This window comes from Lissotriton vulgaris, unplaced genomic scaffold (genome assembly GCF_964263255.1).
Source record: "Lissotriton vulgaris unplaced genomic scaffold, aLisVul1.2 SCAFFOLD_236, whole genome shotgun sequence".
Lineage (NCBI taxonomy): Eukaryota > Metazoa > Chordata > Amphibia > Caudata > Salamandridae > Lissotriton > Lissotriton vulgaris.
Genome location: NW_028246389.1, coordinates 1,333,290 through 1,405,378, shown reverse-complemented (window position 1 = coordinate 1,405,378; position 72,089 = coordinate 1,333,290).

The following is a 72,089-nucleotide window of genomic DNA, read 5'->3' as shown; positions in this document are numbered from 1 at the left end:
ATGAACTAGTGCATTTACATCCACACAGAGCCACACACACACACACACATACAAAGCCACCCACACAGAGTCATTCACATAGAGCCACACACAGAGCCACCCTCACACAGACAGAGCCACCCACACATAGAGCTACCTACAAAAAAGCTATCCACACTGAGCCACACACACAGAGCCACACACACATACACAGAGCCACACACACACACACACACAGAGCCACACACACACACACAGCCACACACACACACAGCCACACACACACACATAACCACACACACACACATAGAGCCACACACACACACACAGAGCCACACACACACACACACACACACACACAGACACACACACACAGCCACACACACACACACACACAGAGCCACACACAGAGCCACACACACACACACACACACTCACACACACACAGAGCCACACACACACACAGAGCTACACACGCACACAGAGCCCCCCCCACACACACACTGAGCCCCCCACACACAGAGCCCCCCCACACACAGAGCCCCCCACACACACAGAGCCCCCCCACACACAGAGCTCCCCACTCACGGCGAGAGCCGGCGGAGAAGGGTGGAGGGAAGGGAGAGAACCCAGGAGGAGAGCCGGCGCGAAGAGGGAGAGCAAGCAGAGGTGGAGGAAAGCAACACCAGCGAAGGGAAAGAGCACAGCGAGAAGGAGGGGAGGCAGTTCATGTCTAGGGAGGGCAGACAAGTGACGGAGGAGAGGGAACAGACAGGCGGGAGGAGGGTGTTTCGAGAGGCGACAGAGAGGGATGGGAAAGAACTGAGACGTGAGAGACGAGACGAAGACAAGCAGAGGCGACCAGACCAGTCGGAGAAAGAATAGAGAAAGATGTCTTATCTGTAAAATTTCCATTCATTTTAGAAGCGTCGTTAATTATTATGCAAAGTTGTAAATGATGTCTATTTTTATGATACTGAGTATATATGCTTTTTATGTTTATAGTGTTTCATAAACTGATGATAAACTAATATTTTGATAAACAGTAGATCAGCGGGAGCAAGCAAGAACCGAGAACTACTGGGGTGAGAGCCGGAAGTGGGTTCTAGGTCAAGGAATGGAGAGATAGCAGAGGTGTGGAGAACAAGAACAGATTGCGAGAGAGAGAGAGTACAGGAGAAGAAAAAGTAGGCGAAAGAGGGAGCAGGGAAACTGCAAAAGCGGGGGGTGGGGTCAGTGAGCAGAGGGGGAGAGGGACTGGTCAGACCGGAAAAGAGAGGGCAGACAGAGATAGAAGAGGGGGAGCAGAGGGCAGCAGCAAAGAGGGAAGGGGGAAGGGAAGGCTTGAGGGATGGGTACAGGGCAGACGGAGGGACATGAGAAAGCGAAGGGGAGATGGAAGGGGCGAGGGTACAGACAGAGCAGAATATATAGAGGGGGTGGAGGCGAGTTTAGGAGAAAGAACGGAGATAGGACTGAAGAGAGGGAAAGAACAGATTGGTGAGAGGGAGAAGAAACAGCAGCGACACCAGGAGAGAGGAATACATCCAGGGCAGCAGGGAGAGAATAAGAGTGCGGAGAAGCGAGATCAGAGGGAAGGAAGATGGGGAGAGGGCTGGGGACAAGTAGAGAACAGGGGAACTCCAGAAACCGGGGGTGAGGAGGGATGCATGCACTTTAAGGAGAGAGGGCAGAGGGAGTACGTGGAGGCGAAAGGAGAAATCTGAAAGGATGAAAGAGCGGGGGCTGTGATGCGATATGAGGGGCAGAGGCGAGGGTGGTGGGGGTGGATGCGATGGTGGGGGGGCAGAGAGGAGCGGATGAGGAGATAAAATGCCGGTCTGAGTTAATGAATGAGAGCTGGGGTGGAGGGGAACTGGAGGTACGCCTTGTAGGAAAAAGTCCAGGAGAAAAAACTCACTCATGGGCAAACAACAGGCAGGGGTAGAGAGCCGGAAGTGGGTTCTAGGTCAAGGAATGGAAAGATGGCAGAGGTATGGAGAACAAGAACAGATTGAGAGAGAGAGAGAGTGCAGGAGAAGACGAGCATGAGGGCGGCAGAGCTGTAACCCGAGGTGCTATACTCTGCAGGCACCGCCCTGACGGAAGCCAAGCAGCGCATTCCTGGTACGGGTGACTTCACTCCAGTTCGGCCTGTGAAGCGCTGCGGGATTACAGCGCCTGAGGCCACAGAGCGCAGAGTGTGGCCCGGGGCTGCATATAGAACACGATTGTGCGATGAAATATATGCATATAAAAGCAAACACCGTCTTCCTGCACAGCAGAGCACAGCCGTGCTGCACGGGCGCAACTGCAGGGCCAACTCACTCCTTCAGCCTCCCGAAGTTCACAAGCACCACGTAACCTCAGATCGAACCATCTCCGCCTCATGACATGCCCCTGTTTTCGTTTTGCACGAACGGGAGGAAGGGCCCTGGCAGTTGCCACTTCCAAACTCCTGAATCAGCTGCCCACAGAGTTAAGATTTCTGACGTCAGAACCCCTATTCCGGAAAAAACTAAAGACCTGTTTTTTTTCCCAGATCTAATCCCCAACCTCCTCTTCACACTCCCCCGACCCTCCTGAGATAATGTCTTCAGCGCCGGGGCACCTTCTGTCGGAGGTAGCTGCGCTCTCTACAAAATACTAAATAAATAAATAAATACAAATGAAGGACTGCTGTAATATTGTATCAGCAGCAAGACACAGCTCGGTCTGTGGCCTGCGTTATATTAGGGGGGCTGTTACCGTGGGCGCTATGTCCAAGACACCACGGTGTGAAAGGCCTGTGTGTGGCAAGCGCCAATAAGCGCACCAGCCTCGCAAGGCACTATAGGGTGACACGGGCTGATGAGCAGACATGTGGCGCTTTAATGTGGACATGCCAACCTGCCCCACACACAGCTTCAGCGAGGGTCTGAGAAAACACTATTGCAAGGCCTCAAGGGACACTGGAGGAGTCCACAGAGGTGGCAGTGGGGATATGAGGGCGGGGGCTACTCCAAAATCCAGGAAAGTGGCAGCTCGGGGTGTGAACCGTCCCCACCTCTGGCTCCCTGGTGAGCCCTGTAGTGAGGATTTACGTTTATCGTGTTTTTCCCTGTCTTAATGATATGCCGCACGCCTGCCACCGGAAGGGGGTGCTGGCACCAGAAGCAGGGGTCTTCATCCGGCCCTGAGGGCTCCACCTGAGGCTGGCAGACACCGGGGGCCTCACAGCTAGCACCCACTCTGTTGCAACACACATTCCAACTAAGCATGGGCGAATTTTGCGAATCTGGCATTCGCAAATTTGTGTATTTGCGAACTCGCAATCCGCAAAATCCGCGAATTTTCGCGAATTTGCGTATTTTTTTTTTCTGTGTTCGCAAGGGTTTCTGCCAGTTCGCGAGGGTTTTGTACCAGTTCGAAACTTCGAACTTACTTGTCGGATCGCAACGGTCACGACTATGTTATTTCTACGTCTGGTTCATCATCACAGGTTCACAGCACCCTCTGTTTCAACACTGCCACTCTGTTTCACCCATGCCACCCTCTGGTACATCAATGCCACCCTCTGGCTCATCACTGTAGATTATGGGGGGGGAAAGCAAGCACACCTGCCCTGCTTCAACTGACATGAATTAATTTGGGGTTGATTTATTGATGTGTCACTGTTTTAAAATTCCAGTCTGGCACCTGCTTCCTTATCTGTAATTTGCTTTCTGTTGCAGTGCAATTTTTTTTCCAGGACCTTTGTGGCCTACTTGTAGCTATTCTATGAGCCTGCTGTGAGGGTCAGAGCAGGGTCATACAATTGTTGCAACTAGCAACTGAACTCTGTAGGGGCCCCAGTCAGGAAGCACTACAGGGAATCGTTACTAATGATGAATTTGTACTTTTGCACCTGCTGAGTGCTTTCAGTTTTGCAAAACTCGTTTTTCTGCAATTTCGCGGGATTCGCGGGGCGCGAACTTGCGCGAGATCGAATTAGGAAGCAGCGAATTCATGCGAATATGCCATTTGTTTTTTTGCGGCGTGTTAGTTCGCAAGGTTTTGTGCGTTTTAGCGAGCCGCTTGTAGCGCAACGGCGCGAAGTTACCCTGACGGTCATTCACGGGCGCGGCCATCTTGTTTGCATGACGTATTTCCGTTTCAGGGCGCGATGTGTAATCTCGAAAGTGTGCGGCTCGCTAGTACAATATTGCGTGTGTTCGCGAGGAAAATCTCGCGCGAACTTACCCACGCGGTCGCGAACGGGCGCGGCCATCTTGTTTCTCATTCATTGCTATGGCTCTGGGCATGCTTTTTGTATCCATTCTGAATCTCTGCCATCCTTTGCTTGTTTGAATTTTTTTTTATCTATTTTACTTATTATCTATCCCTCTATTTTTCTAGCTCTATATTTTTGTGTTTTCTGCTACTTTTGGTTAATTTTAAACTACTTTTTTAAACTTTTTTCTTTTCTTCTTCCCTATTCTATTTCTTCTTTATTATTTAGCTTCCTTTCTGCCCAGACCATGGTAAAGGGAGCCGGGAAGCATCCCGAGAAGGGGAAGGGTCCCGCACCCTGTGCCCAGCTCCCGTGCGGACGTTTGAGGGGGGAGCAGGTCGCACTCCGGGAGATCTTCAGCCCGGAGGAGGTGGCCGCACTAATTTTTTATGTTCAGTGCCGCCTCCCTAGGACCATCATGGCAGGCTGCAAGATCGCTCGCGGGTACGGGATCCAGGAGCGCCGGAAGCGGTGGGAGAAGGTGTGCCGGGCCATGTACTAACACTCTCGTGTCCGGGCGCACCTACAACCAGGCCACCCACCGTTGGACGGATCTCCTGGACCGGGAACGCGATCTGCTCGACCTGCTCGGCCTTGAGATCCCCGGGCTTGGTGAGTAGTAGTAGCTATTTCTTTACTACTCTGTTTTCTCCTGCTCTGTGTGTTATTATATTGCAATTTTTTGTTTTTTACCAAGAGCATTAATGCTACTGATTACATTGTAGGTAAATTATATTTCAAAATGTTCTGTGCATTTCAGGTACACTGCTCTCCTTCTCAGTAGCGTTGCTACTATGCTTATTTGTTTTTGATTTTGTGTTCATTTCATTGGCCTGTGAAATTATGTATGAGTGTAGTTTAAAGAACTGCGTAATGCTAGACACTAAGGGTCAGATTTTTCATTACCGGCGCATCCCTGCAAAGTAGCAGGGATGCCCCAGTAATTGTGCGCCACGCCACCACCAACCATGGTGCGCCGTATTTACAATGCGGCGCACTATGGGCCCAAAACATCACCAAAGCGTTACGCATCTGTGCCGTAAAGGCGGCGCATTGCTGGAGTTGCGTCGCAACGATGGCGCAGCTCCAGCAAAGCTCTGGGGTACCCTATCTCCCCAATGCTGCGTCAAGCCGTACGTCTGCTTCAAGCAGGCGCAGGGTTTGAGTCACGCATCATTGTCCTCAAAGTGACTGATTGAAATCTTGTAGATTTCCCTCAGCCACTTTTAGGATGCGTTCCTGCGCAGGAACGCCCTCCCTTGCGCCGGAACGCCCCCTGATGGCGCAGGGCCTTACAACGTGATGCATCTCCCATATGCGTCACGTTGTTAATATACGCCGCACCATGGCGCCTCTTTTGTTCTGCCGCTGCGTCACAAAAGTCACTCAACAATGGAGCAAAAGAGCCACAAGGGGCTTCTAAATCAGCCCCTACAGACTCAAATCCAGTCCTTCCTTTGTACACATGGCAATAAGAAGAAATAGTGGTGGTGGATTGATAGTTTGAGTATTTTAATGACTGGTTAATGTAGTAGGAAACTTTTTAGTGTTGTCGCTGATCTGCAATCACAATGGACTTTGTCTGTCACTTCGCGTGCTGCGGACTGCTGCCTGCCAGTCCTAGGCGAACCTTTTTAGTAGTTTGTTTAGTGAGTTACATAAGAACTTTCCAAGTCGACGGTCCGCAAATCAAGCAATACTAATAACGTAGTAGACCACATGAGATCGGTCAATATATCCCGTGGAATAGTTGTCTATTTGCTATTTCGCCAAAATATTTTGTTATTGTTCTTTTGAAATGTTTGATTTGGTTGACAAATATCATCCATGTTTTCTGGTCTTTCTTTCTTTCATGTTGTACATCAGCTCCCCCCAGGGGCAAGAGGACACAGGAGGAGGAGGCTGCTGTTCAACAGGATGCAGGCCAGGATCGAACAGGCGAGGGCTCCTTTGCTGGCCCCGGTAAGTTTTAATTTTAATATAGAGTACCTATTTTTTCTTAGCGTTCCTCATTCGATTTTTTTCTAAATCGTCTTTGATCTTCTTGTAGACTGTATCTAAATTCTTATCATGCCTCGACTATGACTCCCTGTGGTATTACTAGATTATTCTTATTAGTCTGTCTGTGTAGCTAACTAAGATTGCACATTTGGCAATTCCATTGGACTCCCATTCTAGTCAGCAATAGCTCTATGCACTGAGTGCAGTCCTCTGGGATTGCCCATAATGTCTTTTCAAGTCTTCTAAAGGTTTATGCTTTGACAATTACCAACTATAAAAAGGTGAATGACCACCAAGAAAAATAAGATACTACTTTACTTTTGGTTTGGATCGGAGGACAATCCATTCAACTACTGTTGCAGGGACAAATCTGCACAAACAGAACTATGGACACTAAATAATGCATTGCTTAGCTTATCGATTATAATAGGCGCTGTTAGACTTTCCACATACCTCAGTGATAACAGACTTTGTTGTTGAACCGCCAATCTCCTTGCTGACTAGATAGTGTGGCAGAGTCATTTAGCTCCCAAAGTCACCGATGATTGATCCCAAATGATGATTATCCAACGCAGGACAAGAGTACGGAGTCAGAGTCAAGAAGTGTCAGAGGCACGGACTCATGCTTGCAAAAATTGCAAAACCTTTAGCTCACCCACTCTAGTCTGGAGGACCAAAAACCACAGAGTCCATTTAAGTTTAAAAGCTTTATTAAAAGTAAACACATGTATTAAAATCAAGTTTGTCATAAAACTAAACGTTTAACTGAAAATGGAAAAGTGCTTAGTGCTGACGATGAATTGAACACATTTCTTGTGGTCGAGCCGAGCTCTCACCTGGTTTGAACTTGATCTTGCTCGTGTTCTTAGAAGTCAAGCTTCTGTCTGTTAGGAGAAAAAGTGGTGCGTGTTAAAAATAAAAAGCAAGCATTCATCAGTTGTGCCAAAAAGTGCAGCAAGACAACAGCCTTCCCTGGAAAAAGGGGCATTTTTACTTTAGAGTAGACAGTCACAAATTATTACATTGTTTTCTGTTTTTTCACATTTCTTTATTCCTAGACCAAATATTATATAGTAGTGAGTGGTGTATTCTAACATTCTTAAATGTACTTTGTAGGTGGAACATCTGGTGGCGGGGCCAGCGCAGAGGTGGTGGTGCTGGATGAGGAGAACACTTCTGGGGAGGAGGCGGCGATGCAAGTGCCGGACGACACCAATGTGCCTGTGAGGGTTCACACGGTGGTGACGGGCAGAGGTAAGCTATATATTCCTTACTTATTGAGATTGAAGACTGCAGACTGTGCTTTCTGCACGGGTGTATTATAAATCAACCAGGTTGTAGCCTCCTCTAAATGTACTTCGACTTAGCTGTGAAGTTTTTGGCGAGAAGAATCCCAATCAGATCTGAGATGAACTTGATGGATGGGATGAACGAAAAGCGAAAGAAGGGTGTAAGTAAGTGTGGAAGGACGAGAAATTTCATGATGACTGGCAAAGAAGAATAATATGTGTTTGCTTGGTCCCCGAGGTGGCTGGGAAGGAAAGAATATGGTATGGTGCATGGCTGGGTGAATGATGAAGCAAGGATGGGTGGAAGGAGAACAGCCTGGGTGGGTGAAACAGAAACTGTATGTGTGCATATACTTTGAATGGATGGATGCCTGGATCATGGTACAATCTGACTCTTAGATAGCATATGTGTATCTAGAGAGAGTAGACGGTCACTGGATGAACTAAGTGTTACTTAAAAGAGCATGTAACACCGCACCCGCACGTCCGTTCCAGTGTAGGAAAGGCAAGGAAAAGAAGTTGTAATTTTGTCCAAATACTACCATGAATAGTAGCAGTAGTTTGTATTGCAACTGAAAGCACAGCCTATATCCGGTTATTACGGCGGACACTCCCTACCTCTCTTAATAAGTTTAGTTTAGTAGTAGTACGTCATACATGTGTGGGTGTATCACTGTTCACTCAATAAAAAGCAAAGCACCTAAAGTCATCCCATATGTAATCAAATACATCCCAGGTGAAGTGATAGATAATCAGATTATTTAGCTTCTTCATTTTCCTTTTCTAGTACTCATTTGCACTGTAGGGTGAAAGTTAAATTAATTAAGCAGTAGCCCTTTTAACAGAGTATTCTCAGTGCCACCCGTAATAGAAAAGTAAGAGCTTCACCACCTGCATGTCTGTCTCACTCATCATGGTGTGCGTCTGTTTTTCTCGGGTGCAAGTTCATTGCGCTGGCATTATGCCGGCTTGCATAAGATAACGTACCAATTTTCCTAAACAAGAGAGAAGAAGAAGAAGAAGACTGGTGTACTGTCATAGTCGACTGTAATGGAAGTCCATAGTGCTCGTAGAATTTGTTCCTTAAACTCCCACTAATGTTAGAGCAAGGATGAAGAAGTGGGAGGTTAGATAGATACTGGCCTCAATAGTTATGTACTGTGCTTTCAAGTTGCTAGTTGCACTGTGACACAACTTTCTGTGCAATCATTTTGTGTTAATCTTAAGGAGCATTGGTTACAGACTATGTCTTTCTTTCTTCATATAGTTGCTCCTTCCAAATCAAACAAACCAACAAGGCAGGAGCTGGCTCGAATGGCCCGGCAACGGAGGCTGGATGCCACTGTCGCCGAATATCGGCGGCTGGTGGCCCTGGAGGAGGAGGACACGCAGTCTACTGGTACATCCACTGGGACAGCTGCATCCTCCTCCGTGCCCCCACGGGCTGCCAGCCAGTCAAGTCAAGTCAAGTAAGAATTTATGTAGCGCACTACATACCCAGAGGGTCTCAAGGCGCTTGAGGAAGGGGGGGAGGTTTACTTATCGAATATCCAGGTTTTAAGCTGTTTTCTGAAGGCTAGGTGGATTTGAGTAAGGCGGAGGTGGATGGGAAGGGAATTCCAGGTTTTGGCCGCTAAGTAGGAGAAGGATCTTCCCCCCATGGTGGCTTTGTGGATGCGCGGAACAGCGGCGAGGGCTTGGTTGGACGAACGCAGCTGGCGGGTGGGGGTGTAAAAGGAAAGGCGCGTGTTGAGACAATCAGATCAAAGTTCGAATAGGGCTTTGTGTGCGTGGGTGAGGAGACGGAACGTTATCCTCTTGTTGACGGGGAGCCAGTGAAGGTCTTTCAGGTGAACGGAAATGTGGTCTGTGCGGGGGATGTCTAGTATGAGTCTGGCTGAAGCATTTTGGATGCATTGGAGTTTTCTCTGCAGTTTTGCGGTGGTACCGGCGTAAAGGGTGTTTCCGTAGTCCAGACGGCTTGTAACCAGTGCGTGGGTGACCGTTTATCTTGTTTCGGTGGGGATCCAGCGAAATGTTTTTTTGAGCATGCGTAGGATGTTGAAGCATGATGATGAGACGGCGTTGACTTGTCTGGTCATCGAGAGTGAGGAGTCCAGGATGATGCCCAGGTTCCGTGCGTGGTCCGTCGGTATGGGGGCTTTTCCTAGGGCCGTTGGCCACCAAGAGTCGTCCCAGGCGGAAGGGGATGCACGAAGATGAGGACTTCCGTTTTGTCCGAGTTCAGTTTCAGACGGCTGTGCTTCATCCACTCGGCTACTTCTTTCATCCCTTCATGTAGGTTGGTTTTGGCGGTGATTGGGTCTTTGGTGAGTGAGAGGATCAGCTGAGTGTCATCAGCGTAGGAGATGATGTTGAGGTTGTGTTGACATGCGATGGTTGCGAGGGGGCTCATGTAGACGTTGAAGAGGGTGGGGCTGAGTGATGATCCTTGCGGGACGCCGCAGATGACTTCGGTGGCCTCTGACTTAAAAGGGGGGAGGCTGACTCTCTGAGTTCTTCCAGCGAGGAACGAGATGATCCAGTCCAATGCTTTTCCTTGAATTCCGATGTTTCTGAGGCGTTGTATCAGGGTGCTATGGCAGACTGTGTCGAAGGCTGCAGAGAGGTCAAGGAGGATGAGGGCGACTGTGTCTCTGTTGTCCAGTAGTGTTCGAATGTCGTCTGTTGCTGCGATGAGGGCGGTCTCGGTGCTGTGTTTGGCTCGGAAGCCAGACTGTGAGGAGTCGAGTGATTTGTTGGTTTCGAGGAAGGCGGCGAGCTGATTGTTAATGGCTTTCTCAATGACTTTGGCAGGGAATGGGAGGAGCGAGATGGGGTGGTAGTTTTTGAGTTCGGTGGGGTCAGCTGTGGGTTTCTTCAGAAGGGCGCTGAGTTCGGCGTGTTTCCAGCTTTCTGGGAATGTGGCGGATTTGAGGGAGCAGTTGACGACGTCTCGGAGATGGGGTGCGATGATGGAGTCTGCTTTGTTGAAGATGTGATGGGGGCATGGGTCTGTAGGGGATCCTGAGTGGATGGAGTTCATCAGGCGAATAGTGTCTTCTTTGGTGATTGGGTTCCAGTCGAAAAGGTTATTCGGAAGAGGTACAGGTTCGGAGGTGAGTGGGGTGGACTGGTTTACGGGTTGGTTGTCAAAGCTGTTATGAATGTCGGCGATTTTGTCATGGAAAAATTAGGCGAGGGAGTCGCAGAGGACTTGAGAGGGGGTGATGTCGTTTGAGCTGGCGGTGGGGTTGGTGAATTCTTTGATGATGTTGAAAAGTTCCCTGCTGTTGTGGGCGTTGTTGTCTAGTCGGTCTTTGAGTGCTGATTTCTTGGCTGTCCGAATTAGTTGGTGGTGTTTGCGGGTGGCGTTTTTGAAGGCGGCTTGGGTGATAGTGTTTGGGTCTTTTTTCCAAGTTTTCTCAAGGGAACGATAGAGCTTCTTGGATTTCTTAAGGTCATCGTTGAACCAGGGGGCGTTCTTGCTTCCTTGCTTGATTTGATGTTTTTTCAAGGGTGCTAGTTTGTCGGCGGTTTGGGTTAACCATTGTGTGAGGTTGATGGCGGCTTGGTTAGGGTTCGTTGAATAGGCAGGGGGTTTTTGAAGAAGCGATGTGGAGATCTGGTCGATGGTGATTTTGTTCCAATTTCTTCGCAGAGTTGGTTGAGGGTGGTTGTGGATCGTGGTCTTATTGTAAATGAAGTGGATGCAGCTGTGGTCCGTCCAGTGGAGGGGTGTGGTGTGAGTGAAGGAGATATGCTTGCTGGAAGTGAAGATAGGGTTGAGTGTGTGTCCTGCATAGTGTGTGGGGGTGTTAACAAGTTGTTTGAGTCCGAGATTGGCGAGATTGACCAGAAGGGTGGTAGTGTTACTGTCGTTGCTCTTTTCCAGATGGAAATTGAGGTCTCCTAGTAGAATGTATTCTTCCGAGGGGAGGGCGTGTGGGGTGATGAAGTCAGTGATGTCTTCGTTGAATTTTGTACGGGGTCCTGGTGGCCTGTAGAGGAGGGTGCCTCTGAGTGTGGTCTTGGGGTCGGTGTGGATCTGGAAGTGAAGGTGTTCAGCGATAGCGAGGTTGTCTTCTGAGCTGGTTGAGACACGGATGGTGTTCTTGTGGACGATGGCGATGCCTCCTCCTGTTTGGATGGTGCGGTCCTTACGGATGATCTTGTAGCCGTCCGGGATGGCTATGGTGATGTCTGGAGCTGAAGAGGCATTCATCCAGGTTTCTGTTAGGAAGGCGATGTCCGGAGAGATGGTGTCGAGTAGATTCCAAAGGTCGATTGCGTGTTTGTGAACCGAGCGGGTGTTGAGAAGGATGCATTTAAGGTGGTTGGTGTTGGATCTCTATTTGGTGTTTGTGGGTTTGGTGTGGGTCTTGATGCAGGTGAATTTGCAGGAGTGGCAGGTGAAGGGTCCATGGGTGTGTCCTGGTGCTGCTTGGGCGCAGTTAGGGAGTCGGCCGGGGTTAAGTGCTAAGAGGGTGGAGGCGCAGTGGTCCAGCAGTACGGAGCCGGGCTACCAAAGCCAAACGCCACCGCCGAGCAGCAAAGACAGCAGCTGCCCCCCACAGGAGTTGCAAGGCACGCCAGCACCGCTTATGCCTCAAAGTGTCCTACCTGGAGCAGGAGGTCCTAACATATAAGACCTTGGTGGAGGGCCTCCGCTCCGACCATGCCACCCTTCGCAAGGAGTATGATGCCCTGCCCGCTAAAGTGAACAGCACCATGCCGTAGTGTCCCTTGCCCCTTTTTTAGAGACTTTTGGGGGGTGGGAATTGGGAGTTGGGTTGTTTTTGGGACTTTTGAAGGACAATCGTTGGGGTTAGGGAGGGTCTTGCAGGAGATTATTTTGTTAGGGCTACACAAATATACTTTTTGAAACTTTATCTGAGCATACCTGTTTTTTACTGCTTTTGGGTCTGGTGGGTGGGGGTTTAACAGTAAGTTTGTTTTCCTGAAACTTAAGTCTGTGTCATTTTCTTCCTTTAAGTGTAAATGGCTAAATGTTTTCAACACTAAGTGCCTCTCACAGAGTAAGTGAATTCAAGAGTCCTAGGACTTTAGTAGTACTACCGTCAATCTCTCATCTCTCCTAATACTCCATTATACTACCTCCCACCAAACGCTTATCTTACCTGTAATTTGTGTTTGAAAGTAGGGCTAGGCCCAGGGCTGGCTCCACAGGAAATGGCGATTAAGGTTGGCAATCCTGGGCGAATGAAATGTCCTCATTGCGGTGGTACTAGTGGCAGTTGCATGCCTATGGAAAAAAAGAAAATGAAACCTGCTTTGTCCTTACTGGAGCATTACAACGGTACGATAGAGAATATAGCAGGTGACAGTACACTAGAACAGTGCCACAATGTAGCCTAACAAATGGTAAAGTATTGAAAGTATAACTAGTACTTGCATTGAATTTCTTTGACATTGGCTACTACTACAAGAAATAGTACTGAAGCTGAGTAAGTCTAGAATATATCTTCAGATTCCTTCACCAGCCTGTTGCTATGACCTTATCCTCCCCAGCAAGTGTGTGGAATTATTGCTGTCATTTAGTCACACATCAATCAAAACCACACAGCCCGGGGTAAGAGGGTTAGGGTTTGGAAAATGGATGGGAATGGGGGTTTCTTTTTGGGTAAGTTTTGTTGAGAGAAGAAAAAAAAGCACAGCATGGACAAACAATAATTGAAGATAAAGAAATGTTTGGGTACAAAGCTAACCATAAATCTTTTAAGTGACATAAAGGAAGTGCATGCACTACTGCATGCATTGTTACTGAAAAGTAAGTAGTACTTTCGACAACCGTGAATGACAGAATGCGACAGTACAGGGCTGCAGCGTTTTCACTTGCCTATCTCTGCACTCAGAGAAACACTTCTTACATTAAATTAAGTTTAAAAAATAGCTGAAGTAAAACCTATAGAATGGCTGTAGGGATCAATTTAGAAGCAGAGAGAGATCCAAGAAATGCAGAGTCACACTCATAGAAGTTCACAGCAATAACATTACTTAACAAGCATTTACAATGCAATGGTTTTGCCTTTGTTAAAGTTAGAGCTATTGGCATTGCTCTTGACATTATTTTTATTTATGTTTTTTTTTAACATAAATAAATGGCATTGTCATTACCACTAGCTTTATCTCTCGCAAATGACACACACAAACACACACAGAGCCCCCCCACACAGAGCCCCCCCCCACACACAGCCACACAAGGCTTCCTACACACACAGCCACACAAAGCTTCCCACACACACAGCCACACAGAGCCCTTCACACACACCCACACAGCACAAGCAGGCAACAGGAGCACACGGAGGCACAAGCAGGCAACAAGGGCACACGGAGGCACAAGCAGGCAACAGGGGCACACAGAGGCACAAGCAGGCAACAGGGGCACACGGAGGCACAAGCAGGCAACAGGGGCACACGGAGGCACAAGCAGGCAACAGGGGCACGAAAACGGAGGCACAAGCAGGCAACAGGGGCACGAAAACGGAGGCACAAGCAGGCAACAGGGGCACACGGAGGCACAAGCAGGCAACAGGGGCACACAGAGGCACAAGCAGGCGACAGGGGCACACGGAGGCACAAGCAGGCGACAGGGGCACACGGAGGCACAAGCAGGCGACAGGGGCACACGGAGGCACAAGCAGGCGCCAGGGGCACACGGAGGCACAAGCAGGCGACAGGGGCACACGGAGGCACAAGCAGGCGACAGGGGCACACTGAGGCACAAGCAGGCGACAGGGGCACGAAAACTGAGGCACAAGCAGGTGACAGGGGCACGAAAACGGAGGCACAAGCAGGCAACAGGGGCACGAAAACGGAGGCACAAGCAGGCAACAGGGGCACACGGAGGCACAAGCAGGCAACAGGGGCACGGACATTCTAGACGTGTGCAAGCCTCCCTGCCCTAGTGTCCCCATATCATGAGACCTTCAACCAGTTCAGGTCCTTTAGCTGGTAGAACAATGCATTTTGGGACATGGAGTTTCTCGTTTAGAGTATGAGCCCACAAACCACAGCATCCAGTGTAACTGGTAGAATAAAAAAAAATTTAAGAAAAGAAAAATCACACAACTTGCTGAGGGTGCCATATTTGTCATAAGGATGCTTGACATCCTAAAGTGGCCGGCCTATCAAACTGAACAAGAGATTTGCACAGGCAGGTGCACGGGAGAGGTCAGCTTTAGTTTACTTGATGAATATGTGGAAGGTTCTCCATCACAGAAGGTGTTTTTCAAAATACATTTGTTTTGTTACTAAGAAGGAATGTGACCAGGCAAGGTTAAATTATGTCCCTAAACCAGTAGAACACCCAAATTCTTTAATGCGGAGCGCCCCACCCAGCGTGGCAGCCACGTGCCCATGGAAACGAGTCAGCAATTCACAAACTCAACCCTGCGCGTGCAGCGAGGACAGCCGTTCCGACGAGGGGGGCGGATGCTGCGGGACCAGTTCTAAGAACAGCAGCAGGGGTAGGAAACCCTCCACCTTGTGCAGCCCACGCCTACTTCAGCAGTCTGAGAAACGAGCATTACTTACGGCACGGGAAACACACACACGCGTGGGAAGGGGCCTCGCGCAGCCACAAAGCAGAATGGCAACACAGCAGTGCCCACCTCCCAGTTATAGCCATCTTTCATTTCAACAAATCTGTATGGGGGGGGGAGACGTTGGATGTGGGTCACATTGCTAAATGAAGAGTCTTTTTCTGGTCTTGCTTGCTTCCCTGCATCCCTATCACGCACCCCATAAAATGCGCCCTTGAGTAAGTGACACAGTAACAAGAGCACGCCGAGGTGGATTCGTTGACAATAAACATGTTAGAAACGTTGTTTCAGTGTCTAATACCTTCCGTAACCAGCTACAGTACAAAAGGAGATACAATTGTATACCGGAACTGTTTATTTATACCGTTTTCTTTAAATTGCAAACTGGACTCTGCACACGCGTAAATAGTGCATATACAAAGCACATACCTGCACACTGCATGTCCTTGGTATGATTTGCCGAAAATGAACCCTGGCACTGTCATCTAGCAAACCGGGATTTTTTCCAAGTCGCCAAATACATCATATGCTGTCAAGGTCTTTCGAATTCCGGAGCGTTTCTGTTCACAAGAATATGCAACTTTAACCTCCGTGAGAAGCGGAGACAGTTTTTTTTCTATCACCCGCGACCTTAACACGCTAAAGCGCTGGGGTTTCACAGCCTGCTGCTTGAAAAGGCACGCCGAGTCAAGCAAGGGCTTCCCCGTCTCTCAGCACGTGAGCTGATCCGCCGCGCTGCGTCTGACTCAGGAACTGCCCACAAAATCATTCTGATGAAACAGTTCACTGCAGAACCGAGTCAGGTGCGTTAGACGTACACACGCGGACCGTTTCTGAAGTCCAAGAACACAGGCTCAATTGCACGGCCCGCCCGCAGCTGCCCGGCCGAGGGGCGATGCTCGGGAAAGGCTCGCATGTAGTCCTGCCAAACCATACTGCGTAGGAGCGAGGCGACTGGTACAGACAGCACCGCCTCACATCCAATGAAGTGCACAAACCCGGGGCGCATTTGTTCTGTGCACACTCGGGTATTCCACGTGCTGCAGGCATCTTCATTTAATGCATCACGCACTCCGGAGGTGTCCGGGCGCAAGACACAGATCAGAGCGCTTCCCTTTCTCAGCAGGGGAAGACAAATTGTACGATGAATGCAATCGGGACACTTAGAAAGCGCTTTAGATCTCGCAACCGTTGTCGGCTTTAGAGCTGGTGGTGGCGCAACCCCAATTGCACCCCCCCCTCCCTCGGTACCGGTTTCCTGAAAGCAAGTACAAGGCTCTCCACTCCTCCTCCGGATGACGTGGCGGAGGCTCGGCCGGCTGGGCCAATCCCAGCGCGGCCCTGGCTGGAGGCACACGGCTGCCTTCTTCGGGACGGATCTCGCTGCGGGCAGCATCTCCGGTCTCCCTCACAACACGGGAGACCGGCAAGGCAGGAAATGGCTTCCCCAAGGAAGGGGGAAGCGAAACCACGTCCTCCCGGCCCCGCCCACAACCAGGCGGCAGGCCGGACATCTTCTTCCGGTGTTTCTAATGCAGGACCAGATTCGGGGGCGTTCCCGAGGACAGGCTTTCGGCTGACGTCGCCAAAAGCCAAAAATTCTCGGGAACGCCCCCGAATTTGGTCCGGCATTGACGGACAGGCCCGTCTTCCAATGGCTAGCCTCCATTTATGGAGCTAGCCAATAGAAGACGGGGCGGATTCCAAGCCCCATATACTATTCTCATTAGGTTTTTTCTAGCGAATGCTTACTTCGTAAGCATTGGCTAGTCAAAACCTAAAAAATCATTAGAAAAGAATGGATACTGTATCTGTATGTTGTTGTAGTTGTCCTGTTGAATTTGGTAAGTAAGTTGCACGCATCAAACTATTCCTCTTATTAGCAGCACTCCTCCATTCCAGCTGACGCTTCGTCCATCAATGTTGGTGACCAGAAGACACCCTGTCCACTGCCTGCCTGGCGGATGCTGAATTGCGGCTCGCTAATGTGAAGCCTGACTTCATCCTTTTTTTCCCATTGCACAGACTGAAACCCGGCCTGTAATTATTGATGGAAAAACAGGAAGTGATATTAGAACACCACTGACAATAAATATAAGGTATGTACGCTGTGTAGTGCAAAAAGTCACACTTTGAGTTTCCTAATAGACAGTACAATATTTTTGAAAGTGCGTACTCTGTCTGAGTCTCCTTTTGAAGGATAAATAAGTATGGGCAAATTAATTTAGCGGATCTTTCCCCTCAAGCTAGGTGTACTGTAAACTGTGTTTTAGAACAAAATTAGACCTTCCCAGCAGCGCTCCCACCCAGACCCTTACTAAAGCTAGTCGCAAAAAATGTAGAAGACCCCCAATCAGATCTCAAAAAACGAGGCCTAGTAGAAAATTGGTGACAAAACGTACTTTGAAAGTAAAAGTAGGCCCAAATACCCCCTTACCCACCGTGGATTGTATTCAAACCACTTGCAAGCAAGCAAAATTATCCATACCCAGCATCGCTCCAAGACTCTCAAACCCCCCCCCACAAACAGCCCCCCACCCAAACACATGCAATACAAATACTGCTAACCCTAACGAGCCCCAAGTGAAGAATAGTGGCAAACGCTTTCTTTAACTATGCCAAATCCCCCCTTTCCCACCATGGATTTTCTTCAAATCACTTGCAACCAAAATTACACATTCCCACGAGTGCTCTAAGACCCCAGAACTCAGTTGCAAAAATCTGAAACACATGCAATCCTGCTGCTAGGGCTAACCCTAACAAACCCTAAGTTACAAAAAGTGCCAAAAGGCTTTTCCACATGGATTTTGTCCAAACCACTTCTATCCGGTATTAGACCTTCCCAGCAATGCCCCAAGACCCGCCAACCTGAGGAAATATAAATTTTATGGTCAAGTAATGTTCCCTACCGTGTACCCCACCGTCTCCATGTACCAGCTTAAAGTGCATGTAAATTCCCTCCTGTACCAGCTATGAAGACACAAATACATTTGCGTCCAACGTTAACATGTCCTCTTTCAGACCCACCCTGAATGGGTTGAATATTCCGTTCCTAAGTATGCTATGCCAACGTCTTTTTGTAGTGTACTTTACACGTTTTTCAGCTCTGGCAAAGTAGGGCCTGAATTCTGCCATCGAGCCTCTTTTTCCTGCTTTCTGACTCCGAAAACTTCAGCCCAGGCTGTCTCTGTACCCGTGACCTCTGACTTACTTTCTGTGCGGCTCCCGGCGCTTAGCTCAGCCTGCTGCCTGCCAAGACTGTATTCAACCTTCGAATTATCTGTTTCGCTCCTCCAAAATGCATTCCTGCCTACTAGTTTAAGTAAACATCCCCCCAGCTGCAGAGCAAAGGGCCCGGCCTCACTGTCTCCGTGCAAGTAATTCATAGCCTCTGTTACCATGGTAGGCCCATGCCCCTCGCATTCTCATGTAGACACTTAGGCGCTTATACACGCACTCACAGTCAGTATAGAATAGCTTCTGCCCCAGAGACCTTTCCGTTTAGATAATATGGTTCCCAAACATCAGATATCAGATATGATAGAAGTACGAGTTGATCTGACATGCCAGACTTCTGTCTCTTTCCGCCAGTGTAAATGTCAAGTCCCCTGCACCCTCCAGTTTCACGTCAATCACACGTCATGCAGCTGCGCGCGCATCCAAGCCTCAGATTTCTGCTGACATTACAAGATTCTGCTTTGTGCCACCCACTTGTGACACCTACCTGTGACGTTTGTAGTACATACCTCTATGTTCACGCCTAGTTCACGCCTTCTAATTACGTATCACTACCACGTGGATGCTGTTATCTTGTTTCTCTCAGCTGTTACGCCTACTGTATTGGTTTCTATAATGCAACTTAAGTATATAAGCTATGTATTGTCAATAAAATATTGCTCTATCCCTTCCTGAACCCTTGTGGTTGCAGGAACATGATATCCAGTTCTAGAACGATTCCTTTTTAAGGAATAAAACCCCTAAGAACTCTAACACCACGGACTCTGCCTTTTTCTTTCCGATTGAGTTATTATTGATTAAGTACTTACCTGCATAGAAATTAGGACGGTAAATCAAATATTTACCACAAACCCACCTGCAAAAAAGCACAACACCCCCAAACAGCCAAAAAGGAAAATCTCATACTTACAATATTTATCGGCCTTCGGTCCAAACGCGCTGTGCAGCTAAGTCATAACTCCCGTTTTCCACCACGGATTTCCTGAAAAGCAAATGCAATCAAAATTAGACTGTCCCAGCAGTGCTCCCAGACCCCAAAACCCACCCACAAACACCCGGAACCCCCCAAAGAGCACCTCAAAGGCAAGCAAGTCAGAAAAAACGCAAAAAAAATGTCACCTCCGATTTGGTCCAAACCACTTTTATCCGGTATTAGAGCTTCCCAGCAATGGCCCCAGAGCCGTCAACTCACCCGCAAAGAAGTAGAACACCCCCACAAGTGCAGAGTCTTTCTTCATTGGGCGTAATCCAGCCCTCTGCTTTGAGGGAAATAGGAGTCTGGAGGAGGAGGATAGAGGAGCATGTTCTTGTGAACTTGTGAACCTGAGGAATGCAGACTGCGGCACCTTCAAATCAATAAGCAAACAAGTGAAGACAGTTCTGCTGATGGGCTTGTTTTTGTGATTAGGTGAAAAAAGTTTTAATTATATTAACTGTGCAAAACAAAGAAAGACAGACACACAGGAATAAAAGTGAATAAGGACGAAAAATAAATTTATTGATTCATTGCCTCATTTTCATGGCTCGGTGTCAGGGAATAAGAATAAGAGTTTGTCCTCATACTCTGCGAATTCAGGCAGGAGTAGGTCAGTGTCACCTAACAGAGAAGAAATTCACTCATCTACATTGCTGTCCTCCTCGTCTTCATCCGGCGTGTGTTCTCGTACTTTGTAATCTGGTGGTATGAGGTGCTGATTCATCTTGATCATTGTTAACCTCTCCACATTTTTGGGCGAGAGGTGGCTCTGTTTGGAATTTACAATGCCACCAGCAGCACTGAAAACACGTTCAGAAGACACGCTTGCGAGTGGGCAAGACAAGTAGTTTATAGCCAGGCTGGAGAGCTGTGCCCACAATTCTTTTTTCCCATGCTAATACGCCAATGGGTCAGCATTAACATAGACTAAACATGGGCAAATTTTGCGAATCTGGCGCTCGCGAATTTAGCGAATTTGCGAACTCGCAATCCGCAAAATCCGCGAATTCCCGCGAATTTGCGGATTTTTTTTGTGTTCGCAAGTGTTTCTGCCAGTTCGCGAGGATTTGGTACTAGTTCACAATTGCGAACTTACTTGTCGGCTCGCAACGGTCGCGACTATGTTGTTTCTACGTCTGGTTCATCATCACAGCCTCCCAGCACCCTCTGTTTAACCACTGCCACCCTCTCTTTGACCCATGCCACCCTCTGTTACATCAATGCCACCCTCTGGTTCATCATCACTGTAGAAGATGGGGGGGAAAGCAGGCACACCTGCCCTGCTTCAACTGACATGAATTAATTTGGGGTTAGTTTATTAACAACACCTTCCCTGCCCCAACTGACAATAATGAATTAGGGGCTAATTAATGTGTCACTGAATTTGAAGTTCCAGCCTGGCACCTGCTTGTCTGCTCCCTTAGCTGTAAATCAGGACCTTTGTGGCATACAGTTAAGGTCAGAGCAGGGTCACACAATAGTTGCAAGCAGGCAACCGAATTCTGGAGGGCCCCCTCAGGAAGCACAACAGGGAATCGTTACAAATCATGAGATTGACCTTTTGCACCTGCTCATTTGTTTTGCTTTTGCAAAAATCGTTTTTCGGTAATTTTGCGAGGCTCGGAGTCATGCGAAACCGACCGCGGAAGCTGCCAATTCGTGCGAATGAGCTTTATATTTTTTTTGCGGCGTGTTATTTTGCGAGTTTTTTTGCAGTATTCGCGAGCCGCTTGCAGCACAACACGCGAATTTACCCCAAGGTCGAGTATGGGCACCGCCATTTTGTTTGCGTGACGTATTTCCGTTTCCGGCCGCTATGTATAATCTCGCGAAGTAAGCGCATTGCGAGTACAAGTTCGCACGAGATCGCGAGGAAAATCGCGTGCAAACTTACTTTCGCGCTCGTGAACGGGCGGCCATCTTGTTTTTCATTCATTTCCTGTGTCTGGGCATGGTGTTTATCCTCTTGATATCTTTGCCATCCTTTGCTTGTTTTCAGTTTTTTTTCTAACGATTTTGCTTCTAATCTATCCCTCTCTTTTCCTAGCTGTATATTTTTGTCTTTTCTGCTATTTTTGTTTACTTTTAAACTACTTTTTTAAACTCTTTTCTTTTCTTCTTCCCTATCCTATTCTTTCTTAATTTTCTACTTTCTACCTTACCTGCCCAGACCATGGTGAAGCCAGGCGCCGTGAAGCTGCCCAGGCACTTGAGGGCCACAGTGGAGGCGGGGAGGAGGAGTCCTGGACCCCGTGCCAGGACAACATGCGGGCGATTGAGGGGGGAGCAGGTGACGCGATGGGAGATCTTCAGCCCGGAGGAAGTGGGCGTGCTGGTCTACTTCGTCCAGCGCCGCCTGCCCAGGACCATCGCGGGAGGCGGCAGGATCGCGGCCGGCGGCTACAACATCCTGGAGCGCCGGAAGCGGTGCCAGAAGGTGTGCTGGGCCATGTCGCAACTCTCCGGGGTCCAGCGCACCTACAGCCAGGCCACCCACCGCTGGACGGACCTCCTGGACCGGGAGCGCGACCTGCTGGACCAGCTCGGCTTGGAGATCCCCGGGCTTGGTGAGTAGTAGTAGCTATTTCATCACTCACTACTATGTTTTCTCCTGCTCTGTGTTGTTGTATTGCAAATATTTGTTTTTTACATGGAGCAAGCCAATAATGCTGCTGACGATTACATTGTAGTTAAATTATATTTCAAAATCTTCTGTGCATTTCAGGTGCACTGCTCTCCTTCTCAGTGGCGTTGACTTGCTACTATGCTTATTTGTTTTCTATTTTGTGGTCTCATTGGCCTGAGTAACTATTATGTATGAATGTACTTTACAGAACTGCGTAATGCTAGACACTAGGGGGCAGATTACATTTACAAGCCCCTTGCGCCACGTTTACGTTGCCTTGCGTGACGCAACAGCGGCGTAAACATGGCGCATCCCTGCGAGTCATTTACAGCGTGGCGCATCTAGGGAGATGCGTCACGTTATAAAGGCATGGGCCTGTGCCACAATGGGTGCGTTCCTAGTACGCAGGGTGGGCGGTCCGGCGGCTGCGCGCCTCACAAAAGTGCCTGCGTGAAATCTACAAGATTTAACGCAGGCACTTCTGCGACGCTGCTACGTCAATTCAATTCCTTATGCCTGCTTGAAGCAGGCGTAAGGACTGACATAGCATGTTAAGTATTGGGTGGCCCTGAGCATTACTGGAGTTGCATTGCGTTGGCGACGTGACTCCAGCGATGCGCCGCTCTTACGTGATGAGATGAGTCACGCAAGTGCCTACCCTTGCGCCAGGGCGTGCCGCATTGTAAATGAGGCGCATCTGCCGTGTCGCAAGGGTAGTTTTGCGTGACGCATTTGATCTGGCGCATCTCTGGAGATGCGCCAGAACGCGTAAGTAAGTATGCCCCTAAGAGGCAGAATTGCAATTACCATCGCATCCCTGCAAAGTAGCAGGGATGTACCAGTAATTGTGCGGCCCGCTACCACCACCAAACATGGTGCGCCGTATTTGCAATGCGGCGCACCATGGGCCCAAAACGTCACCGAAGCTTTACTGCTGGAGTTGCGTTGCAACGATGGCGCAGCTCCAGCAATGCTCTGGGGTACCCTATCTCCCCAATGCTGGGTCAAGCCGTACGTCTGCTTCAAGCAGGTGCAGGGTTAGTGTGACGCATCATTGTCCTAAAGGTGACTGATTGAAATTTTGTAGATTTCCCTCAGCCACTTTAGGATGTGTTCCAGTGCAGGAATGCCCTCCCTTGCGCCGGAACGCCCCCTGATGGCGCAGGGCTTTATAACGGGATGCATCTCCCAAATGCGTCACGTTGTTATAATATTTTTCGCCGCACCATGGCGCCTCTTTTGTTTAGCTGCTGCGTCACAAAAGTCACGCAAGAACGGAGCAAAAGAGCCGCAAGGGGCTTAAATCTGCCCCTTCCTTTGTACCCCTGACAATAAGAAAAATAGTGGCGGTGGATTGATAGTTTGACTATTTAAATGACTGGTTATGTAGCAGGCAACTGTTAGTGTTGTCACTGATCTGACTGAAATCACAATGGAGTTTGTCTGTCACTTTGCGTCTTGCCTGCGGACTGCTGCCTGCCAGTCCTAGTTGAACCTTTCAGTACTTTGTTTAGTGAGTTACGTGACTTTCGAAGTCGCAGGTCCGCAAATCAATGAAAACTAACCCTAATCAATATAATTTCGCAGAAATATTTTGTTATTGTTGTTTTGAAATGTTTGATTTGGTTGACATTGACAAGCAACAATCATCCATGTTTTCTGTTCTTTCTTTGATGTTGTACGTCAGCTCCCCCAGGGGCCAGGAGACACAGGAGCAGCAGGCGGATGCTGTTGAACAGGGCCAGGATCGGGCAGGCGAGGGCTCCTTTGCTAGCCCCAGTAAGTTTTCATTTTAGACTAGTACCTATTTTTCCTAGCGTTCCTCATTTGATTTTTTCAAAATCGTCTTTGATCTTCTTGTAGACTGTATCTAAATTCTTATCCTGCCTCTACTATGACTCCCTGTGGTATTACTAGATTATTCTTATTAGTCTGTCTGTGTAGCTAACTAAGATTGCACGGTTGGCGAAACTCCCGTTCTAGTCAGCAATAGCTCTATCAACTTAGTGCAGTCCTCTGGGATTGTCTATAATGTCTTTTGAAGTGTTCTATCTGCTTTGGAAATTCCCAACTATAAAATGTGAATGACCACCAAGAAAGAATAAGATACTACCTTTTGGTTTGGATAGGAGGACAATCCATACCACTACTGTTGCGGGGACAATTCTTCTGCAGAAACAGAACTATGGACAATAAATAGTGCATTGCTTATCAATTATAATAGGCGCTGTTAGAGTTTCCACATACCTCTGTGATAACAGACTTTGAACCCCCAATGTCCTTACTGACTGACTACATAGTGTGGCACAGTCATTTACCTCCCGAATTCATCGATGATTGATCCCCAATGATGATTATCCAACGTAGCTCAAGAGTACGGAGTCAGAGTCAAGAAGTGTCAGAGGCACGGACTCATGCTTGCAAAAATTGCAAAACCTTTCGCTCAGTCACTCTAGTATGGACCAAAAAACACAGAGTCTATTTAAGTTTAAAAGCTTTATTAAAAGTAAACACATTTATTAAAATGAAGTCATAATAAAAAAACTAAACGTTTAACTGAGAATGGAAAAGTGGTTAGTGCTGACGATTAATTGAAGACATTTCTTGTGGTCGAGCCGAGCTCTCACCTTGTTTCAACTTGATCTTGTTGTTAGAAGTCCATCTTCTGTCTGTGTGGAGAAAAATGGTGCGTTTTAAAAAGCCAGCCTTCATCAGTTGTGCCAAAAAGTGCAGCAAGACAACACCCTTCCCTGGAAAAAGGGACATTTTTTTTAACTTTAGAGTAGACAGTCACAAATTACATTGTTTTCACATGTCTTCATTCCTAGACCAAATACTAGTGAGTGGTTTATTCTAACATTCTTAAATGTACTTTGTAGGTGGAACATCTGGTGGCGGGGCCAACGCGGAGGTGGTGGTGCTCGACACGGAGGCGGAGGGCAATTCTTCAGGGGAGGAGGCGGCGGCTCCAGTGCCGGCTGTGAGAGTTGAGACGGTGGTGGTGGCGGGCAGAGGTAAGCTCTTATATATTCCTTACTTATTGAGATTGAAGACGTGGCTGGGAAGGAAAGAATATGAGATGCATGGCTGGGTGAATGATGAAGCAATGATTGGTGGAAGGACAACAGCCTGGGTGGGTGACACAGAAACTGTATGTGTCCATATACCTGGATCATGCTACTATCTGACTCTTAGATAGCATATGTGTATCTGGAGCAGGGGTACTCATAGTACGGCCCGCGGGCCGGTGGCGGCCCGGCAAGCCTTCCTTGGCGGTGCGCAGACCTTGCAGACAATCACTGCTCCCCCGGCCCCCACAGAGCAGAGTGGAGATGCAGGGCCACAAAGAGGTAAAATAGAACAAAGCCTCTGCTCTGTGGGGCCGGGCAAGCAGTGATTGTCAGGGTGGAGATGCAGGGGCGCTACAACAAACAAAGCCTCAATAATATGTTAATGGTCTTTTAAAGACCTGTTAAGTACTTTGGTGTGGCTGTCTGTGTGTGCCCGTTGAGGAAGCTGTCTCAGCCCGGGCTGAAGGCTGACAAAGACAGACACACACACAGTGAGATGACAGAGGGGGAGGGAGAGGGAGGGCAGAAGGGAGAGAGAGATGGAGAGGGAGGGCAGGAGGGAGAGCAGGAGGGAGAGCAGGAGGGAGAGAGATGTATGTAAATGCTGGGTCTGGTGGCTCAGTGGATGAAGGCATCTGCTGCAGGGACCTGTGTGCAACCTCATGGTCACAAGATTTCGTTTTGCTTTAGCCCGCCCCCTTTGACTCCGCCCCCACCAGTGCAGCCCTCGGCCAAAAACTACACTGTAAATTTAGCCCCTGAGAGAAAGTTTGTGAGTACCCATGATCTAGAGAGAGTAGACGGTCAGTGGATGAACTAAGTGTAACTTTGAAGAGCATGTAACACTGCACCCGCACGTCCGTTCCAGTGTAGGAAAGGCAAGGAAAAGAAGTTGTAATTTTGTCCAAATACTACCATCAATTTCACTGTAGGGTGAAAGTTAAATTAATTAAGCAGTAGCCCTTGTAACAGAGTATTCTCAGTGCCACCCGTAATAGAAAAGTAAGAGCTTCACCACCTGCATGTACTGGACCGGTACAGTAAGGCAAGTCTAGGTCACTCATCATGGCGTGTGTCTCTTTTTCTCGGGTGCAAGTTCACTGCGCTGGCATTATGTCGGCTTGCAGAAGATAACGTACCAATTTTCCTAAACAAGAGACAAGAAGAAGAATAAGACTGGTGTACTTTCATAGTCGACTCCAATGGAAGTCCATAGTGCTCGTAGAATTTGTTCCTTAAACTCCCACTAATGTTAGAGCAAGGATGAAGAAGTGGGAGGTTAGATAGATACTGGCCTCAATAGTTATGTAATGCGCTTGCAAGTTGCTAGTTGTACTGCAACACAAATTTCTGCTGAATGATTGAGTAAATCTTAAAGAGCATTGGTTACAGACTATGTCTTTCTTTCTTCATATAGATGCTCCTTCCAAACCAACAAGGAAGAAGGAGCTGGCTAGAGCGGCCCGGCAACGGAGGATCGATGCCACTGTTGCAGAATATCGGCGGCTGGTGGCCCTGGAGGATGACGAAAGTGTGCAGTCGACCACGACAACAACGTCGTCTGCATCGGCCTCCATGCCCCCACGAGCTGCCACCCAGCACAGTGCTCCAGCCAGACTGAGCCGGGATGCCAAAGCCAAACGCCGACGCCGAGCATCAAGGACAACAGCTGCCTCTCACAGCCATTGCAACTGCAAGGCACTCCTGCGCCGCAATACCCTGAGGGTGTCCCGCCTTCAGCAGGAGCTCCACCACTTTACAAACGTGTTGGAAGGGCTCCGCGTAGAGCACGCCTTGCTCCACGAGGAGCATGATGCCCTGGCCCAAAAAGTAAACAGCATCCACCCATAGTGTCCCTTGCCCCTTTTTTAGAGACTTTTGGGGGGTGGGAATCGGGAGTTGGGTTTGGGACTTTTAAAGGACAACCGTTGGGGTTAGGGAGGGCCTTGCGGGAGATTATTTTGTTAGGGCTATAAAAATATACTTTTTGAAACTATATCTGACCATACCTGTTTTTACTGCTTGCCTGGTGGGTGGGGGTTTAACAGTAACTTTGTTTTCCTGAAAGTTTAGTTCCATTTTCTTCCTTTAAGTGTAAATGCCCAAACAAGAGTCCTAGGACTTTAGTAGTACTACCGTCAGTCTCTCGTCTCTCCTAATACTCCATTATACTCCCTCCCACCAAACGCTTATCTTACCTGTAATTTGTGTTTCAAAGTAGGGCTAGGCACAGGGCTGGCTCCACGGGAAATGGCGATTAAGGTTGGCAACCCTGGGCGGATGAAATTTCCTCATAGCGGTGGTACTAGTGGTGTGACACAGTGGCAGTTGCATGCCTATGAAAAAAAAGAAAATTAAATCTGGTTTATCCTCCTGAGCAATACAACGGTACAATAGAGAATATAGCAGGTGACAGTACACTAGAACAGTGCCACATTGTAGCCTAACAAATGGTAAAGTATAACTACTAATTCGGTTGAAGTTCTTTGACATTAGCCATGGGTCTTTGTCAAGCAGAGTAAGAATATATCCTCGGATTTCTTCACCAGCCTGTTGCTATCACCTTATCCTCCCCAGCAAGTGTGTGGATTTATTGCTGTAATTTAGTCACACATCAATCAAAACCACACAGCCCGGGGAAGAGGGTTAGGGTTTGAAAAATGGATGGGTATGGGGGGTTTTGGGAAAGGTTTTGGGAGACAAGAAAAAATAGCACAGCATGGACAAACAATTGTGAACATAAACAAATCTTTGGGTACAAACCTATCCATCAATCTTTGAAAGTGCATGCACTACTGCATGCATGTCAGTGAAAAGTAAGTAGTACTTTCGACAACTGAGGAAGAAAGAATGCGACAGTACAGGGCGTGTGTGGAATTATTGATAACTATATTCAACATAAGGTCTCTGTTGCCAGATACCTGAGAGCCTTGCTGGTCACTATAAATCCATTCACAACACTCAATGGGGTTGGTCTGGAAGGTATAGTAGATAGAAAAGGAGAAATTGCTCTTTTTCTAGTTGTCCCCTCAATCACCAGGGTTGCCCCTTGGTGACATGCTTCATCATTGGGGCCATCCCAGTCCTCTACGGGCTGGGGCGTGCTGCGACTTGCGAATTACGTAGGAGCACTTACAAATGACTGTGTGGTGCAGATGTGATAGTGGAGTGGACAAAGTGATGTGTTAATGGATCAATTTAGAAGCAGAGAGAGATCCAAGAAATGCAGTCACAGTCATAGAAAAAAACAATGGATACTGTATCTGTATGTTGTTGTAGTTGTCCTGTTGAAATTGGTAAGTAAGTTGCATGCAGAAAAAAAATTCCTCTTATTAGCGGCACTCCTCCATTGCAGCTGACGCTTCGTCCATCAATGTTGGTCACCAGAAGACACCCTGTAAAAAAAGCACAGCATGGACAAACAATTGAACATAAACAAATCTTTGGGTACAAACCTATCCATCAATCTTTGAAAGTGCATGCACTACTGCATGCATGTCAGTGAAAAGTAAGTAGCACTTTCGACAACTGTGGAAGAAAGAATGCGACAGTACAGGGCGTGTGTGGAAATATTGATAACTATATTCAACATAAGGTCTCTGTTGCCAGATACCTAAGAGCCTTGCTGGTCACTATAAATCCATTCACAACACTCAATGGGGTTGGTCTGGAAGGTATAGTAGATAGAAAAGGAGAAATTGCTCTTTTTCTAGGTGTCCCCTCACTCACCAGGGTTGCCCCTTGGTGACATGCTTCATCATTGGGGCCATCCCAGTCCTCTACGGGCTGGGGCGTGCTGCGACTTGCGAATTACGTAGGAGCACTTACAAATGACTATGTGTGGTGCAGATGTGATAGTGGAGTGGACTAAGTGATGTGTTAAGGGATCAATTTAGAAGCAGAGAGAGATCCAAGAAATGCAGTCACAGTTATCGAAAAAAACAATGGATACTGTATCTGTATGTTGTTGTAGTTGTCCTGTTGAATTTGGTAAGTAAGTTGCATGCAGAAAAAAATTCCTCTTATTAGCGGCACTCCTCCATTCCATCTGACGCTTCGTCCATCAATGTTGGTGACCAGAAGACACCCTGTCCACTGCCTGCCTGGCGGATGCTGAATTGCGGCTCGCTAATGTGAAGCCTGACTCCATCCTTTTTTCCCCATTGCACAGACTGAAACCCGGCCTGTAATTATTCAACGAAAAACAGGAAGTGATATAATATTACAACACCACTGATAAATAAATATAAGGTATGTAGGCTGTGGAGCGCAAAAAGTCACACTTTGATTTTCCTAGTAGACAGTACAATATTTTTGAAAGTGCGTACTCTGTCTGAGTCACCTTTTGAAGGATAAATAAGTATGGGCAAATTAATGTAGCGGATCTTTCCCCTCAAGCTAGGTGTACTGTAAACTGTGTTTTAGAACAAAATTAGATATTCCCAGCAGTGCTCCCACCCAGACCCTTACTAAAGCCAGTCGCAAAAATGTAGAAGACCCCCAATCAAATCTCAAAAAACGAGGCCTAGCAGAAAACTGGTGACAAAACGTACTTTGAAAGTAAAAGTAGGCCCAAATACCCCCTTACCCACCGTGGATTGTTTTCAAACCACTTGCAAGCAACCAAGCAAGAGTATCCATAGCCAGCATCGCTCCAAGACTCGAAACCCCCCCACCCAAACACATGCAATAGAAATACTGCTAACCCTAACAAACCCTAAGTTAAGAATAGTGGCAAAGGCTTTCTTTAACTATGCCAAATCCCCCCTTTCCCACCATGGATTTTCTTCAAATGACTTGCAACCAAAATTACACATTCTCACGAGTGCTCTAAGACCCCAGAACTCAGTTGCAAAAATCTAGAACACCCCGAAACACATGCAATCCTGCTGCTAGGGCTAACCCTAACGAACCCTAAGTTACAAAAAGTGCCAAAAGGCTTTTCCGCGTGGATTTTGTCCCAACCACTTCTACCCGGTATTAGACCTTCCCAGGAATTCCCCAAGACCCGCCAACCCACCCGCCAAAAAGCATAACACCCCCAAACAGGCCAAAAGCAAAATCTCATACTTGCAATATTTCTCGGCATTCGGTCCAAACGCGCTGTGTAGCTAGGCCATAAGTCCGGTTTACCACCACGGATTTCCTGAAAAGCAAATGCAATCAAGATTAGAGTGTCCCAGCAGTGCTCCCAGACCCCGAAACTCACCCACAAACAGCCGGAACCCCCCCAAAGAGCACCTCGAAGGCAAGCAAGTCAGCAAAAACACCAAACAATTTCCGCCTCGGATTTGGTCCAAACCACTTTTATCCGGTATTAGAGCTTCCCAGCAATGGCCCCAGAGCCGTCAACCAAGGAGAAAACGAGTAGAAGACCCCCAAACAGCCAAAGAGCAAAAGTACAAAAATGGGGACTTTGTCATTTTTTTGCCAATTTCCCAAATCACTCTGAGCGCGCTCTGCAGCTAGGCCCTAACTCCCCTCTGCCACCATGGATTTGCTTCAAACCTCTTGCAAAGTAAAGTATCCATAGCCAGCAGTGCTCCCAGACCCTGAAACCCACCCACAAACACCAGGAAGCCCCCCAAACAGGCCCCCGAAAACGCTACCTTGAGCAAAATGTCAGAAATAGCACAAAAAGAAATCGGCGTGGATTTTGTCCCAACCACTTCTACCCGTTATTAGACCTTCCCAGGAATGCCCCAAGACCCGCCAAAAAGCATAACACCCCCAAACAGGCCAAAAGCAAAATCTCATACTTACAATATTTCTCGGCCTTCGGTCCAAACGCGCTGTGTAGCTAGGCCATAAGTCCGGTTTAGCACCACGGATTTCCTGAAAAACAAATGCAATCAAGATTAGAGTGTCCCAGCAGTGCTCCCAGACCCCGAAACTCACCCACAAACAGCCGACACTCCCCCAAAGAGCACCTCAAAGGCAAGCAAGTCAGCAAAAACACCAAAAAATTTCCGCCTCGGATTTGGTCCAAACCACTTTTATCCGGTATTAGAGCTTCCCAGCAATGGCCCCAGAGCCGTCAACCCAGGAGAAAACGAGTAGAAGACCCCCAAACAGCCAAAGAGCAAAAGTACAAAAATGGGGACTTTGTCATTTTTTTGCCAATTTCCCAAATCACTCCGAGCGCGCTCTGCAGCTAGGCCCTAACTCCCCTCTGCCACCATGGATTTGCTTCAAACCTCTTGCAAAGTAAAGTATCCATAGCCAGCAGTGCTCCCAGACCCTGAAACTCACCCACAAACACCAGGAAGCCCCCCAAACAGGCCCCCGAAAACGCTACATTGAGCAAAATGTCAGAAATAGCAACAACAACAAAATCGGCGTGGATTTCGTCCCAACCACTTCTACCCAGTATTAGACCTTCCCAGGAATGCCCCAAGACCCACCAGCCCACCTGCCAAAAAGCATAACACCCCCAAACAGACCAAAAGCAAAATCTCATACAATATTTCTCGGCCTTCGGTATAAACGCGCTATGTAGCTAGGCCATAAGTCCGGTTTACCACCACGGATTTCCTGAAAAGCAAACGCAATCAAGATTAGAGTGTCCCAGCAGTGCTCCCAGACCCCGAAACCCACCCACAAACACCAGGAAGCCCCCCAAACAGGCCCCCGAAAACACTACATTGAACAAAATGTCAGAAATAGCAACAAAAAAATCAGCGTGGATTTTGTCCCAACCACTTCTACCCGGTATTAGACCTTCCCAGGAATGCCCCAAGACCCGCCAACCCACCCGCCAAAAAGCATAACACCCCCAAACAGGCCAAAAGCAAAATCTCATACTTACAATATTTCTCGGCCTTCGGTCCAAACACGCTGTGTAGCTAGGCCATAAGTCCGGTTTACCACCACGGATTTCCTGAAAAGCAAATGCAATCAAGATTAGAGTGTCCCAGCAGTGCTCCCAGACCCCGAAACTCACCCACAAACAGCCTGAACCCCCCAAAGAGCACCTCAAAGGCAAGCAAGTCAGCAAAAACACCAAAAAATTTCCGCCTCGGATTTGGTCCAAACCACTTTTATCCGGTATTAGAGCTTCCCAGCAATGGCCCCAGAGCCGTCAACCCAGGAGAAAACGAGTAGAAGACCCCCAAACAGCCAAAGAGCAAAAGTACAAAAATGGGGACTTTGTCATTTTTTTGCCAATTTCCCAAATCACTCCGAGCGCGCTCTGCAGCTAGGCCCTAACTCCCCTCTGCCACCATGGATTTGCTTCAAACCTCTTGCAAAGTAAAGTATCCATAGCCAGCAGTGCTCCCAGACCCTGAAACTCACCCACAAACACCAGGAAGCCCCCCAAACAGGCCCCCGAAAACGCTACATTGAGCAAAATGTCAGAAATAGCAACAACAACAAAATCGGCGTGGATTTCGTCCCAACCACTTCTACCCAGTATTAGACCTTCCCAGGAATGCACCAAGACCCACCAGCCCACCTGCCAAAAAGCATAACACCCCCAAACAGACCAAAAGCAAAATCTCATACAATATTTCTCGGCCTTCGGTATAAACGCGCTATGTAGCTAGGCCATAAGTCCGGTTTACCACCACGGATTTCCTGAAAAGCAAACGCAATCAAGATTAGAGTGTCCCAGCAGTGCTCCCAGAACCCGAAACCCACCCACAAACACCAGGAAGCCCCCCAAACAGGCCCCCGAAAACACTACATTGAACAAAATGTCAGAAATAGCAACAAAAAAATCAGCGTGGATTTTGTCCCAACCACTTCTACCCGGTATTAGACCTTCCCAGGAATGCCCCAAGACCCGCCAACCCACCCGCCAAAAAGCATAACACCCCCAAACAGGCCAAAAGCAAAATCTCATACTTACAATATTTCTCGGCCTTCGGTCCAAACACGCTGTGTAGCTAGGCCATAAGTCCGGTTTACCACCACGGATTTCCTGAAAAGCAAATGCAATCAAGATTAGAGTGTCCCAGCAGTGCTCCCAGACCCCGAAATTCACCCACAAACAGCCTGAACCCCCCAAAGAGCACCTCAAAGGCAAGCAAGTCAGCAAAAACACCAAAAAATTTCCGCCTCGGATTTGGTCCAAACCAGTTTTATCCGGTATTAGAGTTTCCCAGCAATGGCCCCAGAGCCGTCAACCCAGGAGAAAACGAGTAGAAGACCCCCAAACAGCCAAAGAGCAAAAGTGCAAAAATGGGGACTTAGTCATTTTTTTGCCAATTTCCCAAATCATTCCGCGCGCGCTCTGCAGCTAGGCCCTAACTCCCTTCTGCCACCATGGATTTGCTTCAAACCTCTTGCAAAGTAAACTATCCATAGTCAGCAGTGCTCCCAGACCCCGAAACCCACCCACAAACACCAGGAAGCCCCCCAAAAAGCCCCCCAAAAACGCCACATTGAGCAAAATGTCAGAAATAGCACACAAAAAATCGGCGTGGATTTTGTCCAACCACTTCTACCCGGTATTAGACCTTCCCAGGAATGCCCCAAGACCCGCCAACCCACCCGCCAAAAAGCATAACACCCCCAAACAGGCCAAAAGCAAAATCTCATACTTACAATATTTCTCGGCCTTCGGTCCAAACGCGCTGTGTAGCTAGGCCATAAGTCCGGTTTACCACCACGGATTTCCTGAAAAGCAAATGCAATCAAGATTAGAGTGTCCCAGCAGTGCTCCCAGACCCCGAAACCCACCCACAAACACCAGGAAGCCCCCCAAACAGGCCCCCGAAAACGCTACATTGAGCAAAATGTCAGAAATAGCAACAAAAAAATCAGCGTGGATTTTGTCCCAACCACTTCTACCCGGTATTAGACCTTCCCAGGAATGCCCCAAGACCCGCCAACCCACCCGCCAAAAAGCATAACACCCCCAAACAGGCCAAAAGCAAAATCTCATACTTACAATATTTCTCGGCCTTCGGTCCAAACGCGCTGTGTAGCTAGGCCATAAGTACGGTTTACCACCACGGATTTCCTGAAAAGCAAATGCAATCAAGATTAGAGTGTCCTAGCAGTGCTCCCAGACCCCGAAACTCACCCACAAACAGCCGGAACCCCCCCAAAGAGCACCTCAAAGGCAAGCAAGTCAGCAAAAACACCAAAAAATTTCCGCCTTGGATTTGGTCGAAACCACTTTTATCCGGTATTAGAGCTTCCCAGCAATGGCCCCAGAGCCGTCAACCCAGGAGAAAACGAGTAGAAGACCCCCAAAAAGCCAAAGAGCAAAAGTACAAAAGTGGGGACTTTGTCATTTTTTTGCCAATTTCCCAAATCACTCCGCGCGCGCTCTGCAGCTAGGCCCTAACTCCCCTCTGCCACCATGGATTTGCTTCAAACCTCTTGCAAAGTAAAGTATCCATAGCCAGCAGTGCTCCCAGACCCTGAAACTCACCCACAAACACCAGGAAGCCCCCCAAACAGGCCCCCGAAAACGCTACATTGAGCAAAATGTTAGAAATAGCAACAACAAAAAAATCGTCGTGGATTTTTTCCCAACCACTTCTACCCAGTATTAGACCTTCCCAGGAATGCCCCAAGACCCACCAGCCCACCCGCCAAGAAGCATAACACCCCCAAACAGACCAAAAGCAAAATCTCATACAATATTTCTCGGCCTTCGGTCTAAACGCGCTATGTAGCTAGGCCATAATTCCGGTTTACCACCACGGATTTCCTGAAAAGCAAATGCAAGCAAGATTAGAGTGTCCCAGCAGTGCTCCCAGACCCCGAAACCCACCGACAAACACCAGGAAGCCCCCCAAACAGGCCCCCGAAAATGCTACATTGAGCAAAATGTCAGAAATAGCAACAAAAAAATCAGCGTGGATTTTGTCCCAACCACTTCTACCCGGTATTAGACCTTCCCAGGAATGCCCCAAGACCCGCCAACCCACCCACCAAAAAGCATAACACCCCCAAACAGGCCAAAAGCAAAATCTCATACTGACAATATTTCTCGGCCTTCGGTCCAAACACGCTGTGTAGCTAGGCCATAAGTCCGGTTTACCACCACCGATTTCCTGAAAAGCAAATGCAATCAAGATTAGAGTGTCCCAGCAGTGCTCCCAGACCCCGAAACTCACCCACAAGCAGCCGGAACCCCCCCAAAGAGCACCTCAAAGGCAAGCAAGTCAGCAAAAACACCAAAAAATTTCCGCCTCGGATTTGGTCCAAACCACTTTTATCCGGTATTAGAGTTTCCCAGCAATGGCCCCAGAGCCGTCAACCCAGGAGAAAACGAGCAGAAGACCCCCAAACAGCCAAAGAGCAAAAGTACAAAAATGGGGACTTAGTCATTTTTTTGCCAATTTCCCAAATCACTCCGCGCGCGCTCTGCAGCTAGGCCCTAACTCCCCTCTGCCACAATGGATTTGCTTCAAACCTCTTGCAAAGTAAACTATCCTTAGCCAGCAGTGCTCCCAGACCCTGAAACTCACCCACAAACACCAGGAAGCCCCCCAAACAGGCCCCCGAAAACGCTACATTGAGCAAAATGTCAGAAATAGCAACAACAACAAAATCGGCGTGGATTTCGTCCCAACCACTTTTACCCAGTATTAGACCTTCCCAGGAATGCCCCAAGACCCGCCAGCCCACCCGCCAAAAAGCATAACACCCCCAAACAGACCAAAAGCAAAATCTCATACAATATTTCTCGGCCTTCGGTATAAACGCGCTATGTAGCTAGGCCATAAGTCCGGTTTACCACCACGGATTTCCTGAAAAGCAAACGCAATCAAGATTAGAGTGTCCCAGCAGTGCTCCCAGACCCCGAAACCCACCCACAAACACCAGGAAGCCCCCCAAACAGGCCCCCGAAAACACTACATTGAACAAAATGTGAGAAATAGCAACAAAAAAATCAGCGTGGATTTTGTCCCAACCACTTCTACCCGGTATTAGACCTTCCCAGGAATGCCCCAAGACCCGCCAACCCACCCGCCAAAAAGCATAACACCCCCAAACAGGCCAAAAGCAAAATCTCATACTTACAATATTTCTCGGCCTTCGGTCCAAACACGCTGTGTAGCTAGGCCATAAGTCCGGTTTACCACCACGGATTTCCTGAAAAGCAAATGCAATCAAGATTAGAGTGTCCCAGCAGTGCTCCCAGACCCCGAACCTCACCCACAAACAGCCTGAACCCCCCAAAGAGCACCTCAAAGGCAAGCAAGTCAGCAAAAACACCCAAATATTTCCGCCTCGGATTTGGTCCAAACCAGTTTTATCCGGTATTAGAGTTTCCCAGCAATGGCCCCAGAGCCGTCAACCCAGGAGAAAACGAGTAGAAGACCCCCAAACAGCCAAAGAGCAAAAGTGCAAAAATGGGGACTTAGTCATTTTTTTGCCAATTTCCCAAATCACTCCGCGCGCGCTCTGCAGCTAGGCCCTAACTCCCCTCTGCCACCATGGATTTGCTTCAAACCTCTTGCAAAGTAAACTATCCTTAGCCAGCAGTGCTCCCAGACCCTGAAACTCACCCACAAACACCAGGAAGCCCCCCAAACAGGCCCCCGAAAACGCTACATTGAGCAAAATGTCAGAAATAGCAACAACAAAAAAATCGTCGTGGATTTTTTCCCAACCACTTCTACCCAGTATTAGACCTTCCCAGGAATGCCCCAAGACCTGCCAGCCCACCCGCCAAAAAGCATAACACCCCCAAACAGACCAAAAGCAAAATCTCATACAATATTTCTCGGCCTTCGGTGTAAACGCGCTATGTAGCTAGGCCATAATTCCGGTTTACCACCACGGATTTCCTGAAAAGCAAATGCAAGCAAGATTAGAGTGTCCCAGCAGTGCTCCCAGACCCCGAAACCCACCGACAAACACCAGGAAGCCCCCCAAACAGGCCCCCGAAAACGCTACATTGAGCAAAATGTCAGAAATAGCAACAAAAAAATCAGCGTGGATTTTGTCCCAACCACTTCTACCCGGTATTAGACCTTCCCAGGAATGCCCCAAGACCCGCCAACCCACCCACCAAAAAGCATAACACCCCCAAACAGGCCAAAAGCAAAATCTCATACTTACAATATTTCTCGGCCTTCGGTCCAAACACGCTGTGTAGCTAGGCCATAAGTCCGGTTTACCACCACCGATTTCCTGAAAAGCAAATGCAATCAAGATTAGAGTGTCCCAGCAGTGCTCCCAGACCCCGAAACTCACCCACAAGCAGCCGGAACCCCCCCAAAGAGCAGCTCAAAGGCAAGCAAGTCAGCAAAAACACCAAAAAATTTCCGCCTCGGATTTGGTCCAAACCACTTTTATCCGGTATTAGAGTTTCCCAGCAATGGCCCCAGAGCCGTCAACCCAGGAGAAAACGAGCAGAAGACCCCCAAACAGCCAAAGAGCAAAAGTACAAAAATGGGGACTTAGTCCTTTTTTTGCCAATTTCCCAAATCACTCCGCGCGCGCTCTGCAGCTAGGCCCTACCTCCCCTCTGCCACCATGGATTTGCTTCAAACCTCTTGCAAAGTAAACTATCCTTAGCCAGCAGTGCTCCCAGACCCCAAAACCCACCCACAAACACCAGGAAGCCCCCCAAAAAGGCCCCCAAAAACGGTACATTGAGCAAAATGTCAAAAATAGCAACAACAAAAAATCGGCGTGGATTTTGTCCCAACCACTTCTACCCGGTATTAGACCTTCCCAGGAATGCCCCAAGACCCGCCAACCCACCCGCCAAAAAGCATAACACCCCCAAACAGGCCAAAAGCAAAATCTCATACTTACAATATTTCTCGGCCTTCGGTCCAAACGCGCTGTGTAGCTAGGCCATAAGTCCGGTTTACCACCACGGATTTCCTGAAAAGCAAATGCAATCAAGATTAGAGTGTCCCAGCAGTGCTCCCAGACCCCGAAACTCACCCACAAACAGCCGGAACCCCCCCAAAGAGCACCTCAAAGGCAAGCAAGTCAGCAAAAACACCCAAAAATTCCGCCTCGGATTTGGTCCAAACCACTTTTATCCGGTATTAGAGTTTCCCAGCAATGGCCCCAGAGCCATCAACCCAGGAGAAAACGAGTAAAAGACCCCCAAACAGCCAAAGAGCAAAAGTACAAAAATGGGGACTTAGTCATTTTTTTGCCAATTTCCCAAATCACTCCGCGCGCGCTCTGCAGCTAGGCCATAACTCCCCTCTGCCACCATGGATTTGCTTCAAACCTCTTGCAAAGTAAAGTATCCATAGCCAGCAGTGCTCCCAGACCCCGAAACCCACCCACAAACACCAGGAAGCCCCCCAAATAGGCCCCCGAAAACGCTACATTGAACAAAATGTCAGAAATAGCAACAACAACAAAAATCGGCGTGGATTTTGTCCCAACCACTTCTACCCGGTATTAGACCTTGCCAGGAATGCCCCAAGACCCGCCAACCCCGCCAAAAAGCATAACACCCCCAAACAGGCCAAAAGCAAAATCTCATACTTACAATATTTCTCGGCCTTCGGTCCAAACGCGCTGTGTAGCTAGGCCATAAATCCGGTTTACCACCGCAGATTTCCTGAAAAGCAAATGCAATCAAGATTAGAGTGTCCCAGCAGTGCTCCCAGACCCCGAAACCCACCCACAAACACCGGGAAGCCCCCCAAACAGGCCCCCAAAAACGCTACATTGAGCAAAATGTCAGAAATAGCAACAACAACAAAAATCAGCGTGGATTTTGTCCCAACCACTTCTACCCGGTATTAGACCTTCCCAGGAATGCCCCAAGACCCGCCAACCCACCCGCCAAAAAGCATAACACCCCCAAGCAGGCCAAAAGCAAAATCTCATACTTACAATATTTCTCGGCCTTCGGTCCAAACGCGCTGTGTAGCTAGGCCATAAGTCCGGTTTACCACCACGGATTTCCTGAAAAGCAAATGCAATCAAGATTAGAGTGTCCCAGCAGTGCTCCCAGACCCCGAAACTCACCCACAAACAGCCGGAACCCCCCCAAAGAGCACCTCAAAGGCAAGCAAGTCAGCAAAAACACCAAAAAAGTTCCGCCTCGGATTTGGTCCAAACCACTTTTATCCGGTATTAGAGCTTCCCAGCAATGGCCCCAGAGCCGTCAACTCACCCGCAAAGAGGTAGAACAACACCCCCACAAGTGCTGAGTCTTTCTTCATTGGGGTAAACCAGCCCTCTGCTTTGATGGAAATAGGAGTCAGGAGGAGGAGGATAGAGGAGCATGTTCTTCTGAACTTGTGAACCTGAGGAATGCAGACTGCGGCACCTTCAAATCAATAAGCAAACAAGTGAAGACAGTACTGCTGATGGGCTTGTTTTTGTGATTAGGTGATTAAAGTTTGAATTATATTAACTGTGCACAACAAAGAAAGACAGACACACAGGAATAAAAGTGAATAAGGACGAAAAAGAAAGTTATTGATTCATTGTCTCATTTTCAGGGCTCGGTATCACGGTCCACGAATAAGAATAAGGCTTCGTCATCATACTCTGCGAATTCAGGCAGGGTGAGCTCAGTGTCACCTGACAGAGAAGAAATTCCCTCATCTATGTTGCTGTCCACCTCGTCTTCATCCGGCGCGCTTTCTCGTACTCTGTAATCTGGTGGTATGAGGTGCTGATTCATCTTGATCATTGTTAACCTCTCCACATTTTTGGGCGAGAGGCGGCTCTGTTTGGCAGTTACAATGCCACCAGCAGCACTGAAAACACGTTCTGAAGACACGCTTGCGAGTGGGCAAGACAAGTAGTTTAAAGCCAGGTTGGAGAGCTGTGGCCACAATTCTTTTTTCCCATGCCAATACGCCAATGGGTCAGCATTAACATAGACCTCTGTTGAGTCATTCAGATAGTCCTTCACCATCGACTCAAGGTTCTCCTCCAAGGTTCCTCCACTTTGCTTAGCTGTTGCTGTGACCTTTTGAGAACCAAACCCAAGCCGAGCTAGCCAATCCTCTTCAGCCTCCAATGTTACTGTTGTGTCTGGTGGTGCAGATGATCCGGTTGCCGGTCTCTTTAATGGCTGAGAGGTCACTTGTGCCGCAGCCACAGGTGCAGAAGTGGATTGTTGTGACTGGGGATGGCCTGCTGATGCTGATGTACTGCCTTTTCCTTCAATTTGCTGCCGTTCTCTTTCAAACCTCTTGGCTGAGGAGGCTAGCCACTGTTTGTACTTTGTAACATCTTCATCAGCAAAAGGAAAGAATGCTTGGCCTGCCAGCGCCTTTTTGTAGCGTGGATCCAGAATAGTAGCACAAATGTGATGCTGGTTTGAGTGGATCATTTTAAGACGTTCATCACCTTGTAGGTGCTCTAATAATTTCTCCGCCAGAACAAAAGGGTCTTGGTTTTCTTCATCCTTTTGAAACACAGAACACACCTCCTTCAGTTGGTGCTCCAGCATGTACAACAATGGGATAGCTTTTCCCAAATTACAGTCCTCCTTGCTGACTGCACACGTGAAGAACTCAAAATGACGAAGCATGCGTGTCAGGCTTTTAACTATGTCCCATTGCGCCGCACCCATCCTCAGGTCCTCATTCTGAGCTGTGCCCTGTGTTAAGAAATAGTGATCGAGTACCGTATACTGCTCATACAGACGCTCAAGCATGTAGAAGGTTGAGTTCCAACGTGTTGCCACCTCCTGGATGAGTGCTTTCACTGGCATTTGACGTTCATATAGCAGGCTCCTCAGATGCTTCCGGGCCTTAAAAGAATGGCTGAAATGTTTGCACATTTTTCGGCAGGTGTCCACTACCCTGTACGCTGCACTGTCTTTATCACTCAAGAATTTTTTGACAACCAGGTTTATACAGTGCGCCAAACACGGCACTCTTAAATAGTCACCCAGCTGCATGGCCTTAGCTACATTGGCGCCATTATCCGTGGAAACATAACCAACCTGGCGTTTTTTTGGGGACAGCCAGTCAAGGACCTTTGTGTTAAACACATCCAAAATGTTTTGTGCTGTGTGACGTTTCTCCAAACCAAACATGGCTAGTGTTGCATGTTTCTGAGCAGCTTTAAAAACTTGGTCCGGGTCAACACCTGCATTTAGCTTTGCTTTAACCCTGAAAAAGAGACCCAGTGTGCAGTGATGCACATGTAATCAGCGCCTGCGCCACTGGTCCACATGTCTGTTGTCAGATGTATAGTGTGAACAGCACTCTTCTGCAAAGCTGCCCCAATCACCTCCAGAACATCTTCATGTAGTGCTGGAACCGCAACTCGGGCAAAATAGAACCGGCTAGGAACCTTCCATTTAGGGCAGAGCGCTGCCACTAATTCTAGAAAACCAACCCCTTATACAAAAGAAAAATGGAGAAGGTCTAGAGCTAGCATTTTAGCCAGCTTAGTGTTATACAGACGCGTCAGTGGGTGGTTGCGTTCATATTGCGCTTCTGTAAACAACATCTTTTTAATGTTGCCCTGGACCAAGGATTTACGGGATGATGATGATGATATCTTCGACCCAGTTACGCTCGCTGATGAACTTTTTCGAATTGGTGTATCACTCTCTCCCAAACTCTTAGTGTGGCTCACATGGGGTGTGCTGCTGACAAGGGTAATGGGTGTAAGTGAAGTGTTTGACACGTCTTCTTCCTCCTCGTCATCATCAGATGAAACATCAACGTTTTCATTACGTGCAATTCGGGCTTCCTTGATCGCCTCTAGGTGCGCAAACCATTGGACAGCGTGCTGTCTCCTAAGATGACCTCTCTGGCCTCCGGTACCATAGTTGGTACCAAACTTACCACGACTAACTCGAAGCTTACAAATGCTACAAATGGCTACGTTTTCCTTTTTTGGGCAAACACTAAAGAAGTCCCAAACTGCAGACTTGAAATGTCTTTGGGGGCCGGAGGAGGCGGCGATACTGGTGGTGGTGGTCCTGCTGCTAATGCCAGAAGTGGAGGATGTGGATTGCCGAACTTCAGTACGTTTTGCACTTTCACCACCACAAATTGAGGTCGAGGTGGATGGAGGTCCCTTCTTGCGAGGAAGAAATAATGAAGCGGTAGGTGTTGGTGTACTAGTTAACTCCAAATCCAATGATTGTTGTGTTTCCATTGCCTCCTCGTCGACATCATCATCACGCTCAGCAGCTTCTCGGGATAGGGTCAAAATGTCTCTTTGCTGCATGCTCACTGGGGCTGCAGTGACCTTTATGATGACTGGCTCGTCGTCGTGAGAGGCTTCATCAGCAGCAGTATCCGTCACTTCTTGTTGAGCCTCATCACACTCCATAGCTATGAGTTTTTCGACGACCTTCCTTTTACGCTTAGGTATCTTTGTCAGATCATGGTGTGCCTCACTCTCAGACGGCAGTGGTGCTGGTTCCCAATTTTGATCCGTATCATCAGAAGGAGGTGTGCTTGAAGAAGATGTAGACACCCCCCTTGATCTTTTCCTTGCTAGGGATGTGGAAGACAATGAATGATCATCAGGAGGAGTGGCTTCCTCAAATGATACCTCGGTTTGATTGTCAATTTCCTGATAAGCCCCTACTTCGGGAGGAACAACTATTGTGGGCACTTGTGACCCTCCATGCACCTCTGCTTGCGCATCTCCTTGCGCTGCCTCTCCTTCCACATGTACTTGGGCTTGTACTTGCACATGTTGTTGTTGTTGCGGCTGTGGTTTTTCAACACTTGTCAGATGAGTTACAACAACCTGTGTTGATTCAGGGACATTGCTGCTACTTTCTTGCGATGAGCCAACATCACTGGTCGATGGTGATTGAAGAAGTGCACTGACTGCCTCTGAAGCACTCAAGGGCTTTGACTTAATTTGGCGTGGTGGTGGAGGCACTGAGCCCAATGGAGCGGGGGTGCTGCTCCCAGCTTGGTCCCCAGCAGATCCCGCTGCTGCTGCAGGCGTACTTTTTTTTTTTAGTCCCAAAAAACACGGCGGCCGGCACACCAGCCTCCTTGGTAACTTGCTTCTTCTGCTCCTTACTAGCAACTTTCTTGCTAGAGGAGCTACAGAGACCTTTTTTTGGGGCCATCTTCTTCAGAGCAGGTCAGACAGCAGGCCGCAGTTGCACGAATTGCAGAGTTGTCTGAGGCCAGACGTGACGTCGCATGACGTTATGCTGCACACACACACCGCTGCAGGACTTCTTCCTGGCACTGGTGGTTCTCTTGAGTCTTGTGCACCTAAAAGCAATGGAAGACAGAGGAACATCAGTTCAGTTTAGTTATACACCCCAAAAAAATCGAACAAAAACAGAAAAATCAGCACAATCCCATGCCCTCCATGATTCTTAAATTCAAGACACCCCACAGAAAGACTAGGCACATGCAACACTCACTAGTCACTACCCCTGGTGAAAAGGCCACAACAACAGGCCAAAAAACGAAAATCACAGAAAAATCAGCACAATCCCAAGCCATCCAGCCCCTCCATGATGTTTAAATTCAAGACAACCCACAGAAAGACTAGGCCCATGCACCACTCACTACCCCCTGGTGAAAAGGCCACAACAGGCCAAAAAAACGAAAATCACAGAAAAATCAGCACAATCCCAAGCCATCCAGCCCCTCCATGATGTTTAAATTCAAGACAACCCACAGAAAGACTAGGCACATGCACCACTCACTACCCCTGGGCATAATGGATGAAAGCTAGGCAAAATGGGTGCAGGCCTGAGAACACTGCCTGCATTCAAAATGGCCCCCTCCCTCACAGCACATGGCCAGGGCCTGTAGCAGCACTCACAATGGCCCCCAACCACATGGCCTGTCCACAACAGGCCAAAAAAACGAAAATCACAGAAAAATCAGCACAATCCCAAGCCATCCAGCCCCTCCATGATGTTTAAATTCAAGACAACCCACAGAAAGACTAGGCACATGCACCACTCACTACCCCCTGGTGAAAAGGCCACGACAGGCCAAAAAAACGAAAATCACAGAAAAATCAGCACAATCCCAAGCCATTCAGCCCCTCCATGATGTTTAAATTCAAGACAACCCACAGAAAGACTAGGCACATGCACCACTCACTACCCCTGGGCATAATGGATGAAAGCTAGGCAAAATGGGTGCAGGCCTGAGAACACTGCCTGCATTCAAAATGGCCCCCTCCCTCACAGCACATGGCCAGGGCCTGTAGCAGCACTCACAATGGCCCCCAACCACATGGCCTGTCCACAACAGGCCAGAAAAATGAAAATCACAGAAAAATCAGCACAATCCCAAGCCATCCAGCCCCTCCATTATGCTTAAATTCAAGACAACCCACAGAAAGACTAGGCACATTCACCACTCACTACCACTGGGCATGATGGATGAAAGCTAAGCAAAATGGGTGCAGGCCTGAGAACATTGCCTGCATTCAAAATGGCCCCTCCCTCACAGCACATGGCCAGGGCCTGTAGCAGCACTCAAAATGGCTCCCAACCACATGGTCTGTCCACAACAGGCCAAAAAAACGAAAATCACAGAAAAATCAGCACAATCCCAAGCCATCCAGCCCCTCCATGATGTTTAAATTCAAGACAACCCACAGAAAGACTAGGCCCATGCACCACTCACTAACCCTGGGCATAATGGATGAAAGCTAGGCAAAATGGGTGCAGGCCTGAGAACACTGCCAGCATTCAAAATGGCCCCCTCCCTCACAGCACATGGCCAGGGCCTGTAGCAGCACTCAAAATGGCCCCCAACCACATGGCCTGTCCACAACAGGCCAAAAAAACGAAAATCACAGAAAAATCAGCACAATCCCAAGCCATCCAGCCCCTCCATGATGTTTAAATTCAAGACAACCCACAGAAAGACTAGGCACATGCACCACTCACTACCCCCTGGTGAAAAGGCCACAACAGGCCAAAAAAATGAAAATCACAGAAAAATCAGCACAATCCCAAGCCATCCAGCCCCTCCATGATGTTTAAATTCAAGACAACCCACAGAAAGACTAGGCCCATGCACCACTCACTACCCCTGGGCATAATGGATGAAAGCTAGGCAAAATGGATGCAGGCCTGAGAACACTGCCTGCATTCAAAATGGCCCCCTCCCTCACAGCACATGGCCAGGGCCTGTAGCAGCACTCAAAATGGCCCCCAACCACATGGCCTGTCCACAACAGGCCATAAAAACGAAAATCACAGAAAAATCAGCACAATCCCAAGCCATCCAGCCCCTCCATGATGTTTAAATTCACGACAACCCACAGAAAGACTAGGCACATGCACCACTCACTACCCCCTGGTGAAAAGGCCACAACAGGCCAAAAAAACGAAAATCGCAGAAAAATCAGCACAATCCTAAGCCATCCAGCCCCTCCATGATGTTTAAAATTCAAGACAACCCACAGAAAGACTAGGCACATGCACCACTCACTACCCCTGGGCATAATGGATGAAAGCTAGGCAAAATGGGTGCAGGCCTGAGAACACTGCCTGCATTCAAAATGGCCCCCTCCCTCACAGCACATGACCAGGGCCTGTAGCAGCACTCAAAATGGCCCCCAACCACATGGCCTGTCCACAACAGGCCAAAAAAACGAAAACCACAGAAAAATCAGCACAATCCCAAGCCATCCAGCCCCTCCATGATGTTTAAATTCAAGACAACCCACAGAAAGACTAGGCACATGAATCACTCACTACCCCTGGGCATAATGGATGAAAGCTAGGCAAAATGGGTGCAGGCCTGAGAACACTGCCTGCATTCAAAATGGCCCCCTCCCTCACAGCACATGGCCAGGGCCTGTAGCAGCACTCAAAATGGCCCCCAACCACATGGTCTGTCCACAACAGGCCAAAAAAACGAAAATCACAGAAAAATCAGCACAATCCCAAGCCATCCAGCCCCTCCATGATGTTTAAATTCAAGACAACCCACAGAAAGACTTGGCCCATGCACCACTCACTACCCCGGGTAAAAAGGCCACAACAGGCCATAAAAACGAAAATCACAGAAAAATCAGCACAATCCCAAGCCATCCAGCCCCTTCATGATGTTTAAATTCAAAACACCCCACAGAAAGACTCAGTGCACCCACCACTGAGTACCCCTGGGCAAAAGGCCCCAAAACAGCCCAAAAATCGAAAATTCCAAAATTGTAGTTGCAGCAACTGTAATGCCCCAAACAAACTTACTTGTGAAATTTCTAATCCAAAAGTGATCCAAAGAAAGTCAAAAAGGCCTCAAATCCAAACATCCAGCAGCATCCACAAAAAGTAATCCTTCCAGCTCCAGATCCAAATGAAAAGTGACCAGGAGATGGACAAAGCACTGCGAGGATCCTGGACCGGAACAGGAAGTTGAAGACTGTGGGGCACTTCCTTCCTCCCACCCCCCCCCCCCCTCCCCAAAATGCACTCCTCGCAAAAAAAAGTGCAGGCAAATGTCAACCTGAGGAGTTATTCAGATAAAAATCATCATTTCCAGAAGGTTTATGCTGCTTGCTGGTGGATTTCTTGTGCAGAATTGCAAATTTTATATTTTCGCGAGTGCGAGATTGTTGCTGCTCGCCGCATCTCCAAGCTCGCAATTGCGAAGTACCGCGATACGTTATCACGGCGTACTCGCGTTGACAAACTCTCGCTGTAAAAGTTGGCAAGCCGCGATTACGTAATCGCGCTTGCCAAATTCCCGCGGGATCCCGCAGCAAGATCCAAAATGGCGCAGCACTCGCAAAATATCAAGAAAAATAACTCGGCAAACGATGAATGACGGGAAGTAAACGCCGCGCTCCGCAAAATTGTATCACCAAGAAAAAAAAAATCAGCTGCGTGCAAATTTGCGGATTTTGCGGGAAATTCGCAAATCTCGCGGATTGCGAATTTACCGAAAATCTGCAAAATCTGCGAGCGGAACGGATTTTACGCCCATGCTTAACATAGACCTCTGTTGAGTCATTCAGATAGTCCTGCACAATCGACTCAAGGTTCTCCAAGGTTCCTCCACTTTGCTTACTTTTTGCTGGGACCTTTTGAGAACCAAACCCAAGGAAAGTTAGCCAATCCTCTTCTTCACCCAATGTTACTGTTGTGTCTGGTGCAGATGATCCAGTTGCCGGTGTCTTTAACGGCTGAGAGGCCACTTGTGCCACAGCCACAGGTGCAGAAGTGGATTCTTTTGACTGGGGATGGCCTGCTGATGCTGATGTACTGCCTTTTCCTTCAATTTGCTGCTGTTCTCTTTCAAACCTCATGGCTGATAAGGCTAGCCAACGTTTGTACTTTGTAACATCTTCATCATCAAAAGGAAAGAATGCTCGGCCTGCCAGCGCCTTTTGGTAGCGTGGATCCAGAAAAGTAGCACAAATGTAATGCAGTTCTGAGTGAATCAATTTAAGACGTTCATCGCCAAGTAGGCGCTCTAATAATTTCTCCGCCAAAACAAAAGCGTCTTTTTTTTCTTCATCTTTTTGAAACATAGAAGACACCGCCTTCAGTTGGTGCCCCAGCATGCGCAACAATGGGATAGCTTTTCCCAAATTACAGTCCTCCCTGCTGACTGCACGCGTGAAGACCTCAAAAGGACGAAGCATGTCTGTCAGGCTTTTAACTAGCTTCCATTGCACCGCATCTAGCCTCAGGTCCTTCTGAGCTGTACCCAGTGTTAAGAAATAGTGATTGAGTACCGTATACTGCTCATACAGACGCTCAAGCATGTAGAAGGTTGAGTTCCAACGTGTTGGCACCTCCTGGATGAGTGCTTTCACTGGCATTCGACGTTCATGTAGCAGGCTCCTCAGATGCTTCCTGGCCTTAAAAGAATGGCTGAAATGGTTGCACATTCTTCGGCAGGTGGCCACTAACTTGCACGCTAGACTGTCTTCACTTAAGAATTTTTTAACAACCAGGATTATACAGTGCGCCAAACACGGCACTCTGAAATAGTGACCCAGATCCATGGCCTTAACTACATTGGCGCCATTATCCGTGGAAACATAACCAATCTGGTGTTTTTTGGGGGACAGCCAGTGAAAGACCTTTGTGTTAAACTCATTCAAAATGTTTTCTGCTGTATGACGTTTCTCCAAGCCAAACATGGCTAGTGTTGCATGTTTCCGAGCAGCTTTAAAAACTTGGTCCGGGTCAACACCTGCATTTAGCTTTGCTTTAACCCCTGAAAAAGAGACCCAGTGTGCAGTGATGCACATGTAATCAGCACCTGCGCCACTGGTCCACATGTCTGTTGTCAGATGTATAGTGTGAACAACACTCTTCTGAAAAGCTGCCCCAATCACCTCCAGCACATCTTCAAGTAGTGCTGGAACCTCAACTCTGGCAAAATAGAACCGGCTAGGAACCTTCCATTTAGGGCAGAGCGCTGCAACTAATTCTAGAAAACCAACCCCTTCTACAAAAGAAAAAGGCAGAAGGTCCAGAGCTAGCATTTTAGCCAGCTTAGTGTTATACAGATGCGTCAGTGGGTGGTTGCGATCATATGGCGCGTCTGAAAACAACATGGTTCTAAGGTTGCCCTGGACCATGCATTTACGGGATGATGATGATGATGACTTCTTCGACCCAGTTATGCTCGCTGATGAACTTTTTCGCATTGGTGTCTCACTCTCTCCCACACTCTTAGTGTGGCTCACATGGGCACATGGGGTGTGCTGCTGACAGGGGTACTGGGTGTAAGTGAAGTGTTTGACACGTCTTCTTCCTCCTCGTCATCATCAGATGAAACATCAACGTTTTCTTGACTTGCAATTCGGGCTTCCTTGATCTCCTTTAGGTGCGCAAACAATTGGACAGCGTGCTGTCTCTTAAGATGACCTCTCTGGCCTCCGGTACCATAGTTGGTACCTAACTTACCACGACTAACAGCAAGCTTACAAATGCTACAAATGGCGAAATTTTCCTTTTTTGGGCAAACACTAAAGAAGTCCCAAACTGCGGACTTGAAATGTCTGTGGGGGCCAGAGGAGGCGGCGGTCATGCTTCTAATACCAGATGCAGTGGAGGATGTGGATTGCCGAACTTTACTACAGTGTGCACTTTCACCACCACTAATTGAGGTCGAGGTGGATGGAGGTCCCTTCTGGCGAAGAAGAAATATGGAAGCGGTAGGTGTTGTTGTACTAGTTAACTCCAATGATTGTGGTATTTCCATTGCCTCCTCGTCGACAACATCATCACGCTCAGCAGCTTCTCGGGCTAGGGTCAAAATGTCTGTTTGCTGCATGCCCGCTGGGGCTGCAGTGACCTTTATGATGACCGGGTCGTCGTTGTGAGAGTCTTCATCAGCAGCAGTATCCGCCACTTCTTGTTGAGCCTCATCACACTCCATAACTATGAGACTTTGGACGAGCTTCCTTTTACGCTTAACTACCTTTGTCAGATCATGGTGTGCCTCACTCTCAGACGGCAGTGGTGCTGGTTCCCAATTTTGATCCGTATCATCAGAAGGAGGTGTGCTTGAAGAAGATGTAGACACCACCCTTGATCTCTTCCTTGCTAGGGATGTGGAAGACAATGAATGATCATCAGGAGGAGTGGCTTCCTCAAATGATACCTCGGCTTGATTGTCGATTTCCTGATGTGCCCCTACTTCGGGAGGAACAACTATTGTGGGCACTTGTGACCCTCCATGCACCTCTGCTTGCGCATCTCCTTGCACTGCCTCTCATTCCACTTGTACTTGGGCTTGTACTTGCACATGTGGTTGTTGTTGCGGCTGTGGTTGTTCAACACTCATCAGATGAGTTACAACAACCTTTGTTGATTGAGGGACATTGCTGCTACTTTCTTGCGATGAGCCACCATCACTGGTCGATAGTGATTGAACAACTAGACTAAGTGCCTCTGCAGCACTCAAGGGCTTGGACTTAAGTTGGCGTGGTGGTGGTGGCACTGAGCCCAATGGAGCGGGGGTGCTGCTCCCAGCTTGGTCCCCAGCAGATCCCGCTGCTGCTGCAGGCATACTTTTTTTTTTACTTCCAAAAAATGTGGCGGACGGCACACCAGTCTCCTTGGTAACTTGCTTCTTCTGCTTCTTACTGGCAACTTTCTTGCTAGAGGAGCTACGGGGAACTTTTTTTGGGGCCATCTTCTTCAGAGGTCAGGACAGCAGGCCGCAGTTGCACGAGTTGCAGAGTTGGCTGTGGCCAGACGTGACGTCGCGTGACGTTATGCTGCACACACACACCGCTGCAGGACTTCTTCCTGGCACTGGTGGTTCTCTTGAGTCTTGTGCACCTAAAAGCAATGGAAGACAGAGGAACATCAGTTCCGTTATACACCCCAAAAACTCGAGAAACACACAAAAATCAGCACTATCCCATGCCATCCATGCCCTCAAAGATGTTTAAATTCACGACGCCCCCCCAGGAAGACTAGGCCCATGCACCACTCAGTACCCCTGGTCAAAAGGCCACAACAACAGCCCAAAAATCGAAAAACACAGAAAAATCAGCACAATCCCATGCCATCCATGCCCTCCATGATGTTTAAATTCAAGACACCCCACAGAAAGACTAGGCCAATGCACCACTCACTACCCCTGGGCATAATGGTTGAAAACTAGGCAAAATGGTTGCAGGCCTAAGAACACTGCCTGCATTCAAAATTGCCACTTGCCTCCCAGCACATGGCCAGGGCCTGCCTGTACCAGCACTCAAAATGGCCCCCACCCACATGGCCTGTCCCCATGAACACCCCCAAAAATCGAAAAACACAGAAAAATCAGCACAATCCCATGCCATCCATGCCCTCCATGATGTTTAAATTCAAAACACCCCACAGAAAGACTAGGCCCATGCACCACTCACTACCCCTGGTCAAAAGGCCACAACAACAGCAAAAAAAATCGAAAAACACAGAAAAATCAGCACAATCCCATGCCATCCATGCCCTCCATGATGTTTAAATTCAAGACACCCCACAGAAAGACTAGGCCCATGCACCACTCACTACCCCTGGTCAAAAGGCCACAACAACAGCCCAAATAATCGAAAAACACAGAAAAATCAGCACAATCCCATGCCATCCATGCCCTCCATGATGTTTAAATTCAAGACACCCCACAGAAAGACTAGGCCCATGCACCACTCACTACCCCTGGGCATAATGGTTGAAAGCTAGGCAAAACGGTTGCAGGCCTAAGAACACTGCCTGCATTCAAAATGGCCACTTGCCTCCCAGCACATGGCCAGGGCCTGCCTGTACCATTACTCAAAATGGCCCCCACCCACATGGCCTGTCCCCATGAACACCCCAAAAAATCAAAAAACACAGAAAAATCAGCACAATCCCATGCCATCCTTGCCCTCCATGATGTTTAAATTCAAGACACCCCACAGAAATACTAAGCCCATGCACCACTCACTACCCCTGGGCATAATGGTTGAAAACTAAGCAAAATGGTTGCAGGCCTAAGAACACTGCCTGCATTCAAAATGGCCACTTGCCTCCCAGCACATGGCCAGGACCTGCCTGTACCAGCACTCAAAATGGCCCCCACCCACATGGCCTGTCCCCATGAACACCCCAAAAAATCGAAAAACACAGAAAAATCAGCACAATCCCATGCCATCCATGCCCTCCATGATGTTTAAATGCAAGACACCCCACAGAAAGACTAGGCTCATGCACCACCCCTGGTCAAAAGGCCACAACAGCCCAAAAATCGGAAAACACAGAAAAATCAGCACAATCCCATGCCATCCATGCTCTCAATGATGTTTAAATTCAAGACACCCCACAGAAAGACTAGGCCCATGCACCACTGACTACCCCTGGTCAAAAGGCCACAACAACAGCCCAAAAATCGAAAAACACAGAAAAATCAGCACAATCCCATGCCATCCATGCCCTCCATGATGTTTAAATTCAAGACACCCCACAGAAAGACTAGGCCCATGTACCACTCACTACCCCTAGTCAAAAGGCCCCAACAACAGCCCAAAAATCGAAAATTCCAAAATTGTAGTTGCAGCAACTGTAATGCCCCAAACAAACTTACTTGTGAAATTTCTAATCCAAAAGTGATCCAAAGAAAGTCAAAGGAGCCTGCTGGACAGGAACAGGAAGTTGGAAGTTGGAGACTGTGGGGCACTTCCTTCCTCCCACCCCCCCCCCCCCCCCCCAAAATGGACTCCTTGCAAAAAAAAGTGCAGGCAAATGTCAACCTGAGGAGTTATTCTGATAAAAATCATAATTTTCAGAAGGTTTATGCTGCTTACTGGTGGATTTCTTGTGCAGAATTGCTAATTTTGTAATTTCGCGAGTGCGAGATTGTTGCTGCCCGCCGCATCTTCGTGTTCGCAATTGCGAACTCCCGCGATACGTGATCACGGCGTACTCGCGTTGACAAACTCTCGCTGTGCAAGGTGGCAAGCCGCTATGACGTAATCGCGGTCGCCTAACTCCCGCGGGATCCCGCAGCAAGATCCAAAATGGCGCAGAACTCGCAAAATATTGAGATAAACAACTCGGCAAACGCTGAATGACGGTAAGTGAACGCCGCACGCCGCAATATTGTATCACCAAGAAAAAAAATCCGCTGCATGCGAATTTGCGGATTTTCGGTAAATTTGCGAGAGTTCGCAGATTGCGAATTTACTGAAAATCCGCAAAATCCGCGAGCGGAACGGATTTTCCGCCCATGCTTAATTCCAACATGTAGCACGAAGCAGCTACAACCAGTCAAAAGGAACAAGTTAGAGTGCAAGGAAACAACTGCAGCATGGAGAGTTTCCCGTAAAGTTTCACGGCGGAGTTACGCCAGCCCCCCCCCCCCTAAAATGACGGGCGCTTCTCCGAGCCATTTGTGAATGATCTCGGAGAAACATGGTGGTGTGGAGCGCTCCTCTCTTGCCTTATGATCTCGGAAGGCAAGAGAGGAGCGCTCCACACCACCATGTTTCTCCGAGGGCATTCACAAATGGCTCGGAGAAACGCCCATAATTTTTTGGATTGAGGGGCGTGTTTTTCTTTCTTTCAGCCAATGAGTAGAAAAGGAGCACAAAACTAAACAAGAGGTAGCAAAAGGTACATTACAGGAGGAATAGACTGGGACGTCAGCAAGAGGGAGGGTGTAACGCCCACCACGAGAAAAGGGGCGGGGCTTACAAAACTAGAGGAAAACGCCCCCAAATCTGCTCAAGCCGGGGCTAGAACCGAGTGACGCCCCTCTCCTCAAATGGCTGGCCAGCATTTACGAGGCCAGCCAATGGAGAAGAGGGGCGGGTTCAAGCCCCCATACTAGACATCATTAAATCTTCGGCTCCGCCCACCACTGCTTGCAGCAGTTCGGACGAGGCCTCGACCTAAAAAGCAGTTTGAGTTATACAGTAATTAGTTTCAGAAATCTTTTTAGTTACTTTTGGTTTACCTTGAGGACTGGGGGTGGTATGCCTAGATATCACACCTAAGTAAGACTTTATTCTTTGTATTTTAGTTCTCTTTTCTCCATACAAACACTTATAACATTTTAGACCCAATATCTCATAACATGGGTTCCTAAGGGAGAAAACGTGTTTGTGGTTTCTCAGGCAAGTACACAACTTAAGAATGGGAGTTTTGGGTGTTAGGACCAAGATTCCCAAAGGTCTAGATGGGCACTCGAGTTACGCCATCAGCGGCATTGGGGCAGCCGGGTACAGATTGCATGGGTCCAATGTTAGCCAATTGGGCAAAGGGGGCCTTCAGTTACGGACAGCTTACAGCTAACATCAGCCTCCTTGCAGTAGTTTGTCTTGTAGATTTTGAATTTTCAGTACCAATTCTGACATTGCTGAAGCTTCAAGTACACTAGAAGAATTGAGCAATGGGCAGTTGGTCAATGTGTCCTGCGAACTACCAAATACAGAGCCACCAAATAGTGAGCAGGCAAATAGAGCTGCCTAATAGAGAGCCACCAAATAGAGAGCTGCCAAATAGTGAGTCACAGCCAAATAGTGAGCCGCCACCAAATAGTGAGCCACTGCCAAATAGTGAGCCACTGCCAAATAGTGAGCCGTCACCAAATAGTGAGTCGCCATCAAATAGTGAGCCACTGCCAAATAGTGAGCTACTGCCAGACAGTGGGCTGCCGCCAAATAGTGAGCTACTGCCAAATAGTGAGCCACTGCCAAATATTGAGCTGCTGCCACATAATGACTCGCTGCCAAATAGTGGGACACTGCCAAATAGTGAGCTGCTGCCAAATACTGAGGCGAAAATAGTGAGCCGCTGCCAAATAGACAGTCAACACCAAATAGAGAGCCACTGCCAAAGAGTGAGCCACTGCAAAATAGTGAGCCACCGTAAAGTAGTGATGCACTAAATAGTGATCTGCCGCCATATAGTGAGCCACCGCCTAATAGTGAGCGCCTGCAAAATAGTGAGTCCCTGCAAAATAGTGATCTACCACAAAAAAGTGAGCTGACAAATAGTGAGCCGACAAACACTGAGCCGACAAACACCACACAGAGCCACCAAACACAGAGCTGCCAAACACAGTTGCCAAACACAGAAGGGTTGAATGCAAAAAGTTATGGGAGAACCATACTAAAGATGTAATGTAATGTATGTAATGTAACGTAAAAGGTTCTTATATAGCGCAGACTTCCACCTTACGGGAATCCTGCCGCACAGACTGAAAAGATAACCAGCATGTGGATGGGCCAAAAGGAAACTAGAAAAAAGGGATCAATCCCTAGAGAAGAGCCAGGTTTTCAGACTCTTTCTGAACTCGATTAGGGAGTTGATTTGTCTGATACTCTTGGGTAACTCATTCCAGAGATGGGCAGTGGCCACACTAAAGGCCCTCCCCCCATCCTAGAACGCTTGAATATAGGAATTGCCAGCAAACTTGCACTGGAAGAACGGAGCTGCCACTTGGGATGGCACCAGGTACATTTTTCCTGCAATTAGACTGGGCCCAGATCATGTACCTCTCTGTGCACCAAGCAGAGTGATTTAAAGTGGACCCTTTCCTTAATAGGCAGTCAATGGAGGTCTCTCAGAGCTAGGGTAGTGGAAGATCTACGTTGCCTGTTTAGCACCAATTTTGCTGCTGCAGACTGGACTCTCTGGAACCCCTGAAAGATGTACTGTGGTGCACCCAGATACAGGGAGTTGCAATAGTCCAGTCTGCTTATCACTGTGCTTCTCACTACAAGGGAGCGCGAGTCCGTAGGTAGTATTGGAAGTATCTGACGCAGCATGAGCATCAGCAAGAAGCACACTCTGGCGGTCTTGTTTGCCTGCGACTCCATTTGGAGATTATCGTCCAACAGAACCCCCACATTGCGCACTCTACTGACAGGGACCAGAGGTTCCTCCTTAGGGGTAAGCCTAAACATCAGTGGTATGTGTTCGGCGCTGTGTCCCCTGTGCTGACTCTGCCCGGGCGCCGAACCTCGTGGCAAAGACCACAAGCGACTCTCCGACCCCTATTGAAGCTACCATTGAGCTCAATACAGCACAGGAATCTAAGTATAAGTTTTCTATACTTATCATCAAAACTACACAAGTGGTGTGAGTTAATAACTGTCTATCCTTTTTACGTTTGTGTTTTGTCCTGACGAAAGCTCTGTAGACCCGGCTGGGCCAAGAGAGCTGAAACATGTCGACACATTTTCCAAGACATGAAGTAATCCAGTAACACGATTACCATCACATCGCACTTTCATTTAACAATAGTGCCTACCCTCTTTTTTCTAATAAATAAGTTCCTAGGTGAGACACTATTTTTATCCCACTTTTATCCTTTTCCAGTATCTCTGGACACTTCTACCTATACCAGAGGTAGCCGCGGGTGAGGCAGGCATCCAGCACGTTAATCGACTACCCTATGAATACGCCATGACTCCTGAGGGGGCGGATAAAGGATACACCGCAACGATAAAACCAGGATGTCTATGAGGGTTTTCGAATACAAACAAAAGGTTTTGGAGATACCAGTGTCCATTCTATTATTGATTACCGCAGGTAGGAGCCAGCCAGTGGAGGAGGGCCTCGAACACCTAACTGTGAGACCAGAAAGGCACAGGGGGCAGAGACTCCAGGACAGATCTGCGTGAGGGGAGAGCAGTTTCCCTGACCCGGAGGTCAGTGGTCTTGCTCTTGCAAGAGAAGAACAAACCCCTCCAGCCCCCAAAAAAACAAGCCATCACAGCTGGTGGAAGTAATGAATGGGTGACACATCTGACTAGCTTGGAATACAATGAGAAACACAAGGGGAGCCAGACCCAAAGGGACAGGTGGGGAGTCTGGGCCTTAATTTGAATAAACACAGCAAAAAGTTGCCCCGCCACCTACATTTGAATCCACATTTATGGAAAGTTGAACACGCTAGCTGTCGGTATCAACTGGGTATATAACTGTAAGTCTTTTACAACCAGCAAGCCCATAAAGGAAACCAACTTCCACACAGCGGCAGCCGCCAGGTTCACGCAAAGCATCAGCTGACGGTATACCCTCCTCATTTATTTGTTCATGACCATGCATTTGTGCAGACACATGATGGCAATGTCATATTGGTCATTCGTTTTTTAGGTGGCCCCCTCCCCTGGACTGCTCACCGAGTACTCCAAGCCTGCACTTACAGACTTCATGTGCAATTTCCTCTGAATTCGCTTTCATTCTACAATGGTAGGTTAATTTTCTGAGTGCCACATACCAGGGAGCATAGTCTTTTGTCACAAAGATTAAAATTAGTCTCCCCTCCTTTTTTATCCCCACAGACAGACTAATTGTGCCCTGATGAGATTCCGGGAAATAACTACCTGGATTCGAAACGCGTCGGCCAATTAGGGAGGATTACCCACGATTTATTTCTCCACACCAGCACTTGCTGGTTGTAAAAGACTTACAAATTCACTTTGCTCCTTTTCTAATTTTCCCCTCTTCTTTCAAACTTTCACATGCTTTACTCATTTTTTTCTATTCATAAGAATCTAGCTTATCATTTAATGTTGTTTATGTTCAATTTTTCTGTTTGTTTCAGACTGTTTCTTATTCCGTGTTTGATTATGTTGTTTAGCTTGTAATACATTTGTGTACAGAAAAGCATAACGACTTTGGTTGAAATCTCCAATGTAAATAAGTCTTTGTTTGTTTAGGATGTCCTGTTTTTGACAAACTTCGTTTAATCTTTTGAAATATTTTGGTATAAATAAAAATACCCAATTGATACCGACAGCTAGCGTGTTCAACTTTCCATAAATGTGGATTCAAATGTAGGTGGCGGGGCAACTTTTTGCTAGCTTGGAATACAAGTCAAGAATAAGCATAATATACCAAAATAAAGAGTAGGTGGTGGCAGGTGGCTATGCCACCCAAAAATAACACCAGCCTCCTTGCAGTGACTTGTTGTGTAGCTTTTAATTCTTCAGTTCCGAGTCTGACATTGCTCAAACTTCAAGTACACCAGAGGTATTAAGGCATGGGCAGGTGCACAATGCATCCTATCTTCTGGGCTACCCACAGGGAAAGTGATCATTCATCACTTTCTTAACTTCTATGTTCAGGCTACCTCTCTCTACCTGTTGCTCTATCCACTATCACTTTATCATTTTTTGGAACTCTGGGCAAGACATTACAGTAAACTTTGAGTGGCAGTTTCTGATAGTTTAATATACAGTTCAATATGTGGGCTTGAATTGACAGATTTCGAAAGTGGGCAAAATTCCCTAAGATAACACAAGTAAACATGAATGTTAACAAAGTTTTTACCCAGGATCCTTATGAATATAGGTCTTAAAGTGGCTTACAGATGCCTATCACACTGTCAGACAGGATCACCAGACTAAGCCTGTTTGACTAAAAGATTTTAAATAAATATTTTTCTTTCATTTTTTTCAACACATAACAACGCAAAGTATGGAAGATCATAACTGCTGGCAGGTTTAACTCAGACAGTACTCAAATTTTGAAAGACACACACTGGAGCACCGGCACAAGTTTTACGCTACGCAGCAGGAAACCGTGATTATTTTCATCGGAGTTGGATTTGGGCCCGATGAAACAATTTGAATAGGCATTTGAGACATATTTTGTCTTTGCCTGCTGATGCTACATTTGAGGTGACTGCTGCACGGGAGTAATTAGCGGAACAAACCGGACGACCCCTTTACAATTTTCAAGTTGAAATTTTTGAAGTACAGATTATTTCTACTCTGACAAAGTTCTTTTAATAAAACGAAATGCGTTGGCTGCTTGGTGTATGTTTTTCAAAATCAAAGAAGAATAAAGAAATTTGAGTACTTTTGACACTGGATGAACATTCATAAATTCACTTTGGACATTACTATTGGGTGGTGCAACCTACAGTTGGTAAAAAGTCTAGTGGGATGAGGGCTGCAGTGTGGCTTCAATTGAGGAGTGTGAGGATGTCTTCTGTGGTAGCTAGGAGGGCGGTCTTGGTGCTGTGGTTGCTGCGGAGTCTGTATTGAGATGGGCCCAGGATGTTGTTGGATTTTATGAAGTGCGTTAGCTGGGTGTTGACGATTTTCTCAGTAACTTTAGCAGCAAAGGGGAGGAGACAGATGCGCCCGTAGTTTTTGAGGTCCGTCGGGTCTGCGGAGGGCTTCTTGAAGAGGGGTTTGACTTCTGCGCATTTCCATTCATCGGGGAACGTGCCTGTTTCGAGGGTGCAGTTGATTGTCCATCGTAGTTCTGGTGCGATGGCAGAGGCAACTCTTAGGAAGATGTGCAGTGGGCAGGGGTCAGTGGGTTCTCTGGAGTGGATGCTCCTCATGGTCTTTGCTGTGTCTTCTGTAGTGACAGGGGTCCAGGTGAGGAGGGTCGCTGGGTGGCGTTACTGGTGGGTTGTGTTGGCTCAGTACTTTGGTCCTGGTCATTAAAGTTGTTGTAGAGTGTTCTGATCTTGTGGTGAAAGAAGGAGCTGAATTTGTTGCAGAGGTCCAGGGAGGGGGGACGTCAGAGGGTTCGCTGTGTGATCTGGTGAATTCTTGTATGATGGTGAAGAGTTCCTTGGATTTGTAAGAGTTGGAGGAGATTTTTCCTTAATTCAGTTTCTGTTCGTAGATCTGATGAGTTTGTGGTGTGCTGTCGTGGCGGCCATGTAGGCAGTATGTGCTTCTGGGGTTTTGCTGTTCCCCCATGCTTTCTCCAGTCGTCGGCACAAGCACTTGGATTCTTGGAGGTCCGTGGTGAACCAAGTGGCTTTTGTGTTGTGTCGTCTGTCGGAGTTCTGGAGGGGGGAGCGTGTTGGCGCAGTCGGCGATCCATTGGTGGAGGTCGTTGGCTGGAGAGTTGGAGTCAGTTATGATGGGGGAGTGAAGCTGAGGGTGATCTTGCTCAAGTTTCTGCTTGGGATGCGTAGTGTTGGCTTGTGTGCAGTAGGTTTCGATAAGGAGAAGTGGGCGCAGTGGTTGTCCGTCCAGAGAGGTTGCTTGGTGTGGCTGAAGCTAAAGTTGTTTCTTCCGGCGAAGATGGGATAGAGAGTGTCTCTCACCGTCTGGGTGAGGGTGGTGAAGAGTTGCTTCAGTCTGATGTTGGCAAGGTTCTCTAGGAGGGGGTGGAGTTGGGGAGTCCATGGAGGCGAGGTCATTGGGTGCAATGAAGCCTGCAATGGTGTTGGTGAAAGGGGAGCATGGAACGAGAGGTCTGTAGGCTAGCATCCCGCATAGTCATTTGGGGTTGTCCTGGATCTGTAAATGGATGTGTTCCATGGAGCGAGGCATCAAGGTTGAGGTTGTTAGTTGGAGGGAGCTTTTGTGGCCAATTGCGTGGCTTCCTCCAGGGTGCTTGGGGTGGTCTTTCCTCAGGATCTTGTACCCATTGGGGGTGGCAGTTGTGATGTTGGGAGCAGAGCTGGCTTTGGTCGAGGTCTCTGTGAGGAAGGCGATGTCAGGTGCAAGGGTGTTGAGGAGGTCCCAGATTTCTACTGCACGTCTGTGCAGGGAGCGAACGTTGAGGAGGATGCATCTGAGGGTTTTGGGTTCACTGGTGTCCGGTGGGTTGTCTGGGTGGGTGAAGACAGCAGGAAAATGCGCCTTGGGAGTTGCTCAGTGTTGAGAGCTTGCAAACAAAACAGGTGATGGACCGAATGTGGATCAATGTCGCAGAGTCGTAGCTGCGGGGTGTCGGAGGACCAGGGTCCCTGGCTCTGGTAGCAATCGGGTTGCAGGCAGACTTGCCTTTGGCACGCCTTCGGCAAGCCAGCGGCACAGCAGCCGCCATTAAGTAAGGGTTCGGGGGAGGGAGAGCAGCTGGGCGCCTGGAGCTGGAACACGCAGGGGGGATAGTCTGTGGGGGCAGCAGCGGCAGTAAAGGGAAAAGAAAAGGCAAAACAGCGAATCACAGAAGACAGGAGACAGTAAAAAAGCAAAAATTAGGCAAGAAGGCACAGAGAGACAAATGGAAAAAATAGACAGAAAAAGACAAAAACGGCTTGCAGAGCAGACTGGCAAAAGAGCAAGGCTCTCCCACTGGAGGACCGGGGATGAGTTGCAGGTAGGAGCCAGCCGGTGGAGGAGGGCCTGGAACATCTACCTGTGAGACCAGAAAGGCACAGTGGGCAGAGACTCAAGGACAGAGCTGCGTGAAGTGAGAGCAATTTCCCTGTCCAGGAGGTCAGTGGTCTTGCTCTTACAGGAGAAGAACAAACCCCTCCATCCCCCCAAAAAACAAGCCATCACAGCTGGTAGAAGTAATGAATGGGCAACACATCTAACTAGCTTGGAATACAAGTCAAGAATTAGCATAATATACCAAAAAAAGAGTAGGTGGTGGCAGGTGTCTATGCCTCCCAAAAGATAACACCAGCCTCCTTGCAGTGACTTGTTGTGTAGCTTTTAATTTTTCATTTCCAATTCTGACATTGCTGAAGCTTCAAGTATGCCAGAGGTATTAAGGCATGGACAGTGCTCACACCATCCTACCTTCTAGGCTTCCCACAGGGAAAGTGATCATTCATCACTTTCTTAACTTCTATTTTCAGGTTACTTCTACCTCTCACTGTTGCTCTATCCACTGTGACCTTATCAATTTTTTGGAACTCTGCGCAAGACATTACAGTGAATTTTAAATGGCATTTTCTGATAGTTTAATATACATTTCAATATATGGGCTTGATTTTACAGTTATTGAGTCTTAAAATTCATATTTCTAATGCAGGCAAAATTCCCTAAGATAACACAAGTAAACATGAATGTTAGCAAAGTCCTTACCCAGGATCCTTATGAATATATGGTCTTAAAGTGGCTTAAAGATGCCCACTACATTGTCAGACAGGATCATCAGACTAAGCCTGTTTGACTAAACAAAAACTTTAAAGAAATATTTTTCTTTCAATTTTTCAGCACATAACAAAGCAAAGTGTGGAAGTCCATTACCGCTGGCAGGTTTTACTCCGACAGGAGTATCCTGTTTACAAAATAGAGATACAGTTAGTGGCAATAACAGCATCAACATGCAGATAAAAAGAAACATACAATAAAAAGCAGACAAAAACAAGGCAAGCCCAAATCGGAGTTGCCAAATAGTGAACCTCCAAATAGTGAGCCACCAAATAGTGAGCCGCCAAATAGTGAGCCGCAAAATAGTGAGCCACAAAATGCTGAGCTCCAAAAAACAGAGCTGCCAAAAACAGGAGCATTGAAGACAAAAGCTTAGGGGAGAACCTTAACAAAGATGCCGTGACTAACAGGACAAGAACACCCATAAAAAAAATGCCATCACAGCTGGAAATAGTAATTAGTGGGCAACATATCTGAATAGCTTGAAATATAATTGGTCAAGAACTATCATAATATGCCCAAATTAAGTGAAGATGGCAGGGGGTGTCTATGCTTCCCAAAAAATAACTCAAACCTCTTTCAATGGCTTTTTGAGTAGCTTTTGAATTTACAGTTCTAATTCTGACATTGCTGAAGCTTCACTGTCCCTTTGGGAAAGTGGGGCACCTCTCTGCTAACCTTGAAGCTTCAAGAACACCAAAGGTATTAAGGCATAGGCAGTTGGTCAACGCGTCCTACCTTTTCAGCTGACCCCCTGTAAAAGTAATCTTCCATCAGTTTCTTAACCTCTTTTGAGGCTACCTAAAGCGCTCACTGTTCCCCTACCCATTTCAACTTATCAATTTTTTGGAACTCTGGGGAAAACATTTCAGTGATTTTCGTGCAACGTTTCCTGAGACATTAATGTACAATTCAATATGTGGGCTTGAATTTGCAGATATTGAGTAATAAAATTCAGATTTCGAATGGGGGTAAAATTCCATAAGATGACACATGTACAAATGAATCATACCAAAGCCCTTACTCGGGATCCTTATGAACATATGTCTTAAAGTGGCTTAGACGCCCAATACCTTGTCAAAAGGATTGCCATTCTCTAAGTCTATTTGGCTAAACAAAGTTAAAAAATATATATATATCTTTAGTAAATTCTTTCAACACATAACAAACCACAAAGAGCCTTAAGCGCCGGCAGGCTTAATTCAGAGACAGGACAGCAGTATTCAGTTTATATAATAGAGGTGGAGTTACTGGCAATGAGAGCATTAAGATGTCCATCAAAAGAAATGCACCACAATAGAAAAAGCCATCAAAAACAGATCAGTAAAAAACAGAGCCACCAAAAACAGAGCCACCAAAAAACAGAGCCGCCAAATATAGAGCCATCAAATACAGAGTTGCCCATAAATATAGTCGTCCGAAAAAAAAAACGCCCAAAAAAAGCTGGTAATAAAAACAGCTGGCAAAAAAAAGCAGCCAAAAAAAAAGCTACCAAATAAATTCACCAAAACTGAGCAGTTATAAACCTTAGCCATTATAAACTGAGACATAACAAACTAAGCCACAACAAAAGAAGAGGTTTGCAGGTTAAATGTTCGGGGGGAACTACAGCAAGATGCAAGGTGTAACAGTCCAAGAACCAACCCCTCCACACCCACCCCAAAAAAACAAGCCATCATAGCTGATAGTAGTAATGTGGGGGCAACACATCTGACTACTTTGGAGCATAAGAAGCCACTTTAATAATATACCAAAATAAAGAGTAGGTGAAGGTAGTTGCTATGCCTCCCAAAAGAAAATACCAGTCTCCTTGCAGAGACTTCTCATGTAGCTTTTGAATGTATTTATACTTCTGATTTGAACATTGCTGAAGCTTCAAGTACATTAGAGTCATTAAGGTATGGGCAGTTGCTTAAGGTGTCCTACCTTTTAGGCTGCCCCCATGGAAAGTGACCCTTCGCCAGTTTCTTAACCTTTCTTTTCAGGCTACCTCTATCTCTCATTGTTGCTCTATCCACTGTCTTCCTATCAATTTTTTGGAACACTAGGATATATATTGCGGTGATTTTCGAGTGACATTTTCTGAAGGTTTAATATACAGTTCAATATGTGGGCTTGAATTTGCAGCTATTGGGTAATGAAATTCAGATTTGGAACAGGGTCAAAATTCCAAAGGATGACACAAGTACACATGAGTCATACCTAAGACCTTATCAGAGATCCTTACCAATATATGTCTTAAAGAGATTTAATGATGCCCAACACCTTGTCAGAATGATTTGCCATTTTCTAAGCCCATGTTACTAAACAGAGTTTTGTATTTTGTTTTTTTAACAAATAAACCAATGTGCACAAGACTTAAGAGCTGGCAGACTTAACTCAGAAACAGGATAGCAGTACTCTGTTATGAAAAGAGAGGCAAAATGAGTGCCCATAACAGCATCAACACACCCATCAAATGAAAAACCCAATGCCTCTCAATGTTGCTCTACCCACTGTCATTTAACAAATTTTTTTAACTCTGGGCTAGACATTATTGTGATTGTTGAGTGAAATGTTATTGAGTTTAATGTAAAATCCAATTGGTAGGCTTGAATTTACAGTTATTGAGTAATAGAATTCTTATTTTGAATGAGGGTATAATTCCATAAGATCACACAAGTACAGATGAATCATTTCAAATTCCTTTCGGATGATCCTTATGAATATGCGTCTTAAAATGGCTTAAAGATGTCCAACTCCTAGTCAGATGGGATCATAGTTATGGGTACCTAAAACACTTCCGTCTGGTATAGCAGGTGTGGTGGAACAGGTTATGTGTCCCTGCCCCTGGGCATGACTTGGTTAGCGGCTTTCTCAGTTAGACAGCTTGTGTCCCCACAACCAATGATGGTGTCTTCATTGAAGCATGTCAGGGCCTGCAGTTTGCCATAGGCAACACCTCCCATTCAAATGCTATCAGTGCCCTTGTCAATAAGGTAAGAATTACCTCCATTATGCGAGGCCAGCAGCACACTTGCATGCATAACACACATACATTCACACACACACACATTCCTTCACACACACATTCTCACTATAACTCTTGTACTCTTTCGTAACTTTTGCACTTTGTCACACTCACACACAGATGCACTGCCCCTCACACTTCCATTAGGCAATCTGCTTTTATTGTGTTAGAAAAGCTTGCACTGCTGCTTCTGCTCTACCTGCCTTGACTTTTAGTGAAGCTTAATAAAAGTATATTCTCTATAAGCTATTCAAAAATAATATGTTGCCTTGTCAATGTTTGTTACAAGTATGATGTGAATGAAAAGTGCACTTCCTTAAAATAGCTGTACCAGTCTTAGATTTGGTTTCACGTGTGGATCAAGCAGTTACGGTATTGGAAATGAACTAATCCACACCCTAACATGTAATATCACAGCATGCAACTGATCTTATGAAATGCTTGATGTCTTGATGTCTTTGGAATCCATAGATTTCATCCAGTAAAACTTTGCATTTTGGGGTTTTTGAAACCCAGGTAACAATGTAAAAAAAAACCTTTGGGTCCTGTAATAAAGCACTATGGTGAATGGAAAGCTAGAAATGGCTGAAGGTGTCACACAATCCTCAATACAGCACCATACCCCAAAGCCTCAGCCCTTGTCTCGCTCCTTGTGCATTCCCACATTCTCATTTCACTCTCCCCTCTTGCACAAGCCCTGTTGTTGAAGATGGAATTAAGTAGGCATGAAGTACCATGGAAAGAGCAGGTATACTGTGGGTGCTTTTGTAGATATTTGTGTATATTCATGTGAGTTGTGTATTTTTTATATGTGCAGAGTAAGAGGTTTGCTCATGTAAATGCTGGGTATTAGTGAATAGTATGAGTGAGTGAATAGTGAGTGGTGCGAGTGTATGGTGAAACATGTGCAGATGTGAGTGTCAGGTGAGTTCCATGAATGCAATGTGAGAGTAGAGCCCATATGAGTGTCGGGTGAGAGGAGGGCAGGCAGAGTGAGAGGAGTGAGTGCAGAGTGGTGTGAGCGATGTAAATGCAGGGTGAGTGGTGTGCCTGTGTGTGGTGCAAGGTGAGCGGCGAGAGTGAAGGATGATCTGTGAGAGTGACTGGTGAGTGCATGGTGAAAGGAGTTAGTGCAGATGAGTGTTGTGTCCCTATGAGTTCCGGCAGACTATTTTAACTATGGGCAGGCAAGATGAACAGAGTGGCTGTATGAATGCAGGCTGAGAGGTTTGTCGGTGTGAGTGCACAGTGAGAGAAGAATGTGCAGGGTGAATAGTGTGACTCCAGGGTGAGTGCTGTGGTTGGTTGTGTATTTTAAGTTCAGGGTGAGTGCTGTGCCCATGTGAATGAAGATGAGCCTGAAGATGTGAGTGAAGGTTGAGCTGTGTGAGTGAAAGGAGTGCCTATATGAGTGCACAGAGCAATGTGAGAATGTGAAACCAGGGTGAGAGAATTGAGTGATGGGACATACGAGTTTGGGTGCAAAGTGCAGAGTCGGATGAATTCATGCATGGTGAGCGATGTACTTGTTTGAGTGAGATTGCACAGTGAGCAGTGAGAGTGACCAGTGACTGAAGTGGCACATGAGTGCAGGGTGAGTCATGCTCTCTTGTAAGTACAGGGTAAATAGTGTAAGTGCATGGTGAGTGGTGTGAGTGCAGTGTGATCACTGTGAATGCAGGGTAAGCGTTGTGCTCATGTGACCACAAGGCAAGTGGTGTGAGAATGATGTGAGTTCATGGCAAGGGGCATGAGTGCAGTGTGTCAGTCAGTCAAAATACACTTTATTCGATTTTTCTTAAAATCATAAAAGGCAAGGATAATACATACATTTAAAACATTTTAAAAATACCCACAATACATTTATTTTACACATCATCCTTAAAAAAGTCAGCTATTTAAACACCATAATATGTTAAAAGAGAGTTAAAATTGATATATTGGTACACTTTTAGTTTAAGATAATACAGTTCTAGGGATTCTTTTGTTTCTTCCTCTATAAGCGGCTGTAAGAAAACTTGCAACACAAAAAGTAACATGTGCATCTGGTAATCGTTGAAGGAAAAATAAGGCCGGTCTCACTTGTATAAAGCCCATAGTTTTCAGGAGAGGTATTAGATATTTTCCCCTCTCCATATTGTAAAGCCCACAAAAAAACATGAAATGGAGAGTGTCCTGATTAGAAAACTGGTCGCACTCATAGGGTGGTGCATGCTCTGGTTTTCCCCACACAGGGAAACGACCTAGTGAGTAGTGGATCAGGTTCATTCTAAATCTGGCTAATAAAAATCTATGCAAGGGTTTGGTGACAAATTGCAAGTATGGTTTCATAGAGGGGGAAGAGGATAAGACCAAATGTGCTCTTACTAATGGTTTGTTGACTTCAAGCTCCTCTCTCTCTAAACGTGCCCTCCCCTGGAATTCCTTCTTAATCCATGCAATGTCCGCTTTCCTAATATTTAAAGGTGTTGTATATAGGTCGGGTCTCCCGAGGGCAGTGAAAGATGACTTTATGTATTTCAGCCATAATATTTTCATTGCCCCCTCCCTTGCAATCACATCTTTAAGAATATTGTGGTTTAAAGACAACTCTGTATTTAACCAGGTATTAGCCCAGAAAAGTAAAGGGGCCAATTTCAGTCCATCTGTGATATAGGGTAGGCCAACTTCTTCGTGTATGGAGTAGGTGGGTGTAGAATTTGGGACCGATAAAATTCCTCTAATAAGCTTATTTTCTACCCTCTGCATACTATCCAGGTTAACATACCCCCACAGAGCTGCACCATATGAAGCAAAGGAAACGCATTTGCTTTTATAAACTTTTAACACAGCCTCCATTGGTTTAGCCCCTAATCTTTTCGTGAAGGCCATCAGGGCTGCTGTGGACCGAGCTAAAGAAATATTCTTGGCCTTATTCTGCGGGACCCAGGAGCCTTTCTCATCAAACAGGACCCCTAAGTATGGGAAAACAGGGGCCCTGGAGAGGACCTCACCCGTACAAGTAAAAGTTGTTGTGTGTAATTTATTTTTCTGTGGGCCCACAATCATTGTATGTGATTCGGTTACATTGATCTTTAAGTCTAATTTACCCATGAAAGAGCCAAATAGCTCCAAAAGAGTTTGTAGACCAATGCCCGTACGGGCGATGAGAACGGCATCGTCCGCATAGAGGAGAGCCGGAATCTGCTTCCCACTTACCCGTGGGACATCTGCATTGCCTGCTGACAAGGACTTCCCCAAGCCATTTATATAAATAGTAAATAAAAGAGGGGCCAAGATGCAACCTTGGCGAACCCCTTTCTTTGACCTGAAGCTGTCTGAGCATCGCCCTTCCCTAGAAACCCAGACCTTCGCAGAGAGCCCCTGGTGCAAACTTGCTATGAGTGCCACCAAGGAGTCCTCAATGCCAAGCTCGAGGAGTATGGACCAGAGCTTGCACCTATTAACCAGGTCGAAAGCCGAGGAGAGGTACATGAAGGCTAAATATAGTGAGCCCTCCCCGGCCACTGTGTACTTAGATATTAGGAGATGTAGGTTTGAGCATTGCTCCAGGGTACCCCGTTTCTCCCTGAAGCCGTATTGTATCTCTGCGAGGCCCCCACAAAGCTCCAGGTTTGCTCTCAATTTAGTTAATAGTACTCTGCCCAAGATCTTAAAGCCAGAGTCTATTAAAGAGATTGGTCGGTAGCATGCCGGGTCCTCCCTATCTCCTTTTTTAAAAATGGGCACTATGACAGATGTTGCCCAAGTGTCTGGGAAGCATCCATCATTTGTCGCCCTGAACACGTTGGTGAGGACTTTGGACCAGGTAGTTGGGGCATATCTAAAAAAGTCTACCGGGACTCCATCTGGACCCGGAGCCTTATTTTTGATAGAGTCCATTATAGCTTTGTACACCTCCTCCTCATTAAACTCTACTGCCGATAGCCCCAAACCTAACCCCATGCCATTTTCATCCACAATGTCATTACTATCATATATATTTTTAAAATGGTTAACCCATTTCTCATCACTGATGATGCAATCGGAGATTGTGTTAATCTCTCCCGAGAAGAATTGGTTATTTATAATGTCCCAGAATCTCCTACTATTACGTAGAACATCCACATCAAGTAAGTCATTCCAGGCATTATTTTTGATTGTATTTTTTCTTGTTTTAATAACCAGTTTATAATCCTGTCTTAATTTGGAGATTAAAGTTTTATCCCTCTGCTTTGTTTTAAGTGCATTTTTCAGGTCTCTATGGGCTCTAGAACAGTTGATATCAAACCATTTATGGGGCTTAAGTGGCAGTCGGGATTGGGGAACTGTAAGTTCTTTAGCTGTTTGTGAGCAAATAAAATTGAAGGCTAAAATAATTTCAATATTGGTGGCATTTTGGTCTAGACAGATACACATGGGTTCCTCTATCTTTGCGAGCAGGGATACCATAAAGGTTTCCTGGACCACCTTGCCCCACTTGAGCCGTCTGCCCTGATCACTGGGCACCGTCGATGTGCAAGCCCTAGGAAGACCCAGGTGTTTGCTCCATAAGTCACTCCAGTGAATCTGAGCAGACACTGGGTTGTGGTCACTATGTGGTGAGGCAATTACCTCGTATTTTTTCACCTTAGAGGTTAGACCCTGAGAAATAAAAATAAAATCTATCACAGACCCACTTTCTGAGCCTTTGTAAGTGGGCAACGGTTCGCCACTTCCTGTATTGTGGGGTTCAAACATGTTAAGGCTGGCAAGAAAAAATTCAAGCGCCTCCCCCGCTTTGGTGTGAGCAAAATGTAGGTTACCAGTGTCAGTCTGACCCTCCTGATTGCCTAAGTTACATTTTAAAACACATTTGCGAGTGTTAAAATCGCCTAATAACATAAGTTCGAAATTAGTGCGTGTTTTTTTACTGTAGTCATTGAGGACGTTTTCCAGGTGGTCCACGTGGGCTGTGTCTGTTTGTCTGACCCATGAATTATAAAAATGTATTACCACTAGGATGCAACCTGGTGAAATAGTCCACTCTATAATTAAAATATTTGGGGAACCAGACTCTAGTTGCCTAAACGTCCCTGCCAATTAAAGAGAAAAAAGCAGAACTAGCCCACCTTTGGCTCTTCCTGCACTACTTGGTATTGCTGGTATAGTAAAACTTAAGAAGCCATCCAACCAGAAAGTTGGTGAAGTATCCCATGTTTCTTGAAGTGCAATTACATGGTTACTGGTTAGAAAATCTAACCATGTGGGGTCTAGTCTTTAGGCTCTGGTGCCTGCCACATTCCAACTAAGGAACTGACATGGAGTGAGTTCCCCTTCCCCTAGTGAAACTAATGACGATGGCTGAATAGGTGTTGGTTGTCAGTCATTTTCGTCTAAGCCCACCAGGGGGGTAAAACTATTTGCCAGTACCAGATTGGAATGCGGACTTTCAGTAACGTGTCTTTCTTGTTGTCGTCTAAGGGGTATCGTTTGCCATGAGGTACCACCCTTACCAGACTTTGGGAATGAATGAAACTGTGTACTTAGGGGAAAATTGCCTTTGTGGGGTGGGTAGAAGAAACCTAATGGGACTGGTCTAATAATGTCATCTTCTTGAATCTCTGATCCGTCCAAAAGGAGTCTATCTACACATTGTATGTTATCAAAATTTACCACCACACAGTCACCCCTCACAGATTTTGGTCGGCGGCCCACCCATCCCACCCTTCTTGCAAAGATGACACTGTTTGAAATATTTATACCCCCACAGCTATAGTTTACGCACCATTCTTTTGCCTTTTCAATTAAGCTATTGGTGGATTCTATTTCCCCCTCAGATAGTGGTGGTACCCCTACAAAAACTGCTACAAAAGGTACAACAGCGGGGGGAGATGTAAATGTGCTTTAGAGTATGCAATAGTTTTTGACTCTACTACTTTATTGGATGTAACTGAAGAAGGTTGTGCGGTGCCTACTTTGCAGTTCTTTTCACTCATACTCCTCCCTGTTCCCTGAACGGTCATAGATCTACTTGTAGGGATAGTCAACAGGGGTTTAGGGGCAGATTGAGTACAACCCCTAGGTCCCATGGGTGTCGATAATTGTGAGGGAGCAGATGTCTCAAGTTTCTTGACTAGGTTATCAATAAGTACACATTTCTTTAGTAACCCTTCCAAACATGTGTTCATGGTATCGACAATGTCCTTAGCAATCCCCACTAAAAGCGGGTTCAATCCGTTCCTCAAAGAGGACTTCAAGGTGTTCTTTAAGTATGTCCTCTGTAATAAATTTATTGGTGGGAACCCCATCTCCTTTCTTCCTCTTTCTGGATGTCGGTTTAGTTTGAGTGGCCGGGTTAGTTGACAGGGTGGGTGGAGGGTTCGCTGGTATACCACTGACTTGTGAATCGGTTTGCCCAGATGTTAATGGTGGTTTTAATATAATTATTTCAGGTTCCAAGGGGGCACCTTGATAGGGATTAGTTTCTGGGGATGATGGAACAGTCACTTGTAAACCCAGTTCCTGTTGTGCGGTTTCTATCTCTTTAGATAGGGCCCCCACTGCAGAAGTCAAATAGGAAATAATATTTTCAGAATGTCTAGCCACCTTCGGTTTTTTACCCCCAGCATCAGTACAGGTAGTGTTTTTGCGCTTACCCATGTTCTGGTCGGATGGAAAGGGGGTGGCCCCGCCCTGCCTCTTCCTGCCGATGACTGACAAAGACTGACCCGCCCTTGTCCCGGGCTTCTCCCGGCGCTCGCCCGCGCGCGTCCCGCGAGACGGAGTACTGGCGCTGCCTTTGTACGCCTCCTGGCGCTGGTGAGGGCGTCACTGTAGTGGGAGGGGCCCCGGTGGAGCCAAGCCCGGCCGGGAACCTGGCGGAGCAAAGCCAGGCCCTTTGTTGCTGGTGCTGCGGCGTCCATGAAGCAGCCGATGAGTCTGTGTCCCCCAACCAGTGTTCACTACTGGCGCTGCCTTTGTACGCCTCCTGGCGCTGGAGAGGGCGTCACTGTAGTGGGAGGGGCCCCGGCGGAGCCAAGCCCGGCCGGGAACCTGGCGGAGCAAAGCCCGGCCCTTTGTTGCTGGTGCTGCGGCGTCCGTGAAGCAGCCGGTGAGTCTGTGAGTGCAGTGTGGTCACTGTGAGTGCAAGGTGAGCGGTGTGCTTGTGTAAGTGCAGGGTAAGAGGAGGATGAACGGTGTAAGTGTAAGGTAACAGCGTGAGTACAATGTGATTGCTGTAAGTGTAGGGTGAGGGGTGAAAGTGACAAGTGAGTGGAGTGTCATGTGCGTGCAGGGTGAGCGCTGTGAGTGCAGGTTAGGAGAAGGGTGAATGGTGTGAGTGCATGGTGAGCAGTGTGAGTGCAGTGTGATTGCTTTGAGTGCAGGGTGAGAGTAAAAGTGAAGGGTGAGTGATGAAAATGAAGAGTGAGTTGTCGTAATGCAGGATGTATACTGAGATACCTGGAGTAACTCAGCATTGTATTGATGGCTGGCGTAGGATTTCAGATATGTTAAACTCTTGTATTATGGCATCAATCAGGGATGGAGGGAGGAGGAAAAAAATAATGTGCTGATTGTGCAACACACTTTCAGTCTCCCGATTAAGGTTGCCAGCTGATCGGATTCCTACCGGCACCACCTGTATTTTAATGTCTCAGTCAGTACAAAAATAAGCAAAATCGCCTAAATCCGTCATTTTTAGCACTTATCCGTGCATACTTCAAACTGCAAATACAAATAGAAAGCACTTTTATATGTGTTCTAGGGCTGCATTAACCATCCAAGACTAAAAATTACAGTTTAAGTTTAATTAAACAAAAGGAAACAAAGACAGAAAAGTCATGTTGCAAATGTATACATACCATTTTATTTACAGCCCCATTTAGTGTCAAGGCGAGGCCTTAAAACAACAACAAATTACAGGTATTTTTCATTTGGAAAGGTGGCATCCCTACTCCTGAGATGCCATTTAACTACATGCATTCTCCCACTGTTTATTTCTTTT